This window comes from Tachypleus tridentatus, chromosome 7 (assembly GCF_004210375.1).
Source record: "Tachypleus tridentatus isolate NWPU-2018 chromosome 7, ASM421037v1, whole genome shotgun sequence".
Taxonomy (NCBI): Eukaryota; Metazoa; Arthropoda; class Merostomata; order Xiphosura; family Limulidae; genus Tachypleus; species Tachypleus tridentatus.
Window position 1 is genome coordinate 157,389,130 of NC_134831.1, and position 72,089 is coordinate 157,461,218.

General features: G+C 32.5%; 2 protein-coding genes and 2 long non-coding RNA genes across 4 annotated transcripts in view; all 4 read right to left on the reverse strand.

The window, feature by feature from the left end:
- Nucleotides 1-2,931: 2,931 nt before the first annotated feature.
- LOC143258177 (apicoplast pyruvate carrier 1-like) lies at nt 2,932-3,656 on the reverse strand. Its single transcript, XM_076517182.1, has 2 exons — nt 3,467-3,656; nt 2,932-3,063 (listed from the first exon to the last, which is right to left on the reverse strand). The coding sequence occupies exons 1-2, from the start codon at nt 3,635-3,637 to the stop codon at nt 2,932-2,934; spliced, it is 303 nt and encodes a 100-aa protein (XP_076373297.1). The 5' UTR covers nt 3,638-3,656.
- A 2,708-nt stretch (nt 3,657-6,364) lies between these two features.
- Nucleotides 6,365-9,235, reverse strand: LOC143258178 (uncharacterized). Its single transcript, XR_013032175.1, has 3 exons — nt 9,080-9,235; nt 7,208-7,480; nt 6,365-6,808 (listed from the first exon to the last, which is right to left on the reverse strand). It is a non-coding gene; the product is annotated as an uncharacterized LOC143258178 (long non-coding RNA).
- Nucleotides 9,236-35,014: 25,779 nt separating this feature from the next.
- Nucleotides 35,015-47,185, reverse strand: LOC143258179 (uncharacterized). Its single transcript, XR_013032177.1, has 5 exons — nt 43,159-47,185; nt 42,474-42,601; nt 37,820-37,924; nt 36,655-36,782; nt 35,015-35,168 (listed from the first exon to the last, which is right to left on the reverse strand). It is a non-coding gene; the product is annotated as an uncharacterized LOC143258179 (long non-coding RNA).
- A 19,861-nt stretch (nt 47,186-67,046) lies between these two features.
- The window catches only part of LOC143256990 (apicoplast pyruvate carrier 1-like), a 17,525-nt gene continuing 12,482 nt past the window's right edge, over nt 67,047-72,089 (reverse strand). Inside the window, exons 8-10 of the mRNA XM_076515015.1 lie at nt 71,787-71,996; nt 71,372-71,471; nt 67,047-67,481 (exon numbers count right to left, since the gene is read on the reverse strand). Coding sequence (XP_076371130.1) covers nt 67,438-67,481; nt 71,372-71,471; nt 71,787-71,996 — 354 coding nt within the window. The 3' untranslated portion in view covers nt 67,047-67,437. The remainder of the gene's footprint in view (nt 67,482-71,371; nt 71,472-71,786; nt 71,997-72,089) is intronic.

The following is a 72,089-nucleotide window of genomic DNA, read 5'->3' on the forward strand; positions in this document are numbered from 1 at the left end:
GCCATTATAAAACGACGTATCTTTATGTGCTTAACATGTGTGGTTGCAAATGTATTATTATATTTTCAAATTTCCTTGAGTTGACATTCAGCATACTGTATTACTCAGATTAAAATAATCCCAGCTCGCACTAAGGAAAAACTGGCAGTTATTCAGTCTGGAATATCACAAGGAAACATTTTATTCAAATTCCTCTAACCTGGTTTGAATCTTGTGGTAATTCTTGGTATAAAAGCACTCCAATCAGTAGAATTCCGCCGCTAACACTCCCCATAACCAGAAACAAAGCAGGAACATTTTCTATAATTTCATCGTTGTAGAAAAACCTGATGAATATTGAAAGCTTCATCGTTTATGAAATAGTAAACTGGTTTATGAACTAATTAAATAATATATTGATAACAATATTAGGCCTTCTAGTGGCACAACCGTAAATATACCGACTAAGTATAATGCCATAAACCGGCTTTTCATACCCATAGTAGGGACTGCATAGACAGCCCATTGTATAGCTTTGTAACTAACTTCAAGTAATGGAATAAAGAAACAAACAAAAAGAAATTGGTAAATAAGAGTTTCAATTTCATCTGTTGTATGATACTTATAATACCTTGCTCCAGCTAGAGAGCCAAAATATAGTTCAGCAACTTCCAAGAAGTAGCATTTAATATTTCTAAATTCATTGAATCTAATAAAAAGAAAACAATGTATGATGTGTATAGCCTTAACACTTTAAAGTGTTATCTTCAAGCGAGGAAATATTTCTATGAAATACAAAAATAAAATCTAAGAACTAGTTATTCATAATCATGACGTCAGGACTCAACGGTGCTTTCTAAAGACTTCAACTTAAGCAATTTTAAATACATCATTTCATGTACCCAGAAAGTAAGTAACACTAATTTTTAACAAATAACACTATGTGACACAAATTTTGTTCCTGGATATTATGTGTTATTTCTTAATTGTTTATTTTCTAAAAGTATGGAAAATGTCCTTTATTCCCTTCAAACTTTGCTGCTGTGACCTGGATAATGAATTTTAGAAATTAACCTATTTTCTATGTAAAAACGGGCAAATTTGCACATTTTCATTTCCATAAGGTCTGAATAAAACAACATATGAGTCGAGACTTATATGTATTTAAACTAGGGTTATACAAAAATGTTTAGAAGTGAGTAGTTTTTCAAGATTTGCGACTGTAATGTAAATCACTTTTACGTATCAGCCCCCAAACATAGTTTCCCATCGTGTTTTCGTTATTGCCTTGCTCTTTGAGGTGCACCGAATGAACCAGAAGAAGAGACGAATACTTATTCCCGTTATGGACAGAAAAGCTTAGAGGTTACTGAATTAGCTATCAATGAAGAGGAGCCACTCGTTCGGGTTATAGGCAATTCCAATTGCCTCACCAGTCTGGATACATTGCAGAAGCAGAGCCAATCTTGACGAGTGAAGAAGCTTGAAAAATGTTGGTGCCGTTTTCTTTGATTTGCGACTTTCACACTTTCATCTAACAACTCCCACTCCTTGAGACTAGATGTCAAAAGCTCTGCATTCGACTTTGTTAGACCAAGATCTCTGATCAAGTCATTGAGGTCTCTTTGGTTGGGGCAGTATGGGTTTCTACCACCACCGCACCTCTGAAATTGTAATTTGGATCTTCAAAGTCTACCTCCTCTTCTGAGGAGGTGTTCTTTTGTGCTTTCTCTCTGGTAAAGTGGGTACATGGAGCTCAGGGCAGTGTAGCACTGGGGCGATGGATGATGGAAAGTTCGGATACATGATAGTAGATGCATTCTTGCCAGGTCGACGTTTCAAAGATTCCACCTTGTAGAAGAAGCAATTGCCTGAGTGGTCAGTGGGCTCACACCTAATTCTTGGAATAGCGATCTTCACGGCTCTCTTTTCTTTTTTGTACCATCCTGCAAAAGAGCAGAATAAAATTATTATTACAAAAAATAAATTTATTTCATCCACAACTAATGATTCATGCAAAACATCTTAAATGTGATATTTTTTCTATACTATTGGAAATTTAAAAAAATTAAAAGGTATTTAAATTTTTAAAAATCTAAAATTTGTATAATATAAAATCTTGCTATTCAAGCAAGCAAACGTTGTCCGTCTTACTTTCTAGAGATTTTTTGAAGCAGGTAAAATGAGGTGTCCAGGGTTTGTCTTGATCCCTGACAGGAATGCCGAAATATGCCTTGTAGGCTTCACACATTTTAGCAGATGCTGTCACAGAGTACTTTTTTGCTCTTGATAAATTGGTCCCATACATAGCAGAATGCATCTGGAGAATGCTTGCAGCTTCTTGATGCCACCTCTGATAAAATCAGATAGGTCTATCTGTTCACTTAGGCAGCTAGAACTAAACTGATGTTGTAAGTGGTGAGCCCCTGTTTACATATTACTATGGAAAGTTCTAAAAAATTCTAAAAGGTTATTCAAAATTATTGTAAGTTCTACAACATTCCAGAAAGTGCTTGAAAATACATGTAATTTCGAGAAATTTCTCTATTAGCTACTCAGTACTGAACCTACCTGGAATGTTCTGTAAAATGGGTATATTTGAAAATTTCATTACACAGGTCAGAAAAGCAAAGTTTGAAAAGAAAAATAGGTCTTTTCCATTCACTTCAGGCATAAGCAACTGGGAAATAACACTTTCTACTCAGAAACAAGAAAAAGTAAAAATTTTGTTTCATAGTGTAATGAACAGTATCTCTTGAATTAAAAATAATGATAAAATCTAGGCTCTTTTTCTAAAATACTACAAAATTTGCGACTAGTACAAAGAAAATATATTGCAGGAAAAGAAAAAGAATCATATTTTTTGTAATAAAATAAAGTACGAAAGAGGTCAAACTAATAGTATCCATTTTACTTCAAGAATTATCACAAATGTTTACAGAAATGTGTAACTTACCCATCACAAGCAGGTTGGAGATTACTTGGGTTCACAAAGAATGTCTGTACACTATTCATAAAGAGCGGAGTTAAGGCAAACCCAGAAGCCACTATTCCTGTCACAAGGCCTTTCTTAGTAGGAAACCACTGTGAAATGATTCAATAGTTGTTTCAAGAAGTACATTTTTTAGCACAAAATTTAAATGTTATGACATCTTATAAGCTCGGTTATAATATTATATGAACAATATTGTATAAGGTCATTACCGACAAAGGTCAAAATTTATATCAGCAAACACATTTAGTATGTCATAGATATACATAAATTATACAAAAGATAAGGGAAAAGAAAATGAAATTGTACCTACATTCTAGTGATATATGTATCTAGATTCTCAGATATTTGTCCCATGTATGTGATGTTTTTAATTCTTAAAATAAACTAGTTAAGCGATTTTTTGTACATGATTGCAAATGAAACATTTATGAGGGACTTTATTTTCGTAATTTTATTTCGGTAATGATATATTTTCAAAACAATTGTACTCACCTCTATAGCAGTGACTACCGGATGACCAAAGCAACATACAAAGCCCAGAGTATCAACCAATCCATAAGTGATTATGATAGCTGCACAGCTATGTTGTATACTCCAGTACGTTACTGCTATGCCTAAGCTAATGGATAATTTATTATTATTACTGGAATAAATACGACACATGCTTTTGACGCAAAAACACGAAAGTTACAATACATTACTCACACGTTATCATAAAATTAGGCATAGAGTTGTCGTTAATATTTCAGAAAAAAATATTAACTGGAAAGTCAACATAACCATCTGTACTGTTCAATTATATCACTTTGACCTTTGTTGTACCAATATTATACCATTCTTTTATACTTAATTCTAAAACATCATCAGCATCGTTGTATCTTCTTCACTTATAGCAATAACATGTTTATTTTTTTCGACTAAATACCAACACGTTTTATATTTCTGTATTGCACCATAACCTTTCTTTTTCGAATATGAAGCTCTTATTACATGTTCTATTATTGGTTTTGATGTTTAGAGAATTAAGTCGAGCACGGTTCAGCGTAACAATAAATAATTTTGTTCTCTCTTTTTACAGTGATTGCATTCTTGATTCACCTACGTTCGTCGAAATAATTCACCTGAATTTCTAATGTTATATCTAGGTCGAATTGCAATGGTAGCTAAACTCTTTGAATGTTATTGAGTAATTTTTCTATCCAGCATTTTTAAATACGAAAATTTGCAAACCAATTCAATGCTGCATGGTCTGAAAGAAATGTGATTTTTTTCCGTGTAGATAATATGACTTATGTCTCGTAAAACAATTATTAGCTCTTTCAAATATATACAATAACTTTATGCGGCATTCATTACCATGATATAGTGTACAATCACATTCTGATTTTTAATGATGTACTTGTGGTAATACTGTTATCACTACAGTTTAACCCGTATTTAATCTGTAATTTTTAGATCTCAAAGAGTTGCGTGTGTTCATACAGAAGCAGTGTTTTTTTTTCTTTCTCCAGTTTATTAATCCTTGTTTCCATTCAGCACTGAACATAATTTATTTGTATTTTTTAAATAATTTATGTAGATGATGAGCTATGTCATTGTATAGTTTTAGACAAGGACGATATCAAGAGTAGAGTCCAACATATACATGTACGTGTATCTTACCCAATACTTCGGCCTGTAATGAAAAGATTCAGTCTCGGATGGTTCTTTTGACACTACTCCTGCTCTAATTATCCGGTTCTTGTGAGTGAGGTGATAAGTTCTCTTTATGAAAAGATTTAAAATAAGAATTCCTACATTTTGCGTCGAATATAATTAGGCCTAATGTTCTTTGATACGGAAGTATTACCCGTATAGTTTTACCTGTTGCGATTAACTATTCCGAATAGACTCAAAATTTCTTGTGATGGATTTATGAATGTATATTTATTTTAGTATTGAAGTTTGTGTTAGTTAAGTATATATTTACAAATAGGTGTAAATAGTACTTATCAATGTTTATTGTGGAATTCTCACCTACATATTAAATTTGTAAGAATCAATAATGTATTATATGTTAAATACTATTGATTTCTAGTATTGTTGCTAACGGAACGTTCGACAACTTCGCCTTAAAATTTACGAATAGATAATGTTACCGGTTTGCTGCAGTTACTATGTTATAAACTTCGGAAGCTGTAAGTGTGATAAAAGCTCATGAATCGGGAAACTACAAATATATGACCAGCCGTTAAGTAACTGAAATTTAGTTTACAGTCGGTATAATATTCATTTCTAGGCCAGATAGAAGACTCAGAATCGTTTGTAAATTTGTAACACTATTTTATATAAACTATTATTTATAACGATCGTTATTATAAATTGTATTATTGTTTGTCCATTAAATATATTTATGTTAAGAAAGAAAATTGTGTGTATTAGTCTTGTTGGCAAATATGAATTTAATGCATATCAACATTTAATTAACTTCTAAATCAAAATTAATATTTAACTCAGTTTCAGGCTGTTTCAAATTACAGTACGTAACCATAAAAAAATTGGAGACTCGTCCGAGATAAATTATGATACGTAATGTACTTCACATTTTGTTATCATTGTACGTGTTAACAATGATGAAATTTTTATTTTCTACTGCACAGGAACTGATTCTCTCAGAACATACTGCGGAGTTTAGTTCTGCTGTGAAATAATAATAAAGACGTTTTCAAAATTGATAAAATAAACGTTTATAACAAAAACTTTATATTTATTTGCAACTCTTCGTGCAAAAACTTTTTATAAGGCAGTTTTAAGCCGTTTTACCAAGAAAAAAGCTTAGACGAATCGTAGAAGCGTTAAAATATATGGAGTTCTAAATTACATACGTACTGCGTGAAGCACGTTAACAAAAAATTACCAGAAACATTCTTGAAGTGGTCCTATAAACAATTTTCGAAATGTGTGTGTGTGTTTTTAATAGAAAGCTACACAGGGCTATCTGCTATGTCCACCGACGGAAATCGAACACCTTATTTTAGCGTTGTAAATCCGAAGACCTGCCGCTGTCTCAGAAGGGGATGCTAATAATGGTAAGCAAGAATTAAAGTTTGTTTTTGGTTTTTAGAATTTCGCACAAAGCTACTCGAGGGCTATCTGCGCTAGCCATCCCTAATTTAGCAGTGTAAGACTAGAAGGAAGGCAGCTAGTCATCACCACCCACCGCCAACTCTTGGGCTACTCTTTTACCAACGAATAGTGGGATTGACCGTTACATTATAACGCCCCCACGGCTGGGAGGGCGAGCATGTTTGGCGCGACTCGGGCGCGAACCCGCGACCCTCAGATTACGAAGCGCACGCCTTAAGAATTAAAGAAATAGAAATTATACGAACACATAAAACTAAAAAAAAATAAATTCAACAAATAATAATTTAATAATAATAGCTAGGGAATACATGTAAACGACATCAAGATAACAAGGATAACAAAAGGATATAAAGGAAAGTTAATAATCACGAATTATTAATTCCATGCAGTGGAAGAAATTTTATTTTAAATATCATCTAGGCTTTTTCATTCATACTTGTAGTGGGGGCGTGTGAAAAATGAGTACAATTATTTCATTAGTTACGTTATGATTCGTGAAGCTCAAATATTTTTTTTTGTGATTAGGTGGTCGAGGATGCTCCTGTGTACAAGTCGGAGGTGTTCACGGAGTTTATCACCTAAACTGCGTATAGTTCCACCAATATAGAGATGGTTCACATCTATTATAGCGAATACAATAAATATTGCACATTGAACTTCTGTAAAATTATGTCCTCCTCTTTCAATTAAATCTCAAATGACGTCTATCTGTGAATATAAACAATACGGTTACTTTAGTTATTTACAGTTATATTATCGTTGTTCATTGTGATTATTTAAATCCATAAGATTAATAGTTATATCGGAATTGATTATAATAGTCATAATTATTAAATTAACAAAAGCATAAATCTATATCTCACCTAAAGATACAAGAACCAATAATTATGATCCTAATTATGCTATGGCTCTCAAAACATCTGTAAAATTATGCCCTTCTCTTTCAATTAAATCTCAACTAATGTCTCTCTGTTAATATAAAAAATTATTGTGACTTTGGCTGTTTACCGTTATATTATCATTGTTTATTGTGATTATTAGTTATATCGGAATTGGTTCTATTATTTATTATAATTAAATCAACAAAAGCATAAATCTATATCTCACCTAAAAATACAAGAACCAATAATCATGATCCTGCGACGTCCAATGACACAACCTAGTTTACCTCCAAGATAAAGAAGTAAGCTTGTAGTACTAAATGCATAGAAAATCCAGCTAGTTTCTTCATATGTTGTGTCTTCCTTGACTCTATTTTTCAAGTAAGAAGTTAAGTAAGGAGTGAGGTTTCCAAATGTTACTAGTGTACCAATTGCCAGATAAATCAGGAAACATCCTCCGACTGCTATATAGGGTCGAACTTCCATTCTGCTACCTTTTCTATACGAATAAAGCTAGGATTTTATAGTTGTAAAATACATAGAAATACAGTAATACACATGATAGTCTATACAATGTAAAATTTATCTAGTCATACCATAAAATCCTGTAAAATGTGAGTGTATTATTCAGTGTCTACTGAGCTGCCATTATTTTACAATTATTGGATATTACAAAATTATACGAATGACACTGAAAGGAATTAACATGAAATGTAAAATTGGTTTAAATGATATTCAAAAATACTCGCTCCCACCCACTGGCACAGCGGCATGCTTACGTACTCACATCGCTAAAAACCGTTGTTCAATACCGGTGGTGAGCGTATTACAGAAAGCCTTTTATGTGGTTTTGTGCTTAAACCTGAACAAACAAATGGCAAACACTGTTTCCAACTTCAGTCAATTTCAAGTGAAAACTGTTTTTGCAAAACAACATGAGACATTTACGATTTTTACATTATAAATGTATTCCTTGATACGTTCTACAAAAAATTTATTTCACTTTGTAAGAACGTTTTGTTATGTTATTGTTGTTAAAGACTGTTCTATCATAATACATTATTTCAAATAATAAATTCAGTAATGTACCTCATGGAAGCGTAATATTTCATATAGTAGTCCCGTTAGAACCTCACCTCATCCAGAATAAACAATGTCATTACACAATAGTCTCGACAGTATCTGAGGGTAGTTATCTCGAGATAAGCTGTGTAATGCTTTCCATGTTTAACTTAAGTTTGTTAAATCTATAACCTAGATTGAAGATCGCATATTCGTAACATAATATTGTTTGGTAGGAAGCAAGACAATATATGAAATGGCTGGTCAGTTTAGTATGTGCATATATTTAGGAAATCAAAATTTTAGCATGAAAAGAAAATATATATAGGGTATAGAAACGATGAAATATTAATACGAAGAGCTGTAGCTATAACATTTAACATGGTTTCGACCGCACAGTTTGCTTAAAAGAATTTTAATTTTATATAGAAAAGATGAAAAAAAATGTTGTTGTTTCTGTAATAAAATATACAGTTATACCATAGATTAGGTCAAAAATTATATTATTTTTCGTAGTATAATACGTTTGATTTTGAATAAACTACAAAATATGAGGAAATGAAACGTGTGGATCTAAGAGTAATTTAAAATCTGGAACTTTATACATCCTGGCAAAAATAACAAGATGCTTAAAGAACAGCCCCACAGTAGCTGAGTGGTGTGTCTGCGGACTTACAACGCTAAAATCCGGGATTCGGTGCCCGTGGTAGGTAGAGCATAGATAGCCCATTGTGTAGCTTTGTGCTTAATTCCAAACAATAACAATAGCCTAAAGAACAACATGACAATCATATAAGGAAAGATTATTCAACTGATAAACAGTGGTCACCAATAAGTGATAACTAACAAAACAAACTCTTAAATAGTTATAGATTAAAACATTGTATTCAGTAAATATTTATTATCTTTGTATAACCGGTAAACTAGGAATTATCATGAAAGGAGTTCTAAAGGTAAAATTTTTAAGTTCTGAAATGTTATTTTTCGTAAATTACTTCCCACCACAGCTACAATTATGACAAAAGTGTTTACTTACAGAGTCCGGTTTTATTTTTTTCTTTTGCTTATGCAAATCATAAAAAAAGGATATTAGCGTAAAATTAGAAATAATTTGCATAAATAAGTTTTAATTATTACACGATGTAGAATACGTAACCCAAAATCACAGTTAGTTCACTTCGAGGAAAACATCTTTTTACACATTATGTTTAAGTTTAACTAACAGTTGCTCTAATTTTGCGCATGCTCAATATCTAATATGTTTCGGTGTACAGGTATATAAATGTAAAGGTAGTGTTTCGAAACATATGGACTTAACCATTAATAATTGTGTTAGCTGTGTTGTATTATTCTACAATATTAGGACATTAACAAATTGAAAAAAAAAAACAAAAGTAAAAAAATAATATTTTACTAAAGTTCTGAATACGGTGTACGAGAAATAGAAACGTAATAATTTTTTTAACAACATAGATTTGAAACATTATTTAAACAACACACTAAAGGAAAGGTGGTAGTAACGTATAAATTTGATTTAGGAAAGTCGTTTTTTGTAAATGTTACATCCATCATTCTGAAATTAATTTTAATCACTGTTTGTACAATAAATTTATTTTTTTATGGCGGTGTTGTTTTTTTCGTATAGGCTGATTTTGGTTTAAATATTATACCTTGTTGATGAAAAACTACAGTTCAGATTGCACTATCAAATATAATTCACCATTAACCATACATCTTGAATTTTTTAAATAATAACATTAAGTCGGTAAAAAGTACACAATGTCTTTTAAACCTCTGCTGGTTGATAAATTACGAAAGAAATAGCTGAAAACAATATGGGCAATCCAAAATGCAAAAAAAAAGAGAAAAAATCAAGTTTAAAACTAATTATTTTTTTTTTAGTAAAATTAGTTCGTCCGCAGTAAAACATAGAAAACATATCTGGTCACTACAACTGTGTAATACATGTATATGCAATTGGAATGTACATTTTATGTTTTTGTCCTGTGAACTTGATTTGTTTAGAGTTGAGCACAAAGCTGCACGTTGAACTGCCTTCTACGAGTATCCAAACCTGCTTTCTAGCATATCGCTGGACCACTGAGAGGGTGTCTTGCGAGTTCCAAGGAAAACACGTACTGTATTATTTTCCACACTTGTAAGAGTAGACAACTTTATTCGATAGATAAGTTAAAATAGACATCTGAAAATAAGTGTCCTATATCCCATCAACAGCCACCTGTTGTATCAACTTAAGTAATGTAGCTGATCATAAGCTTTAATGCCTCTCACTGTAGTGGATTTAGCTGCTTTAAATTTACTCTCACACTTCATATCCAAATATGCTTTTGCTTTGAAAGTAACAATATCAGGTACTATCTTTTGCTTTCTTAATAAGTGGAGTAAGTTGAACAAATGTTTTTAGTAACTATTCGTTTTATGGGTGTCTTCTTTACACATTTAATTTTGCGATTTGGCTTTTCTTATTTTGCTACCAACTGTCATTAAGTATCACTGGTCACTGATAATGAATTCTTCCCAATGCTAGATCTACTTCCAGAAAATACCGTGTACAGGTCTTTTGTACTTTTGAAAAAAATACAGTTGTTAAAGTGTGCCTGCAATGCACACATGATTTCATTTTAAATTGACAACCACCAACACCAATGCTCGCCCTTTCAGCCGTGGGGGCGTTATAATGTGACGGTCAATCCCACTATTCGTTGGTAAAAGAATAGCCCAAGAGTTGGCAGTGGTGGTAATGACTAGCTGCCTTCCCTCTACTCTTATACTGCTAAATTAGGGACGGCTAGCGCAGATAGCCCTTGAGTAGGTTTGCACAAAATTCAAAAATAAACATGGATCAATATTTGCTTGGGCTTCTAAAGCATATTTAGCCTTGCTGAACACTTTCAATTGGACCTCAATCACCTTTTTAATAATCTCATACACATATAATTGTTCATTATGATGAATAATATTTTCCAATTCTGCCACAGTATCATGTGCCAGAGTAGAAACATAGTGCAGCAACTCACTGGCAGGAGGGACAATCTTTTGCCATTCTTTGGCTTCCATCTCTGTTCAATGTCCTTAAATTAGTTCAAGTGCTTTAATGCTTCTTGCAAACGAGACAGTTGTTCATGGTATTTCAAACCACCCAGCAGGCTATCTTTAGAAGTATTAAATGTCTCGATGTATTTGGAGCTCCTCCCATTAGTCTATTGAATTCTCTATAGTGTTTAAACAACAATCATATGAAATAGAAGTATCTTTCCAATTTCTGTTGTAGGTTATATCTATTGTTGTTGATTATGTATGTTTGTATCCGTTTTAAAGAAGCAATCAATCAAAAGACATAATGTAGAATTGTTACTTGAATCTTTTTCAGAAGTCGCACCAAACCAAAAACCATATAGATTAGTATCCTTAAGCTTGATAGACTTTTCCGTAGATAAGTATCAATCAAAGAAAGATACTCCAGATCTAGAGTGTTCTCAGGTAATCCAATTATAATATAGTGTTTCTTAAGTCTACGATAATGAAATATGTTGGCGTCAATACATTACAATACAATACACCTGAAGTTGTGTCATATTTTGTGTAATGTATTTACTAAATATACTAATTTAAATGTCAGAAACAACATTTGATCTTAATTAAAATACAAATCTTAATTCAATTTATATTTATCATTGCCAACATGATTTGATTATGTCTCATTATCAAGATCTTTTTGAATGACCCTCCCTCAAACAACTAGAAAAATATAATAAAAGTGAACTACTTGAATCTGTCAAAGTTTCATAATTGGAAGTTAAGAAATCGATGGGTAAAAATGAGCTAAAATGTATGATTGAAATACTAGTCGATGATGACTTGTTACCTGAGGAAGCATTAGGATAATACAACAGTATCTCCACTTGCTATTCAAAGATGGGTGATAAACAAAAGTTAGAAATTCAACTAAAACAAAAAAATCGAACCTGAACAAGCCTGTATCGGTATTAAAGCCTAGAAGTTGTAATAGCAAGCTCGTATTGACGCTGAGAAAAGTAAACGTTTAGAGGCCTTAATGGCCAGTTTTGATGTAATTTTTCTATTCACAGAAATCTCAAATACCGAATTGTGCAAGACGGCTTTAAAATTTTGTGTCCAAGGTTCCAACTGATTGATACACATTTCCAGTTACCAAATAGCAACACTTATACAATTCACTACCGCCGAAACTAACTTTATGGTCAATGATCAAAACTACTTACAAATAAAAGGCCTAAATACGGACGATCCCATGTTACCAGTTCTAGCCATCATTTCTATAACATAGATTGAATTCCAAGATATCAGCTTAGGCTCACCCCCACCACTTTACTGGTACAGATATGCTGATGATACAATTGCTGGATTTACAAATAAAGAACACACAGTTAGTTTTTCAACAAAGTTTATTTCAAACACACCAACATCAAGTTCACCTGAAAACAGGAAAACTAAACAAATAGCATTTCTTAACTTGAATATTAAAAGAACCGATACACAATTCAAAACAAAAATCCACAGCAAAATCATCCACACTGGACAATATATTCATTGAGACTGAGAATATTAAACAAAACAAAAACTCAACATATTAAGAAACCAAATAAACACAGCCACAAAACTATGCTCAACCGATAAAACTAACAATGAAATCAACAATGAAAATAAAACAACGCTTTATCGACATCAACAAATTTCCTCCAAAAACCGTTGAAAAAATGATACGCACACACCTAGATCAAGAGCAAACAAACAATAATAAATTCAAAGAAACAAGAAACTACCAAACCTTTGACTGCTGCATACCCCATATTCCCGATATTAGCGAAAAAACCGACATTTGGAAAAAGTTATAACAAAACACAAAATTTCCATAAACACCAAATTTATTCAAAAACCAGGTACAAAACACAAGTCCGTATTACGTAAAACTACAAAGACAAACACAACACCAAAATTATTTATAAGATATAATGCAAGCAACTCCCACTACTTCTATATTGGTGAAAGAAGCAGAAAAATGAAAATCATATTCAAAGAACACAACAACACGTTCACACGTTTGGGAACACTGTAAAACAAATAAACACAACATAACCACAGAAACCGCCAAGATACTAATTAGGAAAATAAATATAAACAAACGTAAAATCGAAAAGGCCCTACTTATGCAACAACTCATACTAAAATTAAAGCAATATAAAGGAACACACTTTTATTCTTATAGGAATTAATAACCTTACATCTTACTGCAACGCCTCATAGAGTCTCATACCCAATTACACTTTCGTTCGTTAGACATGTGCGTGGGCCCGGCAAAGTCTGGTGGTTAAGGCACTCGACTCGTAATCCGAGGGTTGCGGGCTCGAACCCCTGTCACAAGAAACATGCTAAAAGACTAGCCCAAGAGTTGGTGGTTGGTCGTGTTGACTAGCTGCTTCCCTCTAGTCTTCCACTATAAATCACGGACGGCTAGCACAGATAGCTTTCGTGTATCTTTGCTCGAATTTTAAAAGAAACAAAGAAATATGACACGTGCCCGGCAATGGCCAGTTGTAAACTCTCTTTGTTAACCAGAAGATGACCTAACAAGATCGAAACGTTGATACTAATTTCTCTGTCATAAACATGATCTTCTAACACTTCGTCATTAAATTGGTAAAGACTGCATCTGTTTCGTTATATTTACGTTGGAGGTGAATATATCATTCAAAATGCATTAGTCTAGCAATAAGTAATTGAGAACATGCCGTTGTTCTCCAATCCAGTGTATAAAGAAATGATTATCAGCGAATGTTAAATGATGTTTATGTTTTTCTAGCAAGTAATAAATAAATGAGAGGACCATTTTAACATCAGCCATCATTAGATGCTCATGTTGCTGTATGGACTGGTTTCCCTTACCAAAACTTTGTAATATTTGTCTTTTATGGAATTCAAGATTCGTTACATATATTTCCTACTCACAAACTTGATTGACAGTTAAGTGTAGAACTCACCCAATTTTAACCGCTATAATAACGTGACTGGTTTTGACGTTAGAAGTGAAAAACTATTATTTTTTATATGCAAAAACGGCTCGTTTGGGTTGAGAAAATATTTTACATAGAAGAGCGAACAACGTTTCGACCTTCTTCGGTCATCGTCAGGTTCACAAAGAAAGAGGTAACTGACCGGAAGCTGACCACATGTTTGAAAGGGGTTGGGTAACCGAGTGTCGGAATGTAGAGGGCGGTGTTAGATGTTTGAATATATAATTTTATTTATTTTATTATATTAATATAGGTATAATGGGGTTCCTTTATATTGGTTTATTTTGGGTTTAAGTTGTTGTATAAGTAAGGCTTCTTTAATTTTGCGTTTGTTTATGTTTGTTTCTTTATTTAGTATTTGAGTGTTTTCTATGGTTATGTTGTGTTTATTTGACTTGCAGTGTTCGAAAACGTGTGAAGGTGACTTTTTATGTTCTTTGAATCTGGTTTCCATTTTTCTACTTGTTTCTTCAATATAGAAGTCGAGGCAGTTATCACATTGTATTTTGTAAATAATGTTGGTGTGGTGTTTGTCAGTGTAGTTTTTACATAGTATAGACCTCAGTTTTGTGCCTGGTTTTTGAATAAATTTGGTATTAACTGGAATGTCATATTTTGTTACTAATTTTTGCCAAATGTTGGTTATTTGTTTGCTGATGTCAGGAATATATGGTATACAGCAGTATATGGTTTCGTTATTTTTTGATTCGTGAGATATATTTACTTTAGTTGGTTGATTTTGCTTTCTGTCTAGGTGTGCGCGTATAATGTTTTCTACGGTTTGTGGGGGAAACTTATTGATGTTGATGAAGTATTGTTTTATTTTGTCTAATTCATCGTTAATTTTATCTGGTGAGCATAGTTTTATGGCTGTGTTGAGTTTTTGTTTTGTTTCATATGCTGAGTCCCAAGGAATGTATAGTCCAGTATGGGTGATTTTTCGGTGATTTCTGTTTTGAATTGTGTGTCGGTTGTTGTAATTTTGAGGTTAAGAAATCATATTTGATTGCTTTCTTCCTGTTCACATGTGAAGTTAATGTTGGGATGTACAGAGTTAATGTGATTGAAAAAATTAAGTATGTGTTCTGTAGATTTGAATCCCGCAACCGTGTCATCTACATATCTGTACCAGTATAGTGGTGGATGTAATGCTGTGTTAATTGCTTGTGTTTCAACTTGTGTCATAAAAATATTGGCTAGAACATATCTGCCACAACAACAAACTAGAAACACTAAGATGCAAACAACAAAAAAGACACCAAAACGACAAACCGTTGACTAACCTCATAATTAACAGATCCGACCGACAATTAAACACAGACGAGATACATCTACTTAACAAAGGACTCAACTTCGCAATAGCACCTAGTTACATTCCAACCATAGAAATCAAAACATGTTTAGAAGACCTAGCCAGGAGACTTGTGATACTTTCTACAGAGAACAACAACAAGGAAACAACCGAAAACAACCAACAGAAAGAAGACAACTTAGATAATTTTATTGACATCCAACAGACAAACTTCCCAGGTAAAATTACAAATTTATATTTTCCAGAAACACCTAAAAACAACATCTTAAACGATTTTTTTAAAGAATTTTCTCACAAAACCATCAACATAATTTCACAAAACAGAAAACTAAAAAACAATCTTACAAAAAGAGACATTAATTCCATTAAAAACTAAAACAAGACAAAAACATAAAAATTCTAAAAGCAGATAAAGGTAACGCTATAGTCATAATGAACACGAATGAATACATCCAAAAAATGAATAACATCCTATCAGACACGAACAAATTTAAACCAATACACACAAATCCAACAAAGACACACGAGACGCAACTGAACAAATTACTACTACAAATGAAAAAAGCCAACACAATTTCACAAACACTTTATTCCTACCTACGTAAAACCGACTCACGCACACCACAAATATACGGCATCCCCAAACCTCATAAACCAGATTGTCCATTACGACCAATAATGTCCACATATGAATCGTTTAATTACAATCTTGGTAAATACACAGCATGGGCATTCTCCAAATATGTAACATCAGCCAGCTCATTCATCAAAGACTCTTTTAATTTCAAGTCTAATCTAAATCAACTTAATCATAAAGCCTTAATGGCCAGTTTCGATGTTATATCCCTCTTTACAGAAGTTCCAACCACTGAAGCCTGCAAGATAGCCTTAGAACTCTATATCCGAGACCCTAACCCAACCATAGAAATTCACAGTAACCAGTTAGCAACCCTAATAGAATTCACCACGATAAAGACAAACTTCATGTTCAACAACCAAAACTATATACAAACAAATGGCCTAAGCATGGGCAACCCAGTATCACCAGTTCTAGCCAATATTTTTATGACACAAGTTGAAACACAAGCAATTAACACAGCATTAACACATGTGAACAGGAAGAAAGCAATCAAATATCATTTCTTAACCTAAAAATTACAAGAACCGACACACAATTCAAAACAGAAATCACCGAAAAATCACCCATACTGGACTATACATTCCTTGGGACTCAGTACATGAAACAAAACAAAAACTCAACATACTAAGAAACCAAATAAACACAGCCATAAAACTATGCTCACCAGATAAAATTAACGATGAATTAGACAAAATAAAACAATACTTCATCAACATCAATAAGTTTCCCCCACAAACCGTAGAAAACATTATACGCGCACACCTAGACAGAAAGCAAAATCAACCAACTAAAGTAAATATATCTCACGAATCAAAAAAATCACGAAACCATATACTGTTGCATACCATATATTCCCGACATCAGCAGACAAATAACCAACATTTGGCAAAAATTAGTAACAAAATATGACATTCCAGTTAATACCAAATTTATTCAAAAACCAGGCACAAAACTGAGGTCTATACTATGTAAAAACTACACTGACAAACACCACACCAACATTATTTACAAAATACAATGTGATAACTGCCACGACTTCTATATTGAAGAAACAAGTAGACAAATGGAAACCAGATTCAAATAACATAAAAAGTCACCTTCACACGTTTTCGAACACTGCAAGTCAAATAAACACAACATAACCATAGAAAACACTCAAATACTAAATAAAGAAACAAACATAAACAAACGCAAAATTAAAGAAGCCTTACTTATACAACAACTTAAACCCAATATAAACCAATATAAAGGAACGCCATTATACCTATATTAATATAATAAAATAAATAAAATTATATATTCAAATATCTAACACCGCCCTCTACATTCCGACACTCAGTTACCCAACCCCTTTTAAACATGTGGTCAGCTTCCGGTCAGTTACCCCTTTATTTGTGAACCTGACGATGACCGAAAAAGGTCGAAACGTTGTTCGCTCTTCTATGTAAAATATTTTCTCAACCCAAACGAGCCGTTTTTGCATATAAATTTCTCAAAAAGTGGGTTTCTCGACATCACTGATGAAAAACTATTAACACTGAAAGATATTCTAGCCTCAAATTAGGTTTTTAGCATCGCATTCCATACATGAAATTTTTTTAAGAAGAACCTTTACCTCTTATTCTTTAGTTCATGATATCTTTACTTGTAATACTATTTTTATTCAGTGGTATTACCAAAGGGAGACCAGCGTCAGCTTTTAAATTCTTTCACTACGTTTTGATGTATGGAATTCTACGTTAAATGAATGAGCCTGTCTACAGTTTCACACAAAAAACAACATTCTTTTGATGGATCTGAAACAACCAGCCTTTAGACGGGAAAAAACAGATATATACCAGTAAAATATTTTAATTTATTTATCTTCACACAAAAACAAAATTTATGTTACTTATTTGATAACTTAATTTATTTTAATTTATGCTATATAATTAATGTAAATTATACTGAATAAAACTCATAGTCAAAATACACTTACGCTCATTATATAATGGAATCCAATTATATTTGTCATAATACTATAATATTAGATTAGTATAACTATTAATACTTTTTAAATTTTCCTTTTCTGTTTTAATTTTATCAGAGGAAAATGCATAATAGTATTTATTCGTATTATGTTCAGCATTGCCATCACTGACGTAGCACTTATGATTGAAACTTCATAATAATATATGTTAAAATGTAGCGGCCCGGCATAGCCAAGCGTGTTAAGGCATGCGATTCGTATTCTGAGGGTCGCGGGTTCGCATTCCCCTCGCGCCAAACATGCTCGCCTTTTCAGCCGTGTTGGCGTTATAATGTGTCGGTCAATCCCATTATTTATTGGCAAAAGAGTAGCCTAAGAGTTGACTGTGGGTGGTGATGACTATCTGTCTTCCCTCTAGTTTTACACTGCTAAATTAGGGACGGCTAGCACAGATAGCTCTCGAGTAGCTTTGTGCAAAATTAAAAAACAAACAAGTTAAAATATAGAAATTTTCCTTTTTATAATATGTATAAATATATATACGAGATTTTTACAAGTAAAATATATTAAATCAGGAGATAAGTTTCTCTGATTTGACAGAACAGCTTTGAAATAATGTGTCGGTTTTATTGTTACGGTTGTATAACTTGACGTCACATATAAAATATGTATATTGCTCAGGTATACAGAAAAATCTTTTGTGTGTACACAGAGAAATCGTTAAAATATATCTTAGAAAGAAGATAATTAATGTTTTGGAAGGGTCAAGTCAATCACCTGATATCAATTTGATTGAAAATTAATGATCTGAGACAAACCGATTAGCTAAGGATCACAAGTTAAACATGGAAGATGAGCTTTCTGAAGTGCTCAAACAAGGACGGCAGTCAGTTACACCCAGGAATATCTGCACAAACTCATTGAAAGAATGTCACATCGATGTCAAGCAGTACTGAAGATCAACTATTGAAAGAGGTTTATGTCATTTTGAGTTTTGTTTCTACGTTCGAGTTTTGGAGAGAAATTCTTTTATCATTTTTAGGCTAATTGGAATGAGAGGATCTAAGAAACTACAGCAGATGCACAACGCTATGCATGATAAAATATTACTAGAATAATGAAACTTCAGGTATTTACGTAATCCAGTGTTAAAATTCGGATTTTAGATCATGTTTGTACAGGTCACATCGATTGCATCCTTAAAACATATAGTTTTATATATTTTTATGTCATCCAATTAAAGGACGTAACAAATTAACAACATTTTTAAGACGAGTACTTTTTGTCTATCCCTGTCCCCTGTATATTCGATTTTTATGGAAAGCAATTAATGGTCTATTTTGTTATTTTGTTCCGGAAGATATTATCACCCGAAATACATCACTATAAGTCTTCTAGTTTACCACTGAGTCATAAAAGCCAGCTACTTCTCAACACTTTATAAATTGATTTTTAAACATTTTTTAACTTTATAGTTTACACTAAAGCATCTTTGTAGAGAAAGGTTTACTATCTGGTCATCCCTCAAGTAATGTCCGATTTTCGGTTCAAAGAAAGAGAAAGTATTTTAAATGCTTTTAATGTTATTCAATCAATAATGTATGTTCCATTATTATTAATTATTTCCTGCTAATGATTCACAAGTTTCTGAAGACCACTTACATAAATTTTTTTGTGGTTTGGAGAAAAAGAATGTAGAGAGAGGGTAGTTTTGATATCTTTATGTGTTCCAAGCTCTTTACCATCACGATACTTCTGCAAATTTCAGATTAGATGATAATCAGATGAGGGCAAGGTCTGGAGGATAAGATGGATGTGGAAGATTTCCACAGTCGAGCTCTTCAATCTTTGCCCTGCTGTATGGGACTATGAGTTATCCTGGTGTAACGCAACAGTTTTACGACTAATCAAAACAGGACTATTTTCTTTCACTGCGACTTTCAAATGCTCTAACTGTTGGCAACAGAAGTCTGATGTAATTGTCTTATTGAGTGTTAGCAACTTAAAGTAGATCGCACCAACAATATCGTATCAAACGCTTAAGACGATTTTATAGCCAGTACTTTAGCCAGTGTACGAGCACTGGGCCATTATTTGTGGCGATTAACATTTTTATAAAATAATAAGTTTTCATCTCCAGTCACCAACCAGTCCAAAAAAGGTAAGTTACGTTCACGAGAGTGCAGAGAAGTGCAAATGTCCGTTCTTGTTCTAAGATTGGCTTCTGTCAATCCATGAGGGACTCTTTTTTTTCAAGTTTTGACACCTTTACAAGCTGTTGCGGATGACGGTGAAATGTTGAATGTTACTATTAAAGAGAAAGTTATTTTTTTACATTTGTTCATAAAATGATTTTATTTGAAAAATAATCATCAAAATGCCAATATCTTGCTTAATAAAATTTCAAACAACAATTAACTTTAGATATTGTATTTTTAAGCTAAAATATAACAACATACCTACCGTTTATCTACAGAAAAAATGTTGAGTTTGATATTTTAAGTCGAAAACTTAATAATTATCAATTTTGGAACAGTTGCAGAAGAAAATGTATTTTAATAAACCTGGTAAGAGTTTTGTGTATCTTGTTTTAACTAACGTGAAATATTTCCTTATGAGTAAAGTGATACACTAATCAGTGCTTAACTGAAACACAGGAATGAAACCGTAATTACTACACCAATTATTATTTATTAATTACTAATAACAAGTTCAGTCGCTTCACTTTACACATTCTTATCATGTGAGATGTTTTGTTCTTAATTAAACCCACAATTATTCGTTGACACAAACGTATATAAAAGTCTGGAAAACAATAAGAATGTGTTTCTCAGACATAAAAGAACTTTCTTATTCTCAACACGGTCTCGGTGTTGATACTTCTTATCCTGTATTAGATTTGAAAGCAAAATCATTTTAATACATGAGAGATATGATTGTTTTTGTATCTCAAGATTGGTTATGATGAGAATTACAATTCAATGTTTAATTAGAAAGATTCACGTTCATTGCTACAAAAACGTGTTATAAAATACACCAATATGAATACATACAATTACCATATAAAAACATTGAAAACGTGAATATAAACAAATGCAGATTATCAATAAATGGTAATTTTTTTTCATTTTCAGAGCTTCTTTTAGTGACGCGTGAAGTTCAACTTCACCATCAGTTAATCATCAACGTTTACCTTGGCTGAATCCTCTTGCCATGACGCCACGTACATTTTCGTGATTTTCTCCATCATCGGTCTTTCACAATTCGTCCACTGAGTTATTTTTTACAAAATTGTCTTGACGTTCCATACACAATAGTTAGATGTTATTTTTTCCTGTGTTAGAAATGTGAATACAGTTGTTATTAATGTATTTGAGCAGAAAATTTAATATAAGTGAAAATAGACATACCAAATTTCTTAATATTTTTAATTCCTGAATAATCAGTTATTGTTGCAGTACTATTTTCTTAGAAAACATTACAGTTAGTTTACATTAAACCATGCATAAGCTTCATCAGATGAAATGTTTATAATTTCACCACTGTTTCTATAAATATCTGTCTTCATGGCTGGGTATCACATTGTGCAAGTGTATACATTCTGAGAGGTCAAGATTTTTTCTAAACAGTAAAGTAACGCAGCATTGTTACTACAAGCATTTGTAATCTTGTCGAACAAGTAGCAAGATACGTATTATTTGAAAAACGTATCTAAAACACGTTTTTCATGCTACTTACCACTATTTCACAGAGTCCCTACGCCTATTCGAAAAAGTATGGACAGGAATTGTGAAATGTTCAAACAAGATAATATAAAACATACCAAGAACTTTGCTGTCATTTGCTGGTATGATGATGAATCAATTATCTTTCATTTTACTTATATTTGAGTGTTTATCAGTCCTCTAGGGTTTTGTTCATTGTCCAACCGAGCAGATGTTAAAAGGTGAAGTTCTGAAACAACACAGTTTTTAGAATAGGCCAACATTAAGAAGGTATATCTCCAAAGATTTAACAGTTGTGGTTTTAATTGAATTATTTGATTAATTTGGTTGTGATTCAGCGTAAGTCCATAATAAAAAAGTCGTAGCTCGCTTTAACGAAACGTGGTGCAAGTAAACAAATCGCATTTATTCAGATGTTATGAAGTGAATGTAATATATAGTCTAAAATATAATCAGTAATCGTTTTATTTATTGAATTCTTTTGACGTAGTTTGACTCTCCTCGTAATTCTTGGTACATAATCATCTCAATCAGAAGAATTTTATTATCGACAATTTCCACAATCAGATACAAAAGTGAAACACTTTAAAATATGTCAATGATGTAGAAATATAAAAAATAAACTGAAAAATATTGAGAGTGTATTCGTTAAAGAACATGTAAATTAGTTTATGAATTAATTCAAATGTATGATGTTTACCTCATCGAATTTAGACCTTCACATATTGTACATTGAGTTTACTACATATTGTAAGAACGTTTGTTGGGAAGTGTCACTATTGAAAATTGTAGAATCACAAAACACTATGTCAAATAATACAGGCTTTAATATATAGTATCACATTTACGATTATTTCTGATCGCGAAGCAACACCAAACACAACTGCTTACGCAAGTGGAGGGTCTGAGGATGGTTTGGTTAAAAAAAGTTGCGTGAGTGTTGCTTTAGTTGTTTCATAGAGCCTTGTTACAATCATTGTCGAGAACGTATGTATCATAAACCTAATATAATGTCGCATAATAAGAAGCGAGGAAATGTCGGATATATAGGGTTATTTGAGCAAATGCAGATATTCAATGAATCAAAAATTCAGCGTAAAAAGGAAAACCTGCATCAGGTATATAAACGTTGAATTGTTTCTTACCATTAAGTGTATTTAAAAAATGAAATTTAGATATTATACGAAAGAAAAGATAGAATTTTGTAGTTTTTACAACATAATAATATTGTGTATCAGGAGTTTTGTAAAAGTTTTTTTAAATATTAGTTTCGATTTGAACAAACTACAAAATACTAGAAAATCGAACGTTTGAATCTAAACGTAGCTAGGATGGTAAAATTTTTACACAAATTGACAAAATGATTATTAATGTCATGAACAATGAACGCGAAAACTAAAACTTCAATAGGCATATATTAAATTATTGCAACAGTAGACATATTTTACATTGGTGTGTGTATGTGTGTTTCTTCTAGCAAAGCCAAACCGGGCCATCTGCTGAGCCCACTGAGAGGAATCCAACCCCTGAAACGAGTTCAAGAGGTAACATTTGTAAAGGCTGTTTTATTTCACTTCACAATTACTTCCCTCCACTGCTATAAATATGACAAAAATATTTACTTACAAAATCTGGTCTTATTTATTTTTTTATTCTTTTGTACAACAAACGAGTTCTGGTTGATAATTAGAAGCACATTTAGTTCACTAAGATGGAAACAATTTTTAATTAAATTATATGTGTGTTTGTGCTCACTATTTAATAAGCTTAGAGACAAAAGCATGTAAATATAAGACTCGATATTCTAAAGAGGTGGTTTCAACAATTAATTGAAATACAAACCTGTCTTGTACTTTTAGTTACATAAATCTCGCTAAATATTAAGACACAGAGAAAACTGAGTGACCTAACTACTTTTGATAAGACAATGACATTAAGACACATTAACCCTAGTACACACACTCAAAAAATTACGTTGCCCACACTGGGAGTCATTTTTGACCCCCACCAAAAATATTAACAAAAAATTTATTTTCATATAAGCAAAGTATATATTTGGACAAAATATTTATTCTATACAATTTATGCATACACTCTGGGTAACTTTATGGTCATTGGAAGCCATTTTACTACATTTGATACACTTTGAAGAAGTTTTTTTCCTTGAATCACATGCGCATATTTAACACCATTTCCTAACGTTCTCTTCAGCAACTTTTTGTCTTTTTGGAGGGATCACTTCATTTGTATCTTCTTCAGGCAGTAATTCATCAGTATGCAACTTCAGAAATTCACGTCTTGCTCTTTTTTGGTACTTTGATGCGAATTCTGGGTGGCGCTGGCTATAGAGAAGGAAAGCATTGTATGCGGCAGCATCAAGAATGTTATAAAATAGTGCCATTGACCACCTTGTGGTCTTTCTTTTTGTGGAAAAGAATCTAACTATTTGGTCTAGTGTATCGACTCCTCCTTTGGTGGAGTTATAGTATGAAATTATTTCAGGTTTTTCTGATTCGTCATCGATTGAGGGCTCTCTATGCAACGTAGATAAGAATATTTTAGAATGCTCGAGAACATTTATAGAGTGTTCTAGAATGTTCTAGAACACAAAATTTCATATCAATATATTATTTGATTGTTTACCAGACATGTAATTGAGTTTTTTTAAACGGGGTCAAAAATGACCCCCAATGTGGAAAACGTGAGTTTCGACATTAGACAAGGGGTGTAATACCCCATTTGCATAAAATACATGTTAAACGTATTAGCATAGTATGTTATTAGTATAGATTAAATTAGGTACATTTTTAGGCCCGAAAGTCACACCTTTGATATTTCTATACCAACTTAAACACAAGTGGGCCCATTTTTGACCCCCACCGTGTGCATGAGGGTTAAACAATATAAGAAGGGGACGGTGATGGTAAAATATTCATGCAATTATAATGTCCTTTTCTTTAAACGTCGAAGATGACGTAACTGGTTTGAAATGTTTTGTTATCCATTATGTGTAACTCGACTGAATTAGGGATAGAATAATTCGAAATAAAACATAGAAGTACAGAATTCAAAGCTACTCCGAAAAATCCAAAAATGCAGCGGTCACAATTTAGACTTTATTTTTCTCTATATATATATGTTGAAATAACAGAAAAAACAAGTACAAATTAAATCATCATACCAACAGTTTTATTTTTTAAAAAAATTACAGAGAAAGAAGGATGAATTAAATCATCAACCAACATTATATATTTTATTTACAACAACAGAAAATCAATGACAAATAAAACCATCAAATATTGTTATTTCAATGAGACCAGTTACATGTGATAGTTTGCATTATACTTATTAATTGATGTTTGAACGAGGCATACATTGGTTTTAAAATGTACCTTACATACCTTGCAATTATGACTTTGAATATCATGCTTAGTTTTTAACTGATTGTTTGACATTAAAGAACTCATGTAAATAATTAAGTTTATTAAATAGTAGAAAACTATATTCCTATTTATGTGTAGCTTTGTTCATAAATGTTTTTAAATCTTGTTTGCTGATGATGGAAATTATTTGAGTACATACTTCAAGTTCGACGTACTCTGATTGAAATAATGAGGGTCCTGTGATTTTCATATATAAAAAAAAAACTTTCATATACTAATACACTATGTACCAAACTTAGTTTGCAAGACACTGTCTTACAGACCAAAATACTAAAACCAGTCGTACATAATTGTTCAATAAATTAAATTATCTTAAACTAAGCATCAGGGATATTCTCCAAAGTTATCAAAGTTTCTTTATTTTCTGTACATGTCACTATTTTTCATTATACATTCATTAGATATAAATCTGAAACATAATGTTAAAAATAAAGTTAATTCCAACATTTTTTAACAAAAAAGGAAGTGATTCTTAACATTCTTAGAATAGTATATAGCAGGAGTGGAATAAGATGTTTATTATAAAAAATAGATGGTCTGCGTTTATACAGAAATATTTGTTGTATCTAAACCACCAGATATTGCAGGAAATCAATGGTTTTGAATACAGTACTAGCTCCGTAACGTATCATTCAATAGCTTATAGAAACATAAAATTTTAAATAAATAGTTTAGTAAACCCTAGTTGTGCGCTCTACTGGCGTTCTTTTAAAATAGAAATAAACATGTCTAATATATTATTTACTTAAAAAAAAACTTCTATTTTTCAAACTTCGTAAAATATGCTGATGGTCTGTTTTTGAAACTTTTGATTCTCTATGCTAGTTAACTGCAAGCTGCCTAGTTCTTAATACCTTTACTTAATAATGTAGTTGATCTCTTTGACGCTAGTTTTCCTTACACATGTACCATACACAAGTGTTTCTATTATGTAGATTCTTCGCAATTTTTATTATTTATGACAGCAATGACATTAAAATACTTCCAGTTGCATCGAATGAGGAAGAAGTTTCGCTTTAGTTTATAAGGCATCAATATAATTATAGGAATAGCTAAAATAGAGAAATGAGAAATACCTATACGATCTATATTATCGACCATTTAAACGCATTTTTATACACTTTTAAATTAAGTTGCTTATAGATTTACGTCTCATCTGGTTATTGGATTCCTAACAACATATGCATCATATGAAAAAAAAAAAAAGGAGTGAAAAACGCTAATTTTTCAATTCCACTAATTACTGGTACGGTTACTAAAGTATGTTATAAATAAAATAAAAATGAGTTATTTCACAACACGTTTTGGTCAGGTCTTAAAAGTGATTGTTTCAACTAACAAACACTACAAAGTCACTTAAATTACTAATACAATACTTTTTAATTAGTAGAACAAGTTTTTTGTGGCTACTATAAACTGTTATGATCAATCGGGTTTAATGCTTCGTGTGTTGATTGATTTCAGACTCAATCTAGACGTTATGTGTTTTTGAGCAAGACGCACTTAACTCCCATTGCACTGGTCCTCCCTGTTGCAGTTGTACACTTGATTGATTCGGGAGGGGAGTATGTGCGATAAATTGCCATCTATACATGAAAAATATATATCACCATTCTCAATATGATATATCTTTCGCAACTTACATTAACTTATTCATAAATTTGTTATACGCTATTTTTTCTAGTTAAACTAGACAACTAAGTAAATACTTTTTGTTGCTGTTAAACTGAACTACTAAGTAATACTTAAACTTGTCAGTTAAGGTGGTTCGTTTTTGTAGTTAAACAAGGTTACTATGGCCGTACTATTTTGCAGTTGAACAAGGCTTCTAAGATAATATTGTATTTATTGAGCAATTAGGACAGAAAGTTTTGTACTTGGACTAAGATAATACGACAATATTTTTCTAGCTAAATTAGACAGCAAATACGTTACATTTTGTCGTTAAAATTACTTTGTTTTTCTCAGGAAAAAGAAGATTAACTCAACTAAATGCCCCCCCGCTAGTACAGCGGTATGTCTTCGGATTTAAAACACTAAAATCATGGATTCGATTCCCCTCGGTGGGCTCAGCAGATGGCCCGATGTGGCTTTGCTATAAGAAAACACACACTAAACTAAATAATTATTTTCCTATAGTTAAAATTATACATTTAGTGTTTTTTCTGGCTAACTGCTTAATAACTACTGTACTGAACAGTTGTTGTGCATACATTGTTCTTTTATACAGACATTATTTTTAACAAGTATATCAATGTTATAGTGAATATTCATTCAAATGATAATTATTTTAGTGTAATATTAAATATAATATTAATATATACTGTAAGAAGTTTTAAAACATATATAGAAATTACAGTATAAGAGCTTTTATAATGTATTTCTGTACAGAAACTAACTTAATAAGACAATCAGATATTTTACACACCTTTGGAGAGATAATGTGCTTAGCCATACTGAAAATGAAGTTGTTTTTCTTTGCTTGCATTATTGTGAACTCGCAGTGTGAAAACAATGTTTACAGTTATTGAAAATATGAGTTTATTTCATTAATAATGACAAACTATATAGAATTGTGATACCTCAATGATTTTGGAATTTTATTAAATTACAAAAACTAGATTAGTTGGCCCCTAAGGTATGCTTTTTGTAAAACGCTATTATAAAACTAATAACCAACCCTGGCAATGTTGATAATATGATTATGTTACCTACTTTCTTAAGTATTAATTAATCATTCATGTTTGTGCACTCGTTAAATGCAGAATCTTTTATTAGCACCATTCTTTAAAATTTAAATTAATCATCCAGAATTCTCAAAATGAAATAAAATTTTAACTTGTAAACAAAATTTTAGAAAAATACACAGCATAACTATTCGAAATTAAATAGAACAGAACACTTTCTATTGAATCTGCATTTTCTGGAAAAATAAACATGTAATATTTCAGCAGCATATAATGACATGAATTTTACAAATTTTGTTGATTAAGTCGTTCATGTGTTAGTATCTAAGTACAATGCTACACAATGTGTTCTCTATTTCTCTAGGTGTTTGGGTATATAAATTTGTATACTTAGGAGGGTCAGGTACAGTAGACCTTTTCCTCCTTCCTTTTCATTGTTAGAATGGACTTGTTAGTATATTTAAAGTAAATACATGAGGGTTAGAGTGATGAGCATAACTCAGGCCCTTTTCAGGGGAATGTCCATGTATATTGTACTTTCAGATTTTCTAAGTCTAGAACATGAGTAGCTTGTTTTATTTTAACACTAGTATATATATATATATAATTTTTATTGCTTTTTTATTGATTTTTAATACTTAATTTTAACTTAATGATCTAATTATAAATTAATCAATCATGGAGAGGTGTTTAGGACTCTCTTCATCATATATGCAATACCTGTCTTATTCGCATAACAGCTCATTTTTCTCCAATTTTTATCGAAATATTTTATTGTACTATGTAGAACTCTATCTGGTATTGTTTGCGTATTAGAGTGTTTGTGCATGAACTTTGAGGAAGTAGTTTTGGTTACATGTTGTTGTAATTAACGTATTTTGTAAAGATTTTAGTTTGGTTTACATTTTTTTTTTTTACTTACGTTAATCCATGCAGGAGCTGCATAGTCTACTGCTGGTCTTATATATGTTTTGTATATTTTAAGGATGTTTTCAGGTGTTGTTCCATAATTCTTACCAGTTAGACTCCTAGCATAGTTTATTTTTCGCCAAATTTTAGTTTTTAGTTTTGTCCAGGTAAGTTTAGAATCATATGTTTGTCCTAAAAATTTTGCAGATCTGGTAGTCTAGAGAAGCGCTCCGTTCATGTAAATCTGGGCTTGTACTTTTTGATGTTTCATTGATTTAAAAATATCACTAATTGTGTTTTTGCTGTTTTTATTTTTATTTTATATTTTTGGAAGTATTCACTTATTCTGTTTAGTTGTGGTTGTATGTTAGTGGCTGCAATTTCTGGTGTAGGGGAACTTTTCCAAATTGCTACAAAATCAGCGAACTGTGACGAGTATCCACAGTTATGGGGCATATTATTCACATACATGATGAAAAGAAAAGGACTAACCACCCCTCCTTGAGGGACACCACCTTCTGGAGTGAAAAACTCAGAGAAAGTTCTCTCTACGTATACTCTGCATTTTCTGTTTTCCAAAAAGTTAAATAACCAGCGAATAATTCCACGCGGCAGTCCCATTTTGTACACACGGAACTGAGAACCATTGTGCCATATAGTGTTGTATGCTTTCTCGATATCGAGGAAGCAAGCGACAGTGCATTCTTTTTTATTAAAGCTATTTATTATAGTTTCAGTTAACGTAATTAAATGATCTGTCGGTTGTCTAAATTTTCTAAATCCGTCTTGTTCCTCAGGTAATTTTGAAGTAAACTCCAAAATTTTGGAGAGTCTATTACTTATTATTCGTTCATGAATTTTGCCTACACAGCTGGTCAGGCTGACTGGTCGATAATTATTTGGCTTATTAGCTGGTTTTCCTTCTTTGTGGAACATTAATATATATATTGGCTTGCTTCCAAGAAACTTGGATGTATCCAGAGTATAGAGATAAATTAAAGATAGCTAAGAGGTGGTCAAATAATTTTGGAGTGCCTTTTCTTGAGGAGAATTGTTTGTATGACATCATTTTCTGGTGATTTGTTTTTTAAATTCTTGATTGCTTGTTTGAGTTCAGTTAGTTTGATTTTTTTTTAGCGAGCAATATAGAATTATAGTTATAAGTATTATCAGTGTTATTGTTAATAATACTGATTGGAAAGTATGGTTTGTATAATTATACGTTATTTGTTACATGGTTGTTTAATTTGTTGTAGAAATAGTTGTTCATGTCTGTTGTTATGTGTTTTGAATGTGTTTTGTAGTTGATGTCTAAAGTCTTCTGCTTTTTCATTGCTTTTTCACCTCGCTAAGGTGTTGTTATGTTCCAGTGTTGGAAGTGGCTTTTTGAAGTAGCTTCATTGGTGAATCTTTTTAGGCGTGACCAAAACTTTCTAGGATCAGTTTGTTCATTTAGTTGGAAGCAGAAGTTATCCCATTTTTCCTGTTTTAACAGTTTAATTTCTATTCTGATTTTATTTCTGATACTGTTTACTTGTTTTTTTTTTTTTTTTTTATATCTTGTTGCCATGAAATGTCATCTTAGTTGTCTTCGTTGTTTTATTAGTGTTAATAGTTGTTTGGTTGGTTTCCATTCATTGTTTCTGGTTTTCTGTTGTTGTTTTGGTTCAGTGTCCGTAGCTACTTTTAGTAAGCACTCCATGATTATTTAACTGTAATTATCAATTTCTAATTCGTTGTTAGCTATACGCTTAATTTGGTCTACTTGTATCTTCTTTAATACATTTTGAAATTCCTACCAATTTGCTTTTTTGTGGTCAAATTTGTTTTGTCTCTAGATTTTATCTTTATGGGGGTGAGATCGAAGATTATTGCTGTCAATATTTTTTCCCACATTAAAATTTATTAATTTTTGACTAACATTAAATAAGGTGAGGCAGATGTTTAAGATAGCATTTGAATTAGTCGTATAGTTAGTATGCGTGGGTGTACTATCGTTGATAAGGGTTATGTTATTAGCATCGATGAATTGTAATATGTGTCTGCCATTTGTATTAGTGGATTTACATTCAAAGATCTTATGTTTACTATTCAGGTCACCTATTACAATTGCATTTTGGTTGTGGTAAAAGATGTTGTGGATTAGGTTTATGTCAATGCATTCAGTTGATGAACAATAAATACCTGTTACTGTTATTATTGAGTGGTTTTCCAAGAGGATATCAACCATTATATTTTCGTTATTACTGTTAATTTTAATTTTGGTTACAGAAAGGTTATTTTTGTATAGTAGCATAATACCTCTGTTAAAGTCTTGATTATGTGTTCTGTGTGCCTTTTTGTTTGTTTTAAATTTCACGCGAAGCTACACAAGGGCTATCTGCGCTATTCGTCCTAATTTAGCAGCGTAAGACTAGAGGGAAAGCAGTTAGTCATTACCACCCCCCGCCAACTCTTGGTATACTCTTTTACCAATGAATGACGAGATTGATCATCATAATATAATTCTCCAAGGGTTGAAAAAGCGAGCATATGTGGTGTGACTGGGATTCAAACCAGCAACACTGATATTGCGGGTTAAGCGCCCCAAACACTTAGCCATGCGAGGCCTGCTTTCTGTTCTCTGTCCACCACGGGAATTGAAACTTGGTTGCTAATGTTCTAAGTCCGTAGATATACCGATGTACCATTGGAAAGGGGGTTAAAGTTTAAAATAATTTCATGTTACAGCATTACAGGAAAAATATTATTCTGAAAAATCGTAATAAATAAAATGTCATTAAACATGTCAGAAATAAATAAAAACACCATTAAACGTGTCAAAAATGTTGTTTGTTTTCAATTTCGCGCAAGGATACATGAGCTATCCGCCCCCAATTTAGCTGTGTAAGACTAGAGGGAAGACACATAGACATGATTACCAAACTCCAATTCTTTGGCAACTATTTTACCAATGAGTAGTGTAATTAAAATGGAAATCATGTTTGGTCTGAGATTAATTCAAACCCGCGACTCTCATAATACGATTCGACTAGCTTAACCACCTGGTCATGACCGACCTGTTTACAAGAAGAGAGGGCAACATGTAAGTTGCTTGTTCTTCCTAACAGGGACGTTCAGGAATAATCTTTCATCTTCATTCCCGCGAGTAGGGAAACGTTTTACCAGTTGTAGCTATTTTTGATTCGGGGGGTTATCTTTTTTTGTCAATCACATTCATAGGAAGCGGTGAAGAAGTGTGAAGAAAATAGAAGAATCTTAGCACCGAAAATGGTTGGTGGTTTGGTGGTTTCTTTCCAGATAAAGAAGTGGTTCAGCTACTTTGTTTGTTTGTTTGTTTGTTTTGAATTTTCTCGCAAAGCTACACGAGGGCTGTCAGCGCTAGCCGTCCCTAAATTAACAGAATAAGACTAGAGAGAAGGCAGCTAGTCATCATCATCCACTGACAACTCTTGGGCTACGCTTTTACCAACAAATAGTGGGATTGACCGTAGCATTATAATGTCCCCATGGCTGAGAGGGCAAACATGTTTGGCGTGACGGGGAGTCGAGTGCCTTAACCACCTGACCATGCAGGGCGGTCGCAACTTGGAGAGACACACACTAGTTCCAGTGTTTTGCGTTTAACAAAATCGCTTATGAATTCAGGTACTTTGTGTTATATCACGGACATTTTAAATAAAAACAAATTTCATAAAGTAAAGACTAACTTGGACAACAAGAAATATTTTGTTTTTCAATTTTGTAGTTTATACATTTCCTCTTAACCTTTAAGCACATAGACCAGCAACAGTGTCATGTTATACTTTTATTGCTAAGGAAGATGATATAGAAACCATTGTTGGAACACATTGTTATTGAAACGCACAGGCTTTTCTGTATAACAGAAGTTGTTGAATTAGAAATCACTTTTTTTTTCTATGTGAGTTTTGATAGCTTCCTTATGTACGTGAGTAAGATGAGAATTAATACCAAAATGAACTCAAAATCTGCTTGGTGTGGATGTAAAATTTCAGTTCTTTCCTCTTGGACCTATGATGATTACATTTCTTTTTTATGTGTTTTTTTCATAAAGAGGTGCACATGTGCATGCACACCTGCACGTAGATATAGTTAATAATAATATAAAGGTGTTCCTTCTTAATCCACGTAGTAAGGGTGTAAAATATCATTGTTTTTTTTTCTTGTGTTCATTTATACATATACATACACTCGCACACACATGCATACACGTCCCCATGTGCATAAATGTTTGTTCTGCTATTAACAATAGAAACCATTTCTTTTCTGTTTGATTTTTTTCATCAGCTTGCCTCGCAAAAACAAATTCGCCTGCGCAAGTGCACGTGGATGAGATAAATAAAAATGCCGAGGTGCACTCCTTCAAGGTTCTCTTTGTATGGTTGCAAAATTTGCGGTTTCTATGTTTTTCCTTGCATTTATGGTGGTCACATAATGTTTTTTTCTGTAGCTTGATTCATAAAAAGATGCGCACGTACTTTCGCGTATGTTCGTGAAAAAATAAGTAATACTCAGCCACCCTTATTATGATTATAACATTTAGATGTATAGATTCTTTCTTTTTCAAGTTATGGAGATTACATGCACACACACACAGGTCCACAGACATTCCCGTTTAAAATGTACTATAAGAGTTTTCATAATAAGGTTTTGCTTCCGTTCCGTATCTTTAGTTTCGTGAACTGTTTCAATATCATAACTTCTAAGAAGTCTCAAAGAAATAAATTATTACAAATTACATGTACCCACCTTACAAAAAGCATTGAGAAACATGAATGGGTAAAACGAGCAAATATAAACAAATTTACAAAATTCTAAAATATACTTGAAAATTCTCGTAAGTTTCACAAGTTTCGTGAAAATTCTTGTAAGTTCTACAATACTCTAAAAAGTTCTTGAAAATTCTTGTAAATTCGAGAAAATTATGTATCAGCTACTCAGCACTGAATCTACCTGGAATGTTCTGGAAAACGGATAAATTTGAAAATTTCATTACCCAAGTCATAAAAGCAAAGTTTGAAGAGAAAAATAAGTTTTTCTATTTACTTTAGACATAAGCAATTGGAAAATGACACTTTCTGTCCAGAAACAAGAAAAATTGAACATTTTAATCAGTGATGTCGAGAACACCCACTTGTAGAGAAATATATATGTAAAAACGACTCGTTTGGGTTGAGAAAATTGTTTTGCGTAGAGGAGTGAACAACGTTTCGACCTTCTTCGGTCATCGTCAGGTTCACAAAGATAGAAAGAGGTAACTGACCGGAAGCTGACCACATGTTTGAAAGGGGTTGTGTAACTGAGTGTCGGAATATAAAGGGCGGGCTTAGATGTATGAATATATAATTTTATATTATTTATTTTGTTATTATTATTTATTATATTATTTTTAATATAGATATAAAGGTGTTCCTTTGTATTGGTTTATTTTGGGCTTAAGTTGTTGTATAAGTAAGGCTTCTTTAATTTTGCGTTTGTTTATGTTTGTTTCTTTATTTAGTATTTGAGTGTTTTCTATGGTTATGTTGTATTTATTTGACTTGCAGTGTTCGAAAACGTGTGAAGGTGACTTTTTATGTTCTTTAAATCTGGTTTCCATTTTTCTATTTGTTTCTCCAATATATAAGTCGTGGCAGTTATCACATTGTATTTTATAAATAATGTTGATGTGGAGTTTGTCAGTGTAGTTTTTACATAGTATAGACCTCAGTTTTATGCCTGGTTTTTGAATAAATTAGGGGTTAGTTGTTCTTTTCTACATTGTTGAATGAAATAGATGTTATATTTTTTATTGATAATTCTTTGATTTAAATTTCTTAGTTTCTTAACGATGGTATGAGCGTGTACTGTTGATAGTGTTGTAAGGTATGCTGGTTTAAACATAATGGTAACAGGTAAGTATATTTTCCAAAAACACCTAAAACAACATCTTTTTTTCAAAGAATTTTCTCACAAAACCATCAACATAATTTCACAAAACAGAAAGTTAAAAAATAATCTTACAAAAAGAGACATTAATTCCATTAAAAACCTAAAACAAGACAAAAACATTAAAATTCTAAAAGCAGATAAAGGAAACGCTATAGTCATAATGAATACGAATGAAAACATAAAAAAAAATAGACGTATCAACTTTTCAGAAATTTATTTTTATTTGAAATTACCATAATTCCAACAACGCTATTTTCCTCACAAATCAGTACAGTTTGTTTATGTTAAACTGTGGCTAAACTTTTTGAGATGAAAGTGTTTTAATTTCATCAATGATTATATTTGGTAGTTAAACAGCTGTCTTCACAGCTCTGGTTCACGTCTTTCAGTGTATGTCCTGAGATGTCAAGATTTCTGCTGAATAATAAAGTAACACTACACTTCTTACAAAAATAAGTTGTAAACTTGAAGAAAGAGAAAACTTAATATTATACAAAAATGTACCTGGAACATATATTTCATATTATTTACTGCTTTTCAGAAAATTTCTTGGATCATTCGTAAATTGTCTTTAGGTGTAGAGTAGTGATGCATTTCAACTTATAATAAAATAAACAAATACGTTTTTCTGCTATCTATTGGTGTAAAGAAAAGTTATAGTTACGAATGCTTATGTGTTGAACAAATTATGTGTTGTAACGATTGTGTACGTTATTTAACCTTTATGTATCCCAGCAGATGTTAGATGAAGTTCTAAAATTATACAGTTGTTATAGATCATGCCATTATTAAGACGACGTATATCACTAGACTTTTGTTTTGTTTGTTTGTTTGTTTTGGAATTTCGCACAAAGCTACTCGAGGGCTATCTGTGCTAGCCGTCCCTAATTTAGCAGTGTAAGACTAGAGGGAAGGCAGCTAGTCATCACCACCCACCGCCAACTCTTGGGCTACTCTTTTACCAACGAATAGTGGGATTGACCGTCACATTATAACGCCCTCACGGCTGGGAGGGCGAGCATGTTTTAGTGCGACGCGGGCGCGAACTCGCGACCCTCGGATTACGAGTCGCACGCCTTACACGCTAGGCCATGCCAGGCCCATCACTAGACTTAACATGTGTGATTGCAAATGTATTATTATTTTTTTTAATTTCGCTGGCTTGAAAATCAGCATACTGTGTTTTTTCAGACAATAAGAAAATTAGCTCGCATTAAAGAAAACTGGCATTTATTCAGTCAGAAGTACTATCAGGATACTCTTTATTCAATTTCCTCTAGCCTTGCTTGAATCTCATTGTAATTTTTGGCGCATAAGCAGTTCAATCAGTAGAATTCCGCTATTAACATTCCCCATTACCAAGAACGAAACAGGAATATTTTCTATAATTTTATCGTTGTAAAGAAACCTAAGGAGTGTTGAAAGTTTCCTTGTTAATAAAAAATTAAATTGATTTATGAACTATTTATATACTGTATTGTTGACGATATATAATTAATATATTGATGTATAACCTTAATGTAAAGCTATTGTACATACTTAAAAGTGTTATACATAAAATATGAAATATTTCTATGAAAGAACTAAAACCTAAGAACTAATTATTCATGATTATAGCAAAAAGTCCCTAGCGGTGCTTTCTAATAAAAAAAAACTTTATTTCATATATCACGAAAGTAACTAACAATAATTTATAACAATAATGTACAGTATCTCGTGAATTAAAGATAATAATAAAATCTAGACTCTTTTCCTAAAATATTTCAAAATTTTGTGATTAGTACAACGAAAACTTATTACACACAAAAAAAATAATCAAAATAAAGTACAAGAAAGTTGAAACTAAACTCCTGCGATTTACTTCAAGAAGTATCACAAATGTTTACAGAAATGTGTAACTTACCCATCAGAAGCAGGTTGGGAACTACTAGGGTTCACAAAGAATGTCTGTACGCAATTCATCAAGAGGGGAGTTAAGACAAACCCTAAAGCCACTATTCCTGTCAGGAGATCTTTCTTAGTGGGAAACCACTGTGAAATGATTGGGTAGTTATTTTAAGAAATGCATATTTGAGCATAAAATTTGAATGTTATGTCATATTATGAGCTTGGAAATAATATTATATGAACTTTATAGTATATGTCATTACTGACAAAGGGCAAAATTTGTATCAGTAAACAATTTAGTATGTTATTGATATAGAGAAATAATACAAAGGATAATTTTTAAAAAATTAAACCTCGTCTACATACTAGTCATAAATGTATAGCGATTCTCAGATATATGTCCCATGTACGTAATATTTTCAGTTTTTGAAATAAAATAGTTTAGTGATATTTTTACATGGTTGGAAATTAAATATTTATGAGGACTTTACTTTCCGTAAATATATCTCTGTGATGACATAATTTCAAAAAATATTGTACTACATGTAACCTCTGTAGCAGTGACTACCGGATGGCCAAAGCAACATACAACGCCCGAAGTATCAACCCTTCCATAAATTATTGTGGTAGCTACAAAGCTATGTTGTATATTCTAGTACTTTACTGCTGTGTCAAAGCTAATAGATAAAAAAGTTTTTTTTTATTATTTGAATAAATATGCCAAACTATTTTGAGGAAGAAACGAAAAAGGTGCAATACATTGCTCATACATTAACATAAAATTAGTTATGAAGCTGTCATTGATGTGTCGGAAAAAAATATATTAACTGCAAAGTCAACATTACCATCTCTACTGCTCAATTACATCACTTTGATCTTTGTTGTACCAACGTAGTACCATTATTTTATTTTTCCTTCTAAAACATTATCAATCACTATCGTTGTTACGTTATCTATATAGTACAATCATATTTCTTCTCCACTTAAAGAAACACCCAGTTTAACTTTTTCTACTCAGTACCAACATATACGATATTTTTCTTTCTTATGTGAAGCTGTTATTATTTCTTCAACCGTTAGTTATGATGTTTTAGATATTGAGTCAAGTACAGTTCCCTGAAACAAAAAACCTGTTTGTTTTTATACTCTTTTTACAGCGAATGCATTCTTTTTTCACTTACGTTCTTCGAAATAATTCACCTGAATTTCCACTGTCCTACCTAGGTTGATTTCCAACGCTATTTAAACTCTTTGAATGTTACTGAGCAATCTCTCTATCCAGTTCTCTGAAATGAAAAAAAATTGCAAACCAATTCAATACTGCATGGTCTCACTGAAATATAAATTTGTCCTTATAGATAATAAATAAAATGATTTATGTCTCGTGAAACAATTAAAAGCTCGTTCAAATATATACAATACCTCATTGCAGTATTCAATCATATTATATTTTTAATGCTGTACTTGTAGTAAAACTGTTATCACTACAGTTTAACCGTTATTTGAATCTGTAATTTTTAGATCTCAAAGAGTTGCGTGTGTTCATACAGAAGTAGTGTCATTTCTTTCTCCAGCTTATTAATCCTTGTCCCAATCAGCACTGAACATAACTTATTTGTTTTGTTTTAAATAATGTATCTAGATGATGAGCTATATCAGCGTATAGCTTCAGACAACAACAATATTAAGGGCATCGTCCAACAAATACTCGTTTCTCACCCAATACTTCGGCCTGTAATGAAAAGATTCATTCTTAGATGGTTCTTTTGACACTACTCCTGCTCTGGTTATCCGGTTCTTCTAAGTGAGGTGATAAGTTCTCCTTATGTAAGGATTTGAAATCAGAATTCCTACATATTGCCTCAAATATAATTTGACCTAATGCTCTTTCATATGAAGAATAACCCTATAGTGTTAAATATTGCGATGTTCTATCCCGAATAGACTTAAAATTTCTTGTAGCGGATTTATGAATGTATATTTATTTTAATATTGATGTTTGTTTTAGTTAAATATTCTGATACAGAAGCAGTGTTTTTTTTTCTTTCTCCAGTTTATTAATCCTTGTTCCCATTCAGCACTGAACATAATTTATTTGTATTTTTTAAATAATTTATGTAGATGATGAGCTATGTCATTGTATAGTTTTAGACAAGGACGATATCAAGAGTAGAGTCCAACATATACATGTACGTGTATCTTACCCAATACTTCGGCCTGTAATGAAAAGATTCAGTCTCGGATGGTTCTTTTGACACTACTCCTGCTCTAATTATCCGGTTCTTGTGAGTGAAATGATAAGTTCTCTTTATGAAAAGATTTAAAATGAGATTCTTACATTTTGCATCAAATATAATTAGACCTAATGTTCTTTGATACGGAAGTATTACCCGTATAGTTTTACCTGTTGCGATTAACTATTCCGAATAGACTCAAAGTTTCTTGCGATGGATTTATGAATGTATATTTATTTTGGTATTGAAGTTTGTGTTAGTTAAGTATATATTTACAAATAGGTGTACATAGTACTTATCAATGTTTATTGCGGAATTCTCACCTACATATTAAATTTGTAAGAATCAACAATATATTATGTGTTAAATACTATTGATTTCTAGTATTGTTGCTAGCTGTACTTTCGACAACTTCGCCTTAAAGTTTATAAATCGAAAAGACAATTTAATGTTGTCGGTTTGCTGCCGTTACTATGTTATAAACCTCGGAAACTGTAAGTGTGATAAATGCTTATGAATCGGGGAGACTACAAAAATCTGACCAGCCGTTAAGTTATCCATACAGATATCAAATCGAAATTTAGTTTACCGTCGGTAAAATGTTCAATTCTAGGCCAGATAGAACACTTAGAATTGTTTGTATATTTGTAACACCACTGTATATAAATTATTATTTGTAATAATCGTTATTATAAACTGTATTATTGTTTATACATAAAATATATTTGCGTTAAGAAAGAACATTTTGTTTGTTAATCTTGTGCCCCCTGCTAGTATAGTTGTAAGTCTACGGATTTACAATGCTAAAGTCAGGGTCTCTATTCCCCTCGGTCGGCTCGGCAGATAGCCAGACTTGGCTTTGCTATAAGAAAACGCAAAATGCATATTATCACTCTTGTTGGCAAATATCATAAATTTGATAGATATCAATATTTAATTAACTTCTAAATCCAAATTAATATTTAACTCAGTGTCACTCTGTTTGAAATTATAATACGTAATAATAAAAAGTCGGAAACTCGTCCGAGATAAATTAAAATGCGTAACGTACTTAACATTTTGGTATCATGGGTACGTATTTACAATGATTAAATTGTTATTTTTAACTGCTCATTCATCCTTTATTCCCTCAGAACATACTGCTGAGTTTAGTTCTACTGGGAAGCAACGAAACAAATTCAAAACCGGTAAAATACAATTGTATAACAAAAACTTTATATTAACTTCCTACGCTTCGTGCAAAAGCTTTTCGTAAGGTAGTTTTAAACTGTGTTACAAAGAGAAAAACCTTACATGAATCATTGAAACATTAGAATGTATAGAGTTATTCTAAATTACGTACGTGGTGCGTGTTGCAGTGAACAAAATATTACAAGAAGCATTTTTGAAGTAGTTCTACAAACAATTTTCAAAATGATTGTGTGTGTGTGTGTGTGTTTTAAAAAAATCCACATCAGGCTGTGGGAAATCGAACGCCTGATTTTAGCATTGTAAATCCGAAGATTTACGGCTGTCGCGGAAGGGTTTGTTTGTTTGTTTTTGAATTTTGCGCAAAGCTACTCGAGGGCTATCTGTGCTAGCCATCCCTAATTTAGCAGTGTAAGACTAAAGGGAAGGCACCACCTCCCGCTTACTCTTGGGCTACTCTTTTACCAACTCTTTTAGCAAATGTTATGCTCTTTTTGAGCATTAGGAACGGAAATATTCATGGCTGTTTCTCGTCTATAACAACAAAATTTTGACATGTAGTAAACAAATTTATGTGTAACACAGAAGACAGGCTTATATAATGGTGTACAAGTGCTTGAAAAAGAATGTACAGAATCATATTGACAATGGATCACCAAGCTAATTGCAAATACTAGTGCAATCTGAACATGTAATGAAAACATTCATATTTCTCATTCAACATTTCAATATTTAATTTGAGTCTTTAATAAGTTTCTTATTAACAGCTTTGGTACGGAGAATGCATTGTAGTTTACTTTGGGCATAGCTTTACAACCCATCACTATTGGTAAAAACCTTTTTGTAGAAAAAATTAACAGTTCTACTACACGATTATCATATTGTTGTTGTTTTATAACCAATGCTGATTTTCTTCCACTCTACTGTCTCTTAGAAACAGCTCTGAACCCGTTCTTGTACGAAGATAATGATCAGAGACGTTTGTAATGAATATTACCTTTGAGTCTACCTTTATTTCTGTTGTCACAGTAGTTAGAAAGCTTTTTGGAGACTTGCAAATGAAAATACCCGGTACAATATACCGTATTTAAGATCAGTAAACTAATTTCTTGTTCATTAATATCTTTAAGCATTTCTTTGTTTTGTTTATAACATAAGTATTTGGTGGGTGATAGACGTATCTTGTCAGTTGGAATGTCAGAAAGTATATTTTACCACTTTTTCATTTTTATATACGTTTCCATCGTTGAAATACATCATACACTCTTCCAGTTACTAGAGATAATAAACAGTTACATGAACAAACGATTTCTTAATAGCATATGAGAAAAAAACCTTAATCTTCTTTTTATCATATATTCATTACCAACTCGTCGTAGGAGAATGAATTTCTCTACAGGTTTACGGTACCCAGACACCTGGTGTGTACTGGGCCTTCAACTTCTAGTGATTAGTGTAAAAGATCATCTAAAGAAAGTAAGTTTCTTCTAACATATCATCATCTTCAGCTTGAAAAAGCACGTTAAGGCGAAGGTGTATATACCTTACAGTCATATTAATAACCATGGATATTTCGTCAATGATAACTAAGTCCACAGTATGAAACTTTTCACATACAATTTTCAGGGCATCATCAGATATCGGCTAATATTGTGGCATCTTTCTACCTTTACTGACAGCATTAGCATTCAGTGAGTAGTTAACTTATTAATATTAAATGTACCAATACCTGTTGGTACTGCAACGACATTTTTACCAATTGCTGATTGAACCCATACTTTAATAGTTTTTTATTAAAAAATCCTGTCAATACTGGCATTGGAATATGGATCAACATTTGTTTGGGTTTCTATAATAGTTTTGATCTTGTTGATCACTTTCAGTTGGACCTCAGTCAACTTTCTAATAATCTCATACACATCTAATTGTTTATCAGAGTGAATTGTTTAAAATTTTCAAATTCTGTGGATTTAATTAAAAATACATTATGCACGAGGAATAATTCTTTAAATTACTGTACATACATGAAATTATGTTTTTAAGTTACAAAACACTTTCTTGAAAAACAGAAAACAAACTAAAATCTTAGAATGTCTTTATGCATAACAATGACTTTAGGTCTTAAACGGTGCTTTCTAAAGATTTTATCTTAACTGATCTAAAAATTTTACTTCGTGTACTGTCTAAAATAATTAACACTGGATTACATACAATCACGAAGTTTAGATTCTTTTCTTCCAAGATCTTCAAACATTTGTGATCAATATAATGAAAAATAGCATCTAAGAGAAAAAGAAGTAAAGAATTTGATGATTTATCAAAGTACAGGTGAAATAAGGTACGAGAAAGTTAAAACAAATAGTCTGTGTTTTACATCAAGCATCATGTAAATTCACAGACACGTGTAACTTACCCATCAGGAGCAGGTTGGAAGTTACAAGGATTCATAAAGAAAGTCTGTTCATTATTCATTAATAGAGAAGTTACAGCCATCCCTGATGCAACTATTCCTGTCACGAGACTCTTTCTGTTTGGAAACCACTACGAAAGCAATTCGTAAATTATTTTTTTACTTGTCTTATTTAAATACGGAAGTTAAACGTTATATCATTTTACAAGACTGGAATAATATAATATATATATATATCTAATTTGTGGACAGTAGTGGCAATGGTCAGCATTTGTATAAGAAATTTTATCTAGTATCTTACAAATGTATAAGAATTATACAAGAGTTTAGAGGAAAGTAAAAAGAAATTGCGTCTACATATTAGTGATACCGGTATCTAGATTTAGAAGACTAAAAATTAGAACACGCTCATGAAAGCTGTTACAAGTACAGTTTAAATTAAGAACTTCAACATTTCATCTGGTTTGAAGATTTAACTAATTATACATTATGTGAAAGTTCAGGCTATGGACGTTGTTATTTATAAAAAATGTATTTACTTTCAAAGAGGACATTTAATTGTTAAAATATAACAGTTAAACAATACTTTTTAAATTATTGTAAGGTGAAATTAAACATTTAAAACAGTCTTTCATGTTTCTGTCTATATATTTCTATAACGATGTGTTACAAAAATAATTGTACTTACCTCTATAGCGGTTGCAAGAGGGTGACAAAAGCAACAGAGAAATCCCAAAGAACCAACGACTCCATAAGTGTTTATGGTAGCTATCAGGCTATGTTGTACACTTCAGTACGTCACTGCTATGCCAAAGCTAACGCATCAAAATTATTGTTTTTTTAGTTTTCTTCAACGTGAGTAAATGTGTCACGATATATGAAAAAATGTATAAAAGTTACAAAGACATTACACTCACATTAACATAAAATATATTAGTGTAAAGCTGTCGTTGTGATTTCGAAAAAAGAAAGATAATAAATGAAAAGACGAGATTCCATCTATACTATTATTTTTTTATATAATTTTGCTCTACCAGCTGCACAACGATTATTTTAAATTTTCTTTTCAAACATTATCGCTATTTTGTTTCTTTATCAATATAGCTTATTAATCTTTCTTCTCCACTGCCATCTTTATCGCACTATTGTCTTTGTTTTCCTTGAGTGAAGGTGTTTTAACTTCCTTGTTTTGGAGCATTTTAAACACTATAATTTCAAGTACATTTTACGTAATGATAAGATTGGTTGTTTTTATTATATTGTGCTTCTCTCTTTTGACAACATTAGCATTCATTATTCACATATAATTTTCAAGATAAATCATTAACATTTTCTTGGTTTCTTTCTGGGGCGATGTGCAGTGTTACTCAAACTCTTTGCTATTTAGTTTTCTAGAATGCTAAAAAATCGATAAACCAATTCAATGTTGTATGATCCCACTGAAATGTGAACTTTTGTCTATACAGCTAGTAAAGGAACTGGCTTATGTCTTGTAAAATTAACACTGGCTTTTACCGAAGTATACAACGTTTTTATATACTATGCTATAGTAGACAATTTTTATGTAGTATTTATTGTAGAAATGTTATCACTACAAAATAGCTGGTATTTTAATATAAAGTTTATGGATCCTTATGGGTTGGGTGTATTAATACAGAAATAGTTTCAGTTTACTACAGTTTATGAAATGCATGCTCAGAATCAATATTCCAACAAAACTTATTTGGTTTTTGAAACAATTTAATAATTTACAAGGGCGATGGTCTGTGTCAGAAGATAGGTAATAGTAAAAGTATGGTTCACAAAATACTCTTACTTCACCCAATTTCTTTTGTGTGACTGATTAAGAATAGCTTCAGTCCAAGATGGTTCTTTGAGCATAACCTCTCTGCTGGAAATATGTATCAGGAAATAATATATTGACAGAATAATTCACATTAACTGGTATTCGGCTTGATGTTATCTTTCTTGAACCAATATAGAACTTTCGTAAGCGTTATTAGAGTTATTCTCTTATGTAATAAATTATCTAAGTAGATGAGTACGATGTTCCAGAGTAGATCGGAAGACAACACTCAGTTAGTAGACAGTATGTACCAGATACATTGCTTAATATAAAGAACAAATTGCTACAATTCGTCATTTTGTAGAAAAAAACATCTTTTCTCTACTTAGTGCATTGGTTTGCTTTGGGCAATGTCCATACAAAACACGAAATAATGTAAACTATTTCATCCTGGCATACCACTCAAATTATAATAAATCCCTAACCGAGGAAAAGTATCCTTCTCTCTGATTTAATTCACCTTATAGTAATCGATGCAGAATCTTGTGGGTCATCCTTTCGTTTTCACAAGTGCAGTAAATGACACCTAGAAACTAGTACTTGGTTCTACCGCTCCTTGATTCATGATGTCAAGTTCCTTGAAAGTCACAACTTGTTTTATATCTGAGCTGTAACTCCAAAATCAATATTAAAATGTATTTTAATTGGCCTATAAGAGAATGTATCTTCATATCCTATAAGCATTGAATAAGTTACGTATGTAGCACTGATAAATTTTAATGTTTCTACAGTTTTGGTCATACGGCTTTTAAAGATGAGGTGGTAAGCTGTCTTCAGGTTAGATTTGATATCACACTACATTTTGCGTTAAAAATGATTACACCTGATGTTCTCTGATATGAAATAGTGCTGTCTGTATAGTTTAACTGTCTCATCTAGACTTGTCCAAATTCGTAGTTCTAATTATGATCATTTTATTTTCTAAGCCCATAGAAATTCTTAACACCATAAACTTCATAAGACGTATTGCAAAATTAAGTCTATATGCTATACCTACCATACCTATTATCAGAGCCCTATTAGTTTCTTTATCTTCAGGGCTCTTGATAAATTTTCTAGATTACGTAAACGGTAACCTGACCAACAAATTATTTACCATACTTCATCCTGTGAGGCTCAGTTCCATATTCCCTCAAAATTCCTTTCTTACATTGTGTTGTCATCTTCAATGTTCAAGTTTACTAGAAGATCTCTTGCATGCCATCAAAATAATCTCATAGCTTTCACTACTATTATAAAGTGTCCTATAAGTAGGTATTATTTGAAAAAAATGTTATCAGTTTAAATCTATGTAATGATAAAAAATTAATATATTTATCCAATAAAGGTTTACTACTGCCAAGTTATCTTTAAGGCCTAATTTCAATTACCTTAACTTTTCAACGTCAACTTCGAAACGAATGCAGGTATAACTTACTTATAAACGTACTATTGTAGAATTTTACGGCTGATTTATCGAGTAACTGAATGGAAAAATAATTACCATAATTCTCACTTCTAATATTAAATAATTTTCCTAACTCTGATATAACTGAGCTTAATCATCACTGATGACTAATTTATAACGCACATTTGTTTCTACATACTCCACGAAGCTTCTCGATTTTTAACTCTTTTGAACTTTTTCGATTATAACGTTATTCGTAATCCAGTAAATTTCGGAACAGAAAACAAAATCATAATATATTAACTTCTTCAGAAATACATGTTGGAATTCGCACGATGACATTTAAAAGCTGCATATTGAGCAACTTATGGTTTATTGGTTGGTTGATTTAATCCAACGTTTGTCATTTTCAAGGTGTCTTAATTGTCTGCTCTTTTAATTTTACTCAGATTAAGTTTCGCAACCCTCAAGGCAGCATGACAAGAAAAACATTCGTCTGATGTTTCTCTATGACTTCAAACTTGAGCGTAAAACTACCGAAACTACACGGAACTTCAACCAAGCATTCAGTCTTGAATCTATTACTGAACGTACAGTGCAACGTTGGTTCCAAAGGTTTCGACATATGAGATGAAATTCTTTAAGATCATGGATCTTAAAGATCGCGGAAGGAAACCATCCTTAGATGAAAACACATTAAGGGAAGCAGTTGAAATAGACCCTCGCACAACAGTACGTGAGCTGGCAGAAAAGCTAGGCACAAGCAAATCAAGCATTGCCAACCATCTGAGTGCGATTAAAAAAAGAGAAAAAGTTGGAAAAGAATGAGCTGACTGAAGGTCATCTAAATCAGCGTTACGAGACCTGTCAATGATGACGCTCCAAAATTGATCGAACTGGTAATCGAGGGTCTGCCTCATCCACCTTATTTTCCAGATCTTTTCTCTGCGAAATTTCATTTTTTCAAGCCCTTTGACAACTTTTTGAATGATAAACGCTTTGAAAACCAAACAGCTGCAGAGGAAACTTTCAGAATGTTCATTGATTTCAGAAACTCTGATTTTTACGACAGGGACATAAACAAAATCTTTACTCATTGGCAAAAGTGCATGTGTTGGTACTTACTTTAATTAAAACATATTTTACAATACTGGTTCATGCTTTTCCAAACTAAGCAGCTCAAAAACGTTTATTTATGGGTTCTAATAGTATCCAGCAATGAATTTACTCAATAACTAAGGACTAATAGTTTCTTAAATGATTCGATATCCATTAGCACATAAAATATGAATGTCTGATCCAAATCCTGGGAACGATATTAAATATTCCTATTTCCTTTGCTCTTCGTGAAAAGTTCAAACTAATTGGTTCCATTAGTTCCATACGTTCCATTATATTTTAGAACAACAGATGTATAATCCATACAAAATAAGAAATAACTTTTTATAAGATAAGAAACAAGGAATTTTTCAAGAATCCTGTTGCTATTAGTCTAAAATCAAGGTTTTGATCATTATCAGCAAATACCAGTATGTAAAATTTATCACTTGTCCAAAACTTAGTTAATAAACAAGTGCCTGTCTCGGAAATGCTTTTAACGATATAAAATAAATAGCAATAATAATAGTTTTAATAAATAAAGGAATCAAGAAAAGAAAAACATAATTACAAAAATAACTACACAGTCTTTCGAATTCAAACTAATTCAAGCTAAATAATAGTATGGAGATAATAATTTGTTCTAATTAGATCTTGTGCTCCAAACAAGTTATGGTTAAGGAAGAGTTTATCTTCAACGGTTTGATCATGAGATTACATCTCATGTTGACTAGTTAATTTACAGATACTTTCACAACATTAATTTAAATACGTCATTTCAATGGGAAACTCGTGTCTGTTTATATTAAATAAATATACACTGAATTTCATCTTCCTGTAGCTAGAAGGTGAGTTAGCACTCTAATACAACTAAAACATGATAGAAGGAATGACAGATTAATGGTAAAGAAAACCACAATATTATAAAAGTTGCTTTCTCGTAACATGCACAAAAAATGTAGGGACGTGTATGATTATATTTCCTTACACTCACAAGGAGAGTACCATACATGTACAACGTAAACAGGAGCGTATAGGGTTATATTTGTATACACGGACACTAAGATACATAAACGCCTAAAAAGTAATGATAAATGTTTAAATTTTAGCTTCATAAAACTAAATTACGTTATAATTCCCCCTGGATTTTAGTAAAATTGTGTTCTTCTCTTTCGCTTAAGTCTCAAATTGTGTCTCTGTGTTAAGTAAATATTAATATGGCTTTAATTACTTACAAATGCATTGTCATTGAATATTAATATAATTTACATCTACGAATTTTACAGGCTTTTGAAATTGTGTTTATCAGTTATTATTATTAAATACATATATAAGTGTGTATATTACCTAAAAATACAGGAACCAATAATCATGGTCCAACGACGGCCAATGACCCCACCTAGTTTGCCTCCAAAATAAAGGAGTGAAGGTGTAGCGATAAACGTATAAAAATCCAACTAGTTTCTTCATATGTTGTGTCTTTCTTGACTCTTTGCTTCAGGTAAGAAGTTAAGTAAGGAGTGAGGTTTCTAAATGTTTGTATTGTACCGATTGCCAGATAAATCAGGAAGCATCCACCAACTGATATATAGGGTCGAACTTCCATTCTGCTAACTTTTCTATGTGAAAAATGATAGTGCTTTATAGTTTCGACAACTGTAGAAACACATTAATACATATGATAATTTCGTTTATTGAGAATGCCCTAATTAAACATGCAATTGCAACTGAAAATTGTTTCTCCAATACCAGTTTTAACTTCGCTTCTATTTTCTTGCAACAGTTGTTCGGTATTACAGAATTATATTTGGAAAGGAAGAATAAAAATGAGGTCAAAATATACTTTCCAACTAGAAAAGCAAATAACATAAAATATAAAAAGTTTTCACAGTATCTGTCAATTTCAAGAATTATGTTAAATAATACAAACGATTATGCTGTTTACATTATCACACTTAGAACTTGATACATTGTTCATAGGGTTTACGACTCGGACATTTGATGGCATTCCATAACAATAGCATAAGTAAAACATTCTTATGAAGAGTAGTAGGACCTAGAGTCTTTAACAGTTCTGGTAAATATAAGATCAGAAGACGTTATTTCAACTAGTATAGTCTTAACATCGGCCCTGGAAACAGAAAATATCATATAGAAGCGCACTTAGAAACACAATTGATGCAGAAAGAAACCTATCATATAACAATCTAGGTAACATAGGACTTATGTAATTTGAAACAGAATTATAAGTGTAAACGTGTATTTTGTATTCGTTTTTAAAAGTTATGTAAACATGTTGAGAAAATATTACAGTTGTAAACATAAAAAATCTATTTATATAGTTTAGTCTTATTACTTTCTTTTAATTCAGTAAAAATAAACTCTTGCGAAAGATTTGAAAGTCATTATAGTAATGTAAGAAAAAAAAAAAGAGTGAAAATAACATCTAAAATGTGAACTTAATCCCACAGGTATATATTTATTTATTATTTAGCAAATTGTTACAAAACGTAGAATCACAATACAGTATTTCGAAAAATGAGCCATTAATATTCCCCATGGAAGCCGAGAATCACAACAAGCGATGCATTTAAGATCTCAAAAGATCCGACACTATCACACACATCAATAGAGTGTTTGACGATAGTTTTGTTAAAATAAGTTGTGTAAGGTTTACTTCACTTTGCTGCACAGAACTTTGTTACAATTACAGTCGAGATCGGAGATGGCGTGATCATAACGTAATTCCGCATAATAGGAAGCGAGGTAATAGATGATGTATCTAGTTATTTATGTACGTGTAAACAGTGAAATGATATGAAAGATAAGACATTGCAGTTCATATAATTGAATATGCAGTGTAATAACATCAGATTAGATCAGGAGATTTTGCTAGTTTAGTAGAATGTTAGGTTCAACGTGAATAATCTAAAAGAAAAATGGAACGTATAAAACTAAAAATGACTTAGAAAGTGAAACATTATACAACTAACAAAAGCAAATACATACCTAAATAAATAAATGAAAGACCCGGCATGGCCATATGGGGGCGTTATAACGTTCAGTCAATCCCTATTCTCGTTGGTAAAAGAGTAGCCCAACAGCTGGTGGTGGGTGGTGATGCCTAGATACCATCCCTTTAGTCTTACACTGCTAAATTAGGGACGGCTAGCTCGGATAGCCCTCGTGTAGCTTTGCACAAATATTCAGAAACAAACAAACAAGCCTAAAAAAACCCGCTTATCATAAAAGGAATATTATTAATCTGATAAACAATGTACCTTAAAATTGAATACATATATATTAAGTTATTTTTTAATATTGAGAAATTATCGAAGTAGAAATGTTTAAGAAAAAGTTTAAAAGATAAAACTTTAAGGTTTTAATTCTTACTGTTCTGTATTATTTGGAGCACACACAAAAAATCTACTTACGTATTATTTCTTTTTTCCTTTATTATTTTGTGAAATAGAAAAAACGTAGAAGATATTTTACAAAGTAAGCTTTAATCTTCACACAACATAATGCACCTAACCTAAGAAACATCTTTAGTTCACTGGAATGAAAGCAATTTTCTTTTATCTTACAATTATTCTACTTGTGCGCATACTCATTATTTAATTGGTTTAGATGCACATATGTAAGGCTCGCGAGTAAACACAGATGGCTTCAATAATTAATTCAAGTGCAATCCTGTCTTATACGTTTATCCACATTCCCCTACATATTAGAACAAAAATAAAATTGAGTGAAGTAACCATTTTCCTATAAAACATTGATATTAAAACACATTAAAAATATAGAAAAGGGGGAGTAATGATAAAATTTGTACGTGAAAGAAAAAGTCACTTTCTGTAAATTTTATATGAAACACAAAAATCTAACCAACTTGAGCTGGCTAATCTTTCATTAGTTATGTGTAATTCAATTGTATTAGAGAAAGAACAGTTCGAAACGAAAATTAATTATACACTACTCAAGAATAGATTGAAAAGTGTAAAACTGTTGCCTTCAGTTTTACATTTGTTACTTTATACGTGTGATGAACAAGTACGAACTTTCTATCATGTATAAGAAAATTATTCACGTTATAATTATATGTTGGTAAATCAGCAACAAGTTTCGGTGCTTATACCGATAACTTTTGAGAATTGATAATTATAGTGTCACAGTGCAAACAGCCCATATGAGTAGTTGATAGGAAGGAAAGGAAATTGCATGGCCAGCCATCAAAAGATGAATGGCATGTATGTTAATCTAAAGCAGTGGTTCCCAACCAGGGTGCGAGATAACATTTCAGTTTTTTGTTTATATTAACGGTACTGTCCTATATATTCAAAAATTACGTTCGATTTTTATTTCTGATTTTTCTTGTTACAGACGTAGCTTTTTACCTTGTTACGATAAACTATTGTTTGTACCGTCACCGGCGCATACCGAAATCCTAATGTACACCTGTAAACAAACAACACACGAAACGTAAACGTGACCTAAATACTCGGCACAACTAATTAGGTTACGTTTCTGAACGCCTTCTTAAAGTGTCTATTATTTATTTATGTTATGTATTCACGTGATCGTGACTCGAGAAACTTCCAGAAGTATCCAGAATTAATCGATGACGTCATGTGACTTATATTCGAGAATGTTTTAGATTCTAGGTCCTTTAACATTTATCATCGTCTTACCACTCGAGACTCTCCAGGGTATTACCGTTACCTCTATAATAATTTTTGTAATGGTGAACTTTGCGTAAATATAGGGTAAATGTAGAATAAAACAAAACTATATAAAGATCATAATTTATTGAAGATGTTACAAATAAATGACCTTGAGAAGTGCTACAAGTACTAATAATTGCAAAATCCATGGGATTACTGAACATCATACAAAACCTACTTATTCACTCAGTGTGAGAGTTGATATTGTTTTGCAGCCATAAGTACATCAAATTGAGGAGCAGTGCTTGACAGACAACATCTCATGTCGGCGTCAATCACAAGCCTATTGCGTGCCGTTGTTTTCAGAGCCATCATTGCTGATAATCCAGCTTTGAAGCAATAGGTCGAGGAGGGCTGGATCAGCATAGTCAGTGCACGCAACGAAAGAAGAGAATAGTCGTTCTTCAGTTTTGCCCAAAATGTAGGAAGCTCTTGTTCAGAAAAATCGGCTTTCATCTGAGTATCCTCACGAATTAGAAGAAATTCTACCTTGGCAACAACATCAGTATCACTGATGGTACTCTCCTTCACTGAAAAGGGTCTGAAGATCCACACATCAGTACAGCGGTCATCCAATCCTGGGAAGTAACTTTCGATGGCGTCATTACTGCCAGAAGATGAGCTGAGATATCTTCAAGGAAACTGCATTCATTTTCTGGCATAGAAGCCAGGATAGTTGTCATCTGAGGGAAGAACGTTGTGTCACCGTCCTGAACTCATTTCTGATAAAGTTGAATCTTACACTTGAACGCTGCCACTTTGTCACGAACTGTGTGCAAGATTTCCTTGGAGTGAAATGTTCAGGGAATTCACCTTAGAGAATAAATAAGCTAGGTAGGCAATCTTTGTTACGAAATGGTCATCTTGCATCTTTTCATAAAGAAGATTTTCTTTCGAGGTACAACCTTGTTCCAACAGCATCGTTATTTCCTCTTGAAGTTGTAGCACCCGATTCAGAACCTTGCCACGTGAGAGCCAACGTGCCTCCGTGTGAAACAGAAGAACAAAGAAGTCAACGCCCAGATTTTCACAAAACATTTTAAAAACTCTTGAAATTTTTGCGCTCCCTCGGATATGATTCACAACCTTCACAACGTCTGTGAGCACTTCTTGAAGTTCAAGTGGGAGAGTCTTCGAATCATGCAATGAGTGAACGAGACATGCGGAGCGACATTCTTCACGAAGGCTTTGAAGCCGAATTTGCAACAAATCATGGAAGGAGCCCCATCTGTACACAGACCAACAAGTACTTCCCAACTCAGCCCATGTTTAAGGAGAAAGATTTCTAGGATTTTGAAAATCTCTTTTCCACGAGTTGTTGGGGGCACTGGCTCAGAGAACAAGCACTCCTCCTTCATAACTTCTCTGTCAAGATAGCAAACATAAACAATGAGTTGGAAACACGAGGCAACATCTGTCAACTCATCCAGTTGCAATGAATACACAGGACTACTCTTCACAGCAGTCACAACTTACAGCAGAATATCCTCATTCATGTCCGAGATCCGACTTTTAACTTATAATTCGATAGAAAAATTGCCCTCAACTGGTGTTCCTGCTGTTTTCCAAGAATTGCCTTCGTTGCTTCCAAAGTGCAAAGCTTATTCAGATCTTCACCAATGGTATGAGACTTCTTGGTCTGAGCAATTTTTAGAGCAATTCTGTATGAAGCCTCCAACGCTGCTTTGTTCTGACGAGCGAAGTGACAAGTGGAGTCCATGCAACTGGCCTTTAGAGAATCTTCTTTTCGCTTGAAATAGTCCAAGCTTTTGTTCACCACTTGGCTGTGAAGAGACACAAAATGCACCTTCAGTTTGCTTGGCTTCATACTTTTATGACTCAAAACCTTTCCGCAAACGACGCACATTGCGAACAGAAAACAGAAGTGTATCTGCAAAGAAAATAAAATTTCGCATCAGAAACTCGCAGACATGAAGATAAAATAAAAAATAAATAATAATAGTAAAATAAATAACTTCACTCGATTTTGTGTAGACAAAAATAGCGCTTTTTGTGTGAAAAGTGTCTTGTGTGTCTGCAGTATGGCGCTATACTCCTCAGGAAGTTTTGGATAGAATTTTAACGCTGATTAGTGAGGATAGTGGGGATGAATCACATCGTGATTCTGACACGGACTCTAATTCGAATTTAGTGCATGAAGGTGAAGCACTTGCTCTGAGCGGCAAATTTTAGGGGCGCAAAAATTGTTAGATAAAAAATTATAACACAATGAATAAAAGGTCATGACCTCAAAAATATTCAAGTGATATTTAATAAAGTATTGAGGTGAAAGTTGACTTCATAGAAGTGAAAGCCAGTGCTTCAGAGTCGGAGTCGCGGAGTCAAAACAGTTTTATAGGAGTCAGAGTCGGAATCGATATTTCACTAATGAATTAGTCAAAGACTTTTGAAATATATATATATATTTACGAAATATTTTTTTATTTTTATAAATTAAATAAAAAGTCAATATATATACATTATATATATATAGTATGGTAAAATTCTATCTCTCTTCCTAATTTAATATAAGTATTGTGGACAAATTAATTCTCCTTTTAATTGCTGAGGTTTATCAGGCAACGTTTATGATGGTCAAATGAATTAAGGCAGAAATATCCTGAGATTCAATTATTTCAAGACCTAATTATCTTGAGGGCGAATTCCGTTGAGACCGAATTGTTCAGAGGTCAAATTATTTTGCCAAAAATTTTCCGCTTCCAGTATATATATGTATATATACTGAGAAAATATACTAATTACGAAGGAAACTTTGATATTTAAATTTTAAGTTCGATGTATTAATATTATATAGTTAAAAAATTTAAGCAATTCAAAACGTTTTAATATATGAAAATGTTTACTCAATATTAGACAGGTGGTTGCGCAACAAGCATCTCGACGCGGTTCAACTGCCGCACTTTAAGGTGTTTCTCATTGGTGTGCAGTTACAGGCATTTGTCACAAAAACTACAAACTGCTTTATTATTTTCCCAATAATTCCCAAATCTTCCGTGATCTCCCGAGAAACTTCAAATGACCCCCAGGTTATGAACCACTGTTCTAGAAAGTTTCGCAGAGTATATAAGCCCATGCGTGATGCTAGTCAGAGCATTGTTGAGTCTGTGTTCGTGCAAGAAAAACTTCATTATGTCAAAGAAAAGGAAATGGAATGATGATTATGTGAAGTTTGTTTTCACTTGCATCGGAACAACTGAGGATCTGCAAAAACCCCAGTGCATGTTTTGTGATGCTGTCCTTTCAAACACAAATTTGAAACCGTCTAAGCTGCAGAATCACTTCAACAACCGGCATGGTGGAGCAGCTGTTGCAGGCCATGATGTTGAATCATTGAAAGGTAGAAGAGGCCGCTTTGATTCTCGAGCAACCCTTCCAAAATTAGGTTTTATATCTGCTGACAAACCACTGTTGATGGCTTTATACCACGTGGCGTATAAAGTAACCAAATCAAAGAAGCCCCATACAATTGCAGAATAGGTAATAAAACCGTGTGCATTAGAAATGGCAACAATTGTTCTGGGAAAAGAAGCCTCAAACAAGCTTAAATTAGTGCCGTTATCAAATAATGTCATTCACAACCGAATTGGTGATTTGAGTTTGGACATTTTGGATCAAGTTATCGCAGATATCAGAGCTAGTCCCTTGAAAATGTCTCTCCAATTGGACGAAATAACTGATGTTGCAAACTGCAGTCAACTCATCGCACTAGTGAGATATGTCTATAATGGTGCCATAATGGAAGACTTCCTGTTCTGTGAAGATCTGAAAACAACCACAAAAGAGAAAGATGTCTTTCAGTGTGTGAAGGACTTCTTTACGAAATATGATTTAGATATCCAAATTATTGGTTCTATGTGTACAGACGGTGCTCCTGCTATGCTAGGAAATAAATCAGGATTTTTTGCACTAATGAAACAAGAGATTCCACACTTGCAAGGTACTCACTGTTTTCTTCATCGACATGCTTTAGCATCAAAAAAACATTGCCTTCAAAGTTGAAAAAAGTCCTTGACACTTCTGTGAAGACAATCAACTGGATTAAGGGTCGTGCTCTGAACTACTACCTTTTCAAGTCGCTTTGTAAAGATTTTGGAAGTTAGCATTCAGTTTTGCTTTTCCACACAGAAGTCCGCTGGCTGTCACGTGGGAGAGCTTTAACGCGCTTCTTTGAACTGCGAGAAAAAGTCAAAACTTTTCTATAGGAACGTAACTATGATCTGCCAGGAGAAATAGAATCACAAGAATTCAACCAAATGCTAGTCTATTTGAGTGATATTTTCACTCGTATGAATGATCTGAGTGTATCTCTTCAAGGGATAAAACATAAACATATTGAAATGTTGCGAAAAGTTAAATGCTTTCAAAGAAAAGTTACATCTTTGGTGTCGACGAGTTAAAAGAGGGAATCTTTCAAATTTTCCATCACTCAAAGAAATGGTGGGTGAGGATGAGTCCCTAATTCCATGTGTGTGTGAAGAAATTGTAGATCATTTGGAAATACTATCAAAGTCATTTGATGGGTATTTTGGAGGAGAACTGGAAACTTCTGAAGAATGGATTATGAATCCATACTCCTTCAATTTGGATAATATGTCGGATGATGAAGGACTAAAGGAAGATCTTATTGAACTGCGCACAAATCGAGTTTTTGAAATGCAGTTTGAAAGCAAAACTTTGGAACAATATTGGTGTTCGGCAATGGACATGTTTCCAAGACATTGTGAAAAAGCACTAAATGTTCTCATCCCATTCGCGACGACATACTTATGCGAGGTTGAATTTAGTGCCCTTTTGTCAATCAAGACAAAATCTAGAAATCGCTTGGGTGTACAGGCAGACTTGCGGATTGCTATCATCAAGAAAGTTCTACGCTTTGAAAAACAGGAACAAAAGAGTCATTAAATTTAAATTGGCTTATGAACATTTGAACATTTCAAATTTAAAGAAATTTTATTTCATGCATGGATGAATTTTTTTTTTTATGTAGACCATGTAGGGTTTATGCAACTTTTAGTTTGTTGTAATATTTTTTTCTTTCCCAAATGTTTCGTTTTTGTTTATATATCATTAAAAACTAATTATAAAAATTTGTTTTGGCTACCTTCACCTTTATTCTTAAATGAATAATTACTGTGAGGGGTGCGAGAACATATTAAAATTTTTTAGGGGTGCGGGGCATAAAATGGTTGGGAACCACTGACCTAAAGCAATGGGAATGTGATAGACATAATGAAGTTCATGAAGTAGCACGAGAGCACGCGTTGTAAGTAATACGTTGCTAGCTCATCATGACACGCAAAGTTATTGCCGCCATGACACCAGTGACTGACGTTGTCTGCTGTAAGAAAGCGTGTTGTTAGGCATGAGTTGCTGTGATTTTGATCAATGTGAAATGATATTGATACTAATAAAGTCTTGAAATTATTAAATTATTCTCATTTCATAACCTTGTATTTAATGTTTGTCTTATAAATAAAACATTTAATCTGCTACTTTACATTTGTCAACTTTTTAGTTTTCTCTTACATACATCTTACAAACGGTGTTTCTATAAACGGATAATCTTACACTAAGTGAAAGATGCTACAAAAGACTGTTAGAATAGTTAGTAACATGGTCGATTATAAAAGTATTTTACGATATTTAAGTAGTGTTTTAGAATTATCGGTCACTTTTTGTATAAAATACTCCAGTAATCGTTAGTTATAAAGCTTTGGTTCTATATTTAACATGCATGATATTTTTACTGTTGCCAGAGCAGGTTAGTTCTGACATCACAGTTAACGTTGTGATTATAGTTGTTACTTCTATATATAATTTGCAGGACTTTTTTTTGCAGATTCTGAATAGAACTAATTCTCCATGATAGCATTTTTTAAATATCATAAAGCAATTTAACATACAATTTTACTGTTTTACTAAGTTGACTTTATGGATTAAATATGTTATACCTGTACTCATATGACTATGATTTGTATTGCGTTTGTCAGAATATTTTATTTTACACGTGATACTTTATAATTTTCACTTATGTATGTCTAATAAAAAAGTTATTAGTATTACTAGGTGAATTTTATTACATAGAGTTTATAGGCAGATGATTTTATAGGCTAGTTGTATTTTTTACAAAGATGGATGATGTTACATAGCATTGTATATAGAACTCCGCTTATTTCAGCTCATGTTTATATATTCACGTGTTTGTACAGGAGGATAGTGTTACTAGAGTTCTATATGTATATGATGTTACTAAGGAAGATATTTATATGCAAAAACGGCTCGTTTGGGCTGAGAAAACACTTTTACATAGAAGAGCGAACAACGTTTCGACCTTCTTCGGTCATCGTCAGGTTCACAAAGAAAGAGGTAACTGACCGGAAGCTGACCACATGTTTGAAAGGGGTTGTGTAACTGTGTGTCGAAATGTAGAGGGCGGTATTAGATGTTTGAATATATAATTTTATTTATTTTATTAATATAGGTATAAAGGCGTTCCTTTATATTGGTTTATTTTGGGTTTAAGTTGTTGTATAAGTAAGGCTTCTTTAATTTTGCGTTTGTTTATGTTTGTTTCTTTATTTAGTATTTGAGTGTTTTCTATGGTTATGTTGTGTTTATTTGACTTGCAGTGTTCGAAAACGTGTGAAGGTGACTTTTTATGTTATTTGAATCTGGTTTCCATTTTTCTACTTGTTTCTCCAATATAGAAGTCGTGGCAGTTATCACATTGTATTTTATAAATAATGTTGGTGTGGTGTTTGTCAACTAAAGTAAATACAGCTCACGAATCAAAAAACCACGAAACCATATACTGCTGTATACCATATATTCCTGACATCAGCAAACAAATAACCAAGAAGCCTTACTTATACAACAACTTAAACCCAAATTAAACCAATATAAAGGAACGCCTTTATACCTATATTAATAAAATAAATAAAATTATATATTCAAACATCTAATACCGCCCTCTACATTTCGACACACAGTTACACAACCCCTTTCAAACATGTGGTCAGCTTCCGGTCAGTTACCTCTTTCTTTGTGAACCTGACGATGACCGAAGAAGGTCGAAACGTTGTTCGCTCTTCTATGTAAAAGTGTTTTCTCAGCCCAAACGAGCCGTTTTTGCATATAAATTTCTCAACAAGTGGGTTTCTCGTCATCACTGATTATGGAAGATATTAGCATAGTTTATAGAATCATGAAGTAATCAATAGTATTTTACCTTATTTGTCTGGCGTATGTTTTACAACTATCTGTCTCATAGCGCAAAAACACTTCACTAATTCATGAGTTTTAAAGTTTTCTTTTGTATATTAAACTTGCAGGAAATACTTTTTAACGTTTTATAGAGTTGAATAGTGTTACTCTCACATTTAACATACTGATATAAGTAAATAAACTCGCTATTTTATTATAATCAACTATAGTTTCTAATTACATGTTGTTGTTTTTTCTGAGGTGGATGGCCTTACTAGAGGGAATAGCTAAGTAAGGTTTGATAGACGTTTCATTTTGCAAGAAGAATTATATATGTGTGTTTCACAAAGAAGACTTTTTTATAGGCAGATAAACTCATAGCATAGCATATAGATTTCAACTCGTATCATCTTATATTTATATCTTTCGTATATATATATATATATTACACGTATTTTTAAGGCAGGTATTTCACTATAGCATTTAACTTACTAAAAAAAGTATTTTATCGCATCTAATGTTTGATTTTTGTAAATATTGAATGAGACAGCAATAACGTTTTTTTTATGATATTCTACATATTTAACTAATCATAGCATGATTTTTAATTCTACAATTGACTTATATAACATACTATTTACACCTTTATTATTCTGAAAAGAACGTTTATTTAAATCTTATGTTTAGCTTTAAGTTGATCACTAAATATTAAAGGATCCATATATTCACCTATGTTTATTCATTGCTAGAAAACTATATTCCTACTTCTGTTTGTTTTTTCTTATAGTAAAGCCACATCGGGATATCTGATGAGTCCACCGATTTTTTACCTCTCTTTAGATGTGTGTACAAATCTTTGTCAAAAGCTTGCTTATTGAAACTTTTTCCATATAGACTAAAAGCTCGATAAATTTTGTTTCTCAAAAATCATTATATACCAAGAGACATACTTTTACCATTATTTTCAATATATTTGCCATCACGATAAAATATCCTGGAAATTATAATTTGGAAAGTCGATAAGTATCAAAATAATGATATTTGCCAACAAGATTGATAAACGCAATTTTTTTCTTAACAGAAATATATCTTAATATACAAACAAGAATACCATTTATAATAACTGTTATGAGTTGTATATCTTAATATAAAACAAGAATACAATTTATAATAACGGTTATCAATAATATTTATCAGAAATAATGACTTATATACCAAAGATTTACAAAAAGAAAGTTAACCTGAAAATGACCTAAGAAGGTCAAAACGTTGTTCCCTGCTTTATTAGTAAAGTGTTAATACCCATACCAGCCGTCCTGAGATATAGGGCTTCAGAGGTTTATAGTATACTGGCTGTAGGGACCCAACAATATTATACTGTCTCCCTGCGTGTTACGTTGGTTACCTTTTATAAGCTGAAGAGAAGGTTTTCTAGAAATTTCAGCTAGGTTAACAATGCTGATATTTTACACACAGGTAGTGTACAATTTTTTATTCTTACGCTCGAGAATCTTCTACAAATGTATAGAATAGTCGGGACTTTCGTAATATGCATTTAACAATATTGGTTACATGCATTTATAAATATGTGTTAAACTGAAACAAACATAGATATTAAAATAAACGTATAGTATTAAATCCGTTATAACATTTAATGACCAGTATCACACACATACACATTTTGTGGGCTATTCAAACTTGTTACTTACACATATAATCTGACAGCAGTTTTAGAAAGCCCTTAACCTTGTGTTTGTCTAAGGTGTTAACACAAGTAATGTCTTTGTTTCTTAAAAAATGAAAAGAAAACCATAATTTACATTTTCATATATTTCAAGCTTCCCTTTAAGTGCATTATATCATTTACAGCTATTAGCTTTACAAAGCATCAAAATATTTTTTCACGAATAAACATAACCCCAAAAGCGTTGAAAATTATAATCGTAAAAGGACCTTTAGTTATAAATAAAGTAATTATTTTTCTAATATTTCGAAACAGATGTTTCCTCACATAAAAGTTAACTCTTATGATAATACGGATTATCTTTTCATTTAAAAATTCAACATATCGTCAGTCACAAATTAATGTTCTTTGATTTTCATATAAAACGTTCAAGATATACTAATACACTACTTATAAAAAAGTCTTAGTTTATAAAATCTTGAGAAAGATTTCAAAGTAATAATAACTGAGGTATATACTTGTTCTAGCCTGATATTAGTCAAAGAGAATAAATAACTGAAAACAAAACATAAAGTGCACTAACCAAAGTGATCACAATATCTTTTTATTAGAAACTGTACAAAACATATCAGGCACTTGAAATCTATAACTAAACTGATTATCCCCGTCGTGTTGAGCACTGGACCTTGACCCTCACAATGCCTCTTCTTAGCAGCATAAAACAAACGTGTTTAACCATATTCTGATACTTTATCTTCAATATGTGTAAGTAATGTCACAGACTCGTCAGGGTCGTTATTTCATCATTAAATGATGCCGTACGAGGGTTACTTAACTTTAACATAATATTCTGCCACTTGGAATTTTGCAATTGTAACACAATAAACAAAGTATGCCGATACTTCAGGTTTAGATAACTATTGTATAATATAAACACGTGTGAGTTACATAGATGTTATATAATAGATACCATGACAATCAAAGTGGCATCAGAGGTTTCTTTAGTACAATATATATCAAGATATCTTTAACATTACTGTAACAATCTGAGTTTTAAAATTTACAATTGTACCTAATTTTATAACGTTGTGTTTACAGTTTCACTTTATAATAAAACAATATACTATTTTTATCTATTTTGAACTTCATATTTTTCGCTTATGCAAAGATGCTCTTTCTATATGCACTACATGGCCAAAAGTATGTGGACACCTATTCTAATAAGTGGGTTCGGCTATTTCAGCCACACACATTGCTAACAGGTGCATAAAATCAAGCATACAGCCATACAATTTCCATAGACAAACATTGGCAGTAGAATGGGTTGTACTGAAGAGCTCAGTGACTTTCAACATGGCACTGTCAAAGAATGCCACCTTTCCAACAAGTCAGTTCGTCAAATTTCTACTCTGCTAGAGCTATCCGGTCAACTGTAAGTGCTGTTATTGTCAAATAGAAACGTCTAGGAGCAGCAAAAGCTCAGCCACGAAGCGGTAGGCCACACAAGCTCACAGAACGTGACCGCAGAGTGTTGAAGCACGTAGTGCATAAAAATCGTCTTTCCAGAGTTGCAACTCTCACTACCGAGTTCCAAACTGTCTCTTGAAGCAACTTCAGAACAAGAAATGTTCGTCGGGAGCTTGATGAAATGAGTTTTCATGGCCGAGCAGCCGGACACAAGCCTAAGATCACGGTCTACAATCCCAAGTGTCGGCTGGAGTGGTATAAAGCACACCGCCATTGGACTCTGGAGCAGCAAAAATGCGTTCTCTGGAGTGATGAATTACGTTTCACTAGCTGGCAGTCTGACGGATGAATCTGGGTTTGGTGGATGTCCAGAGAACGATACCTTCCTGAATTCATAGTGCCAACTGTAAAGTTTTGTGGAGAAGAAATAATGGTTGGGGGCTGTTTTTCATGGCTTAAGCTAGGTATTTTAGTTCCAGTGAAGGGAAGTTTTAATGCTACAGCGTACAATGACATTCTAAAGAAGTCTGTGCTTTCAACTTTGTGGCAAAAGTTTGAAGAAGGATTTTTTTGTTTTAGCATGACAATGCCCCCGTGCACAAGCTAGGTCCATAAAGACAAGATTTGCCGAAGTTGGTATGGAAGAACTTGACTAGCCTGCACCAAGCTCTGACCTCAACCCCATCGAACACCTTTTATGATGAACTGGAATGCCAACTGAGAGCCAAGCCTTCTCGCTCGACCTCACTAATGCCCTTGTGGCTGAATAGGAGCGAATTCCCGCAGCCATGCTCCAAAATTTAGTGAAACGCCTTCCCATAAGAGTGGAGGCTGTTATAGCAGCAAAGCGGGGACCAACTCTATATTAATGCCCAAATCATTGGAATGAGATATTTACCAAGCATATATGGGTGTGATAGTCGATGTGTCCACATACTTTTGGCCATGTAGTGTGTATACGTTGTTATAATTGGAGAATGATGAGCATATTCTAGGATGTCTTAATTTATCATCAATGTCTAGATTTAATTATATATCCTATTGGTGTAAAACTACTATTTGTATTGTTTATTTGTTTGTTCTAATAATAAAAGGTTTGTGATGACGAGAAATGTATTCTCAAGACTGTTAGTGTGGGTCTTGAAACTTTAATTAAAATGAAGTACACAACAACGTTTAGACTTTCTTCGGTCATCTTCAGATTTAAAAATTGCGGTTGGTTTTAAAAGCTCGGCACGACCAGGTGGTTAAGACACTCGACTCCTAGTCCGAAGGACGCGGGTTTAAATACCCGTCACACAAGTTGTGGACTTACAACGCTAGAAATCAGGTTTTTATATGCATTGTGGGCAGTACCCAAATAACTCATAGTGTAGCTTTATGCTTAACTTCAAACAAACAAAAATTTGTTTAAATCGTTTGATTTGTTGTAGTTTTCATTTCTAAATGAAAGACAACGAGGCTTGAAGGTGAATTGTGATACTACGACAATATAGGCGGGATAGTATTTCTTTGCATACTGTGTTACGAAGGTTTATGATGCTACGGCAAACAGTGTTTCTATAAGTATATAGTTGAATAGGATGACGAACTCAAGATAGAGTGTCTCAATGTATTTCCACTTGCGATTACATCATCAGTGTCTAGATTGAATTATGTTTCTTAAAAGTTTTGAGCAAAATTATCACGTTAACAAATATGTTAATGTTTCACCAGTGGTATTTACGAATTATATATGCTATTCCATTATTTATAGAACTATGATTTTAATTGGTCTTCATGTTACATGCGTTGCTTTATTTCTTTCACTAACACATGTTTTACAAGGATAATGGTGTTAATTGATGAATGTTTTTACTAGGCATTTTGTATGTGTTTTACAAACACAGAAGGTGTTTCTATAGGTGGATAAGATTTGAACTTGTTTAAACTTCTGTAATTCGCAAAGAAGTGTGTTAATTAGTTCCACAGTCTCCCTTCAGCTTCTTCATAATAATATACATTTTCTCTGCTTCATGAATAAACCTCCCTATGTTTCTTGATCCTTCCTTTGTTTTTCCTTTATTTATCTCTCTCTATGTATTTGTGGCTGCTTATTTTCGAAATATAACAATTTATTGTCCAGAAGCGTATCTTCATGTATTTTGTTTCTGCTATTTTATACTAGATCTGGTAAAATTTCTCTTCTTATTATTTTTCCTCCTATTTCCTAGAACGCTTTTTCCAGCTTCTTCCATAGTTTTATTGCAGCACATTAACGTAATGCGTGATCAGATTAGACCAAAAAGTCTGTCAGCACTAGGCCCTTCGGAATGAAATTCTACTTATTTTATCATTGGAAAAAATATGCTGACAGAAATGTTGATTGTTTCATTTAATTAATCACAGTAGACAAAATGATACCTCACAACGTCTTTAATCCTGTACACACAATATTTTTTTGGTTTGATAAACGGAATCAATGTATCATATATTGATACATTGATATATTGTTTTATGTATCATATAAATTTGCGAGTGAATTATGACTGAGTTAAAACCTTGTTCAAAACCAATCACTTCCAACAACATATGATCGTTTTTGTATTATAAATATTTGTGTATAAGCACAACCCATGTGTTCTGAAATAAATCTATATCACTTTAACGATGAGAGATGTTATTATTACTTTATTTTTATACTAAACATTTTCTTGTTTTACTTAAATATGCTCTTCCCAGTGACACAGCGGTATGTCTATGGACCTACACTGTTGAAAACCGGGTTTTGATACCCGTAGAAGGCAGACCACTCTTTGTGTAGTTTTGTGCTTTATTACAAATAAACAAAAGATCAATATAACATTAATTCCCAATGGTACGTTTGCAAACATAGTTTAATACTATGTTATACCTCACCTATATAAAAACTAGTGGGTGTCTTTTCACGACATGCTTGATTTCTCTTCAAATAAGAGGAGTCAGAAAAAGTAAAATGTGTTTATCACTAAATTATAGATTTTTGGAATAATAGATTACAGGATTTGTGTTTTTGCACAGATATATTTTTATTATCTACAATTTCCTAATTTTTACATTACGGTTTATTAATCGTTACAGATGCAGTTTAATAAGATACAGTTTATTCCTTTATAATTTTTTTTATTATTAGAGAACCGTATATTCTCCGGTAAGACTTAGTGTAGCGATTTTTTTATTTTTTAACTAAAAAATAATATACTGAGTTTGATGGCGTCTGGATGATACTCCCGTTACTACCGAGACAAGAATTGGAAGACATTTCAATTCTATTGAAATATTCAAGTCTAATAGCGTTATACGTATACAGCAATATATGTATGTAAATAAATATATATACATTAACCTATACATTACACAAATCCTTCTTGAGTGTTTTATAGGAAAATGTTTCAATTTTGATGTCGAATTATTTGGCAGGAAGTGAATTTTTATCGCAGAAATAAAATGTTTTATTTCTTTGATATGTGGTATATATGTTTACTTTATTGTATATACGTTTGTTTATGTTAGCTAGAGAGGGTTTGCTGTCAGTTGCACGTACCTTTATTTTATTTTCCGTTATACTTTTTTGTTTCTCCTGTTACATTGATGAAGGTTATAGTAGCAAGCGTTTAATCGTTTGAGATAACGGTTTTATTTGTTCTTATGCGTTCATTTTCTTTTGTAAACGATTTTACTGTTACGACTTTAACAGTTTTTAAAAATATTTATTGTTGGATAGTACTTCAATTTTTATCTTTTAAATTAGTTTCACATTAATATTAGTATTTTGATAGAGGTGTGTGTGTGTATCGTTTCGTATAGGAAAGACATATTGCGCTATCTGCTATGTCCATCGAGGGAATTCGGATCCCTGATTTTAGCGTTGTAAATCTTAAGACTTACCGTTGTCCCAGAGGGGAACATTTTTTTTTTATAGTAAGAAATGTCCTTTAAGAGTAAAAAATAATAAAAAATAATGAAACATCTGAAATTTATTTTTTAATTTACTCAGTTTCGTCAATTTTAATTTTGAATATCCCTGAAAGAATACCATGTCAATCTTAAAGTTACACAAATATTTTCGTTATTTTTACTTACTTCCACGATTCCGAGTTGAAACTAGAAACTTTACTTTTTAGTCTTAAGAAGAGTTCTTTTTCTGAGGAAGAAGAACCGATTATAACATCTTTTCAGATTATTTTTACCAAGTTGAAATAATGAAGTTAGTTTTGTATAGATATTACATCTACTTTCAGGATAAACTAGATCTAATCAACCAGTTTTGTATTGAAGCAAATTATACTAATATAAGTTTAACTTGACAAACAACAATTCTCAAGCATAATCAATTGATGTGTTACGACATAACATTGGTTTCTTTACCTCAGGTATGAAATGTATCTTAACAAAACAAGGTTTACATACAAGTACAAACATAAAAGAAGCCAAGGTTTAATGTTAAAGAACATTTTACCTAACGACAAAATTAATATTTAAAGACCAGGTAAACGCTGGTCAAATGTGTAAACTAAATTTTGATGATTTATATTATTCATTAATAATCTCCTTCTTTGTTGATTGTGGGTTGAAGTTGGAGAAACACTTCTTGTCAAAGTATTTTGAGATCTGAAAGAAACTGATAAACACGTTAAAGCGCATATCCAAAACTATGTGACCTTGTTATTATTTAGATCTTATTTTGAAAGGAGCTGACGTTTCTTGTATATAGTTCTCATCAAAACTTGAAGAACCAGGATTTGCTACAAATTTTCTTTGCAAAACACGTTTTAATTACAGCAGATTATACGTTTACGAAAGTATAGTTTAAATTCTTTTATAGCAATGTTTGTACGAGTTGAAAAACAATTGAAAATATATGTTATTAATGTGTTACGTAAACTGAGCTCTGTGTGCGCAAGTTTACTTAAACATACAAGTGTTTAATAATAATAATACACCCACAACATACATAAACGAAGCATTTATATAACAGATAAAGAGTTATGATGCACCTATGTATAAGATATTAAATTATAATACAAGGATATGTTTAATAAAGAAAAACAGCTTATATATTGAGAAAATTCTTTATTTACTTAATATTTCACCATTAGGTTTTATGAAAATTTAAAAATTCTAACCATGAACTTGACAAAACAAACATCTACATTAACATTAACATTACGTTAACATATTATAAAAGAAAAAAAACAACTTCAAAAATATTTGAATTTTAAAGTCAAACATTATCCGATAACTTTGCAGTTTATTAATCTGGTTTTTGGGAAACATGTAATGAACAGCAATTTATCTTACTGTGCTTTAAAAAGGTAGAAGTCTTTATCATAATAGCGAGAAAGTAGAAAATATTATAATTATTTATTACATAAATATTACACGGAAAATGTAGGTTGTCTGAAATCAATAACTTGAAAAATATGAGAAGTGACAAATGCCAAAGAAATTCACTTGTGATATTTAGTAGTTGTGTAGGAAGACCGTCATTTTCCTCCGTGAAAACTGCTTGATACTGATGGTTATGTATGGTTGGTCTCAGAAAAAAGTATAGTTACAAGTATCCCTATGAAAAAACGAAAACAGACATATGAAAATTAAATTAAAAGTAGCTTTTCCTTTACACAATCACAAAACCTATGTTCATTAATACGTAAAGTGTTTTATTATAATTTATATCATAGAAGTAGTGTATGTGAGACTGAATCAATACCATAGTCAATGTTTCCTAATACTCACTAAAACTCTCTTTCGTAATGAAAAACACATTCATAATTATAATCGTCACAAGGCAGCAGTATCATATTCTGTATAATTTTATTACTACTTTTGCTCTTTTTTTCCACACTTAGGCTCAAAGAAAAAAGTGTGTATAATAGTGTTCTAACCATCTTATGTTCAAAATATACATCACTTACGACGGCCCAGTATAGTCAGATGGTTAGAACTCTCGATCCGAAATCTGAAGGATGCGGGTTCGAATCACAATTATACCAAACATATTCGCCTTTTCAGCTGTGGGGGCGTTATAATGTTACGGTCAATCCCACTATTCTTTGGTAAAAGAGTAGCACAAGAGTTTGCAAGTGGTGATGATGACTAACTGCCATCCTTGTTGCCCAGCATGGCCAGGTGGGTTAAGGCGTTCGACTCCTAATCTGAGGGTCACGGGTTCGAATCCTGGTCGTATCAAACATGCTCGTCCTTTCAGCCGTGGGGGCGTTATAATGTTACGGTCAATCCCACTATTCGTTAGTAAAAGTGTAGCCCAAGAGTTGTCGGTGGGTGGTAATGACTAGCTGCCTTCCCTCTAGTCTTACACAGCTAAATTAGGGACGGCTAGTGCAGAAAGCCCTCATGTAGCTTTGCGCGAAATTCTAAAAACAAACAAGCATATTTACGACGCGTGTCATTCAATATCAGACTTAATTAATCGAGCTAGGATACAAATAATTTTGAGGTTTTCCCATGTTTTATAGCTCGATAATTTAAACGTAAGCTGTTCAGTGGATTTGTGAGTCAGATATTTATTCAATTATTTTTCTTTATAACAACAAACCTGATTTGAACTCCAAAACTAAACCTGCTAAAATATAGATTTTTTTTCTCTTTTCCAACAGAGATATGTCCAATACCTTTACACGAAAATATTAAACCATGAGTTCAGTTACGTAAAGTGTCTTTTTAATCTCACGGCTCTATAGTTTGATCTCATATATAGAGGAAATGTACTAGTGAAATAAATCATGAAAAAATAAAATAAACTGTATTGAAGTACAGTAAAAGCAAATAAAATGCATTGTATAGACGGCTGGTGTGGGTATTAAAACTTTAATTAACGTTTTGACCTTCTTATGTCATCTTTAGGTTAATAAAGAGAGTTTGCAATTGACCGTTGCTGAGCGCCTGTCACAGGGTTGAGAGTGTGAACGGGTACGAGATTGTATGAGCGTTGCGGTTAGATGATGAATTTATGTGAGTATAAAGGTGTTCCTTTTTTTTGGTTCAATTTTGGTTTGAGTTCTTGTATAAGTAGGGCTTCTTTGATTTTGCGTTTGTTTACATTTGTTTCCCTATTTAGTATGTTGGTGGTTTCTATTGTTATGCTATAATTCTATGACTTGTGGTGTTCTGAAATGTGCGAATATGTTGTTTTTTTTGTAGTTCATTAAATCTGGGTTTCATTTTTTACATGCTTGTTTTTCCGATACAGAAGCCAGGCAGTCGTTGTACGAGGTCTGTTAAAAAAATTCGCGGACTGACGTCATAAAACAAAATGTACTTTATTTAGAAGTTACAGGTCTGGGACCCCTTCAAAGTACTCTCCTCCCCAACGCACGCACTTATCCCAACGGTGTTTCCACTTGTTGAAACAGTCCTGGTACGCTTCTTTTGTAATGTCCTCCAGCTCCTTCGTCGCATTTGCCTTAATCTCGGGAATCGTCTCAAATCTTCTTCCTTTCAAGGATCTTTTGAGTTTGGGGAACAAGAAAAAATCGCAAGGAGCAAGGTCAGGTGAGTAGGGGGTGGGGGTGGGGAAGAACAGTGATCGAGTGTTTGGCCAAAAAACTCACAAGCTCTTAGGGCTGAATTTTGCAGCAACGCGGTGCATCTTCAATTTTTCAGTCAAAATCTTGTAACAAGATCCAACTGATATCCCACACTCTTCAGCAAGGTCCCTGACAGTCAGACGTCGATTTGCCCGCACCAGGGTGTTGATTTTGTCGACGTGTGGGTCGTCAGTTGATTTGGAAGGACGTCCAGGACGCTCATCATCTTCAATGGACTGTCGACCATCCTTAAAACGTTTATGCCACTTGAAACATGCCGTACGCTTCATAGCAACATCACCGTAAGCCGTGTTAAGCATAGCAAAAGTTTCAGTCGCAGATTTTCTAAGTTTAACACAAAATTTCACAGCAAGTCGTTGCTCCTTCAGGTCATTCATTCTGAAATCCGCCAAACGAAAAAATCGCACTTCACTTAAAACCGCGTAGCTAATACACAAATGAAGATATCTGCAATCAAGAAATGGCGTCGTAATCAGCTGATCTGTGCAAACCTAGCGACACCAAGCGGATTCCTCTGAAACCAACTGGAGCCGCGCAATTCAAACAGTTTGCGTATTTTTTGAACAGCCCTCGTATTGTATTTTATAGATAATGTTGGTGTTATGTTTGTCAGTGAAATTTTTACACAGTACGGATTTCAGTTTTGTACCTGGATTTTGAATGAATTTAGTATTTTCAGGAATGTTGTGTTTTACTAAAGTTTTCTTAATGTTGTTTATTTTATCGCTAATACCGGGAATATATCAGATTTAACGGTGTAAGGTTTTATAGGTAGTTGTTTCGTTAAGTTTATTATTGTTTATTTCTTGTTGACTGTGTTGGTGGTCTATGTGTGTGTATGTATAGTTTTTTCTACGGTTTTTGAAGGACATTTGTTGATGTTGATAAACTGTTGTTTTATTTTGTTGATTTCGTCATTAATTTTGTCATGTGGGCATAGTTTTGTGGTTGTGTTTATTTGTTTTCTTAATAGGCTGAGTTTTTGTGTTTTTTTTCATGTTCTGAGTCCCAGGAAATGTATAATCCAGTATGGGTGATTTTTCTGTGGATTTCAGTTTCGAATTTTGTATCGATTCTTGTGACCTTGAGATTGAGAAATTTTATTTGGTTAGTTTTCTTCTGTTCACAGGTAAACTTAATGTTGGGGTGAATGTAGTTAATGTGGTTGAAAAAACTACGAGTGTGTTCTGTAGATATGAATCCAGCAGTTGTATCGTCAGCATATCTGTACCAGTATAGTGGTGGCTGTAAAGCTTAATTTATCGCTTGAAATCCAATCTGTATCATGAAAATGTTGGTTAGAATTGGTAATGTGTAATTACCCATACTTGAGCCATTTATTTGTAAGTAGTTTTGGTCTTTGAACATAAAGTTAGTTTTGGTGGTAGTGAATTCTATAAGGGTTGCTAATTGGTTGCTGTGGATGTGTATAAAGTCATTAAGTTATTTGTATTTTGATTTTAACATAGTTTTTATCAGTTTTTTTCTTTAAGTTACAGATAATGTTTGTACCCTGATTAAAATTCTTCGATACTTTTACTTTCACAAAACTATGGATTCGTTTTTCGTTTCGACCTGTTGGATAAGATAAATGTCATTTTTTATAGCGACAATGTTTTGAATTAACATTCTTAGTTTCGTTAGAATCATACTAACATGTACGGTTGGCCTTAAGGTTATGTAAGCAAGCTCAGTCATCATGGAATTTAAACAGATACACAGTAAACAAAGAAACACTAGAGACTTACACATCTTGAATAATCGCCGCGGTGAAATAATTCATGATAACGAAAAACCAGACAACTTTAAAATATATTTTAACTTCAAGTAAATTTCTCGTCACTATGAATGGCAAAGCGAACAAACTAATTCTGGCATATCTTACCTACGAAAGAAACAGATGCTGTCACACAAAACACAGCAAACCATCCCAAAGAAAGAGTAAGGTGATGAAGAACTATAGACCACAGAAAAAATGATACTGTCTGAAATAAAATACATAAAATATTAGCTCAACTACGAAAGGCTTATCTTATGTTTTACAGTAAATTATCAACTACATTTCTGATATTTTCAAATCCAGAATGTAATATTTTTAATGCAATTAAACCTTCATTAAGAGACTGAACTTTAAAAAAACAACTAATCTATATAAATCAAATGACTGAACTAACCTTTCTAAGCAGACAAATAGTTTCTTTAACGAAAAATTTACTTGAATATCAGTTTTGATTTAGTAATAAAATTATTGACATTATGATGACTTCTCAACTTGTCGTTATTCTTTGCTCTACACTTACTGATGTAAAAAATACCATCCCAAAAATTTCAGCAGTATGTTTCGTTCCAAAAACTTCAGCAACAGCAGCCGGAATACAGACAAAAGTAAGAGCAAATGTAGTGAACAGTCCACAAATCCAGATCATATACATCACTTTTCCTCCATAAGGTGTCGTCACCAGAGTGAACAGCAATACTGTCATTATTCCCAGCAGGAAAAGAATCGTTAACTGAAAAGCATACAATTTATATATATATTGTAATTAAATAATACTGAAGCTAAAAACGAATTAAAAATACAAGTAGCCTGAAACAAAAGTAGA

Bases quoted from the DNA above. Each gene is read 5' to 3' on its own strand.
- LOC143258177 (XM_076517182.1), bottom strand. From the start codon at position 3,637: ATGTGTCGTATTTATTCCAGTAATAATAATAAATTATCCATTAGCTTA. The intron at 3,064-3,466 runs GTGAGTACAATT...ATCATTTCACAG, and splicing joins CGGTAGTCACTGCTATAGAG to TGGTTTCCTACTAAGAAAGG.